We start from the raw sequence: 66649 nt of genomic DNA on the forward strand, positions 1-66649 counted from the left end.
AAAAAAAAAAAAAAAAAAACAAGAAAGGAGAGATTACATCTTGGTTTACAGCTTGCTGAAGTAAAGATTCTCTTCAATCCATGTTAAAAAATCAACTATGCCAAAAGGGACACATAGGGAATGGGTTTAATTGTATATCGAGAAGGACACGTAGTCAGGTGAATGGTTTGTAAGGTTTGTTGGAACTATTTTAATTCGTACATTTATTATGCCAAAACTACCCCAAAATATGATATGCAGGGATTAGGTCCACTTCTTTTGTGCTTTAGACCTATTAGAATGTGGATGTGTGGCAAAAGTTTGAATCACAATAGGTCCAATGCACAGGAAAACTTGACTCAAGTCAGTTCCTAATATAACATACTTTATATACTATATAAAAAATGAGTCCAAATTTGATAAAGACAAAGTGTAAAAACTTTGTTTTACACCCTGCAACCATAACATGCCACATAATATTTACACAACTTTTCACAATTTGAAGAATAGGACTGACCACATACAATCATTCATCTTATTAAGAACCCTCTAATAAAAAATAAAAAATAAAATCCCATCCTCCTTCCCTTGGAATCGAAGAATCACCGATAACTAAACCTTCACCTGCCAATTTGACGACCACCGGAGATGTTGCTGGAGTTTAAAAAGGAAATATTTTTTGGATCCCCTAAAATGTTTTTGAATTTTGGTAAAGAATTTCTTTTTTTTTGGGTTACCAACACTTAACTTTGTGTTTGATGGTGCCCAAGCTCTTGTTTTTGGCCTTTTGTTTGTTGTTGTTGTTGTTGTTGTTGTTTTTTTTTTTTTTTTTTTTTTTTTTAAATTTTTTGTGTGTGTTGGGTCCTCTTCAATCTTCCACTGTGCAAGCTCTCAATGATATTAGCCTCTTCGATGGTGTCTCTCAATCCGGCGAGGTTTGTGGTGGGATACTAAGGAGGGAGGTGAGATTTTAGGGACTCTTTTTTACATTGGTTTGAAGACATGAAATAAGGTTTGTTATTAGATGTATTAGGATGTATTAATTTTACAGTGAGTCTTAATTAAACGGCTAATATGACATGTCTTTATTAGCTGGTATAAACCAAGGGGTTTACACCCCTTTCTTATTGAATTTATTCTCATAAAAAATTGGTCATAGAAATTGTTGACGCACCAAGTAAATATACTCTCCTTAATTATTACACATGCAGGGTAATTTAAACTCACCCTATAGATACTCATCCCATATTTTGCCCCTAATGAAGCGGGTTTTGCCCACCCCACTAGCAAATAAGGCAGAGACAAGGAGTTAACAAGGGCTAACTCCTTCCCCATAAGTACCCTTCCCTTTATATAATATTTTAATATATTTTTTAAAAGGCATATATGTGTGCGTGCCTGCATTTGTGTGCAGTGTGTTCTTTAACTTTCAAAATAAAAATTAATGAATCTTGTGCTGTTTTATTATTTAATTTATATTTTATATTTAAGATTTCTATTTTTTTTAATAAAATTTTTGTATTATTGTGTTTGAATTGTTTTTATATGTTTTAATACTTGAATTATTGTATTGTTATGGCAATGGGTGAGTATGGAGTAGGTTTCTATTCCCAGACCTAAACCTAACCCGACTCACTGTTAAAAAAAAAAAAAAAAAAAAAAAAAAATCATGACCCAACCTAACCCATCATCTCCTACAAATTGACCTAACCTGGTGGGTTGGGTCAAGTCAGGTCAGTTTTGGTGGGTTGGAGGGTTTGCTACACACTCCTACTTTTAGTACCTAAAAAATGACCAAAATGACCCCGAAAACCTTAGATATGACCGAAATTCCCTCAAAACCTAAAAAATGACCAAAACTTCTTCAATTCCCTCTAACATTAAAAAATAAAAAATAAAAAAATACCATTACAACCTACAAAATGATCAAAATACCATTAGAACATAGAAAATGACTATAATGCCCTTGAAATCTAAGAATGACTCTCTCCCTCATTTCTTGTAAGTTCACCTTCTTTGACCAACAATTCTTTCCTTTCCCTCTTTTCAGTTTTCACCTCTCTATCTCTCTCTATGATTTTATTATTATTATTTTTTTTTCATATTTTATGATGTTTGTTTTGTAGAAAAATATTTAGTTAAAAGTAAAATATTTATAGTCAATCAAATGGATCTAGGCACCACCAGCAAGCTTCAAACACTTGATGGCTTGCATTTTTCATGTGATTTATCCTTCCAAATAGTTAAAAATACTTTATAGTAAAAATTTTCTCATGTAAAACATTTGAAAATATTTTATATCCAAAGAAAGAATAAAATTTTATATTGAAATTCCCGCGAAAAAAAAATGTAGGTTATATTTCAAAATTTTCGCAAGCCATCAATCCCACAAACCCACGCAGCTCTAAGAATCCCACAAGCCCATAGAGCTCTAAAGTATTGTCTGTTCCACAGTTTTCTCAGTTCAGTGGCAGCATATCTTCTTCCCTTCAATGTCGATGATAAAAAATACAGTTCCCTCTATCTCTCTCTGCATCTCTCTTTGTTCGCGAAATCTGCCGTTTATCGCCTCTAAATTTCGGCACATCCCTTTTTTTCATTCCTTTTTCCATCTAGTTTTTATTTTTTATTATATATATTTAAAATTTCCGTTTGCTCCCTTTATTGCATAATTGTTTTTAATTTTTGGTTCCCTTTTGGTTTCGCAGGTTTGCTAGGAACACAACCCAGCAGGTTTTAATTCTTCTATTACTCCTTTTGGTCACTAGCAGGTGAGAAAACCATGATGATTGCATATACTTAAACCATGAAACTTCTATGATTATCTATGTTGCAGTGTTGGTTGATTATGTAAGGCAAATTTAGACAGTAGTCAATTTTTTTCCTAAATTATAAATAAGTAAGTTTGTTCATTTGTAAAAAAAATAGTGTTGATCTATTTTTTATTTATTTATTTTGGGTCGGATGGGAGTGAAGATAAAGAATTTTAATTTATACATGGGCTTGTTATGAGTATCACCTTGTAGTACATTCTTGGATGCTAGTAGCTGGTCATAATTTTTATTCTATTTTGAGTCCACCCTTGCACTATATTATTTTTCATGAAAATGATGGATGTGAATTCAATTAAATTTCAAAATGAGAGTTAAGTTGGAACTTAATGGACCTCATCAATCATGTACAACATGTGATGATAAATCCTTACCTTTTTCCTGCTTTTTTTTTTCTAAGAAAAAAAATTGTTAGTAATGGTGAAAAAAGAGTCAGGAGATTCTTGAGCACATCAAAACAGTATACTTCTTTATTCTCAATTACTCAAGAAATTTGACTTTCAAGAAGTTGGAAATTTATTTGGCCTAGTGGTCCATTTGCTTTTCATGTATTCAAGATTTTATGTGTAACAACCCAAAGAAAAGTGCTAGCCATATTTACGCTATACCTCAAAAGGACTAGTCACTAAAGGAGATGGACCTGTTGTCGTCAGACACAACAGGTCCATCTCCTTTAACTTAGACTTCAAGAATTACCCTTATCAGCTTGTGATCACTGCTTCATGGATTATAGTATATATACAACAAAGCTTTAATCTCAACTACTATGGGTTGGCTAACTCAACCCATATATGCTATTCTGAATGCTGACTCCATATTTTCCTCAAAACCTTGGTAGTGATGGCTTCTTGCAAGGCCTCTACCTATGTCCTTTTGGCTCTCCTCTTGTCTTCCTTCATTTTCTTTTTCCATTTTCATGACCTCTCTTTTTTACATTAAAAGCTTTCTTTTTGCTATTTGCATTTAAAACTTGATTGACCTTTTCTGCAATTCGTTGTTTTATGTATTTATTTTCAGTATAATAGCCTAAGTTGGTGGCAGTTTCGAATCAAGCAAGTCTAATTTTTATTTTCTTTTAATAATTGAAGCTCATACATGACATAACAAGAGTAGGTCTGCTTATTTTGTGCGTAGACTATCAACACAGCACAAGTATTTATCTTGCCTGTTTTGCTTCGTACTGTAAAACCTATTCATTTACCTTGAAGCTTTTGTTCTACTAGTTTTTTAGCACCTTCTTCTAATCTTTTTTTTTCCCCTTGAACTAATAGGACGTGATACTTATTCTAATGTTACCTTAGGTTACTGCTTTTACATGAAGAAGCATACAATTTCAAGGAGATAACATGGTTTGAATTGATGCTCAGATGACTGTGACATGGACAAGTGGATATGGGATCAATAAAGCAGGAGCTTTTGTTGAGTGAGGTCTAAAAGGAGGCGACCAAGTGCGTTCTCTAGCTGGGACACTGACTTTTGATCGTAACAGCATGTGTGGTGTGTAAAATTCTTATGTTTGAATTTTTTTTTCTTAAAAACTATCCGGGAATGTTGCCACTCTAAACATCAGGACTCACCAGCATGCATAAAGGGAAAAAAAAAATTATCCCTAGAATTGGGACAGATTATGTTCAGAAGGTTGACACATTTGCAAAAGAATTGCATGATGGTTCATTTTTCTTTTCAGTATTGTTGAAATATCACCCAAAACCTGTTCTTGAGTACTCTCCCATTGGTCCATAACTCATCTTATTGTTGTATATGAGCAGATGCACTAGCAAGGACATTGGTACCAGTACAATCTCCTCATATGTGGCCTACAATAGACTTAATTTCTAGATGTGCAAGAAAATTGGTGTAAACAATATTATTTTCATTTTCCAGGTACTCCACCGATTATGGCATGTTCCACTTCTGCATAGCTGACACTAAACATGACTGGAGGGAAGGAACTAAGCAATACAAGTTCATTGAGCATTGCTTGGCATCAATCGATAGGCAAAAGCAACCATGGCTAATTTTTCTTGCACATTGAGTACTTGGTTATTCATCTAGTATCAATTATGCAGTTGAAGGATCATTCGAGGAACCAATGGGGAGGGAGAGCCTACAAAACTATCAAAATTGGTGATTTTCTTGGAACTGAAGAAGAAGTACTTGTGGTGAGGAATTTTGCTTTAGAATACAGCAGTCTTAAAAGGGATGGTTATATCTTGGTCTAAAGAATCTCAGGGCAAGGTCAAAAGAAAAAGGCAATTAATGATCATCTACTAACACTTCCGAAAGGGTCACTGAATGATCACTGGGTATCAGTGACTTCTGGAAGTGAGGAGTATTGCCTTAAACATATGCATAGAAATTAGTATGAAGAAAGTCTATTCAGATGTGAAGATGATAGGTAAAAGACTTGATAGAAGCCTTCATCAGTTGTGAATTTTCTTAATAGGACTTCCGAAATGGTCACTAAATGATCACTGGGTATCAGTGACTTCTGGAAGTGAGGAGTATTGTCTTAAACATATGCGTAGAAATCAATATGAAGAAAGTCTATTCAGATGTGAAGATGATAGGTAAAAGACTTGATAGAAGCCTTCATCAGTTGGGAATTTTCTTAATAGGAATTTCGAAAGGGTCACTGAATGATCACTGGGTATCAATGACTTCTAGAAGTGAGGAGTATTGTCTTAAACATATGCGTAGAAATTAGTATGAAGAAATTCTATTTAGATGTGAAGATGATAAGTAAAAGAATTGATAGAAGCCTTCATTAGTTGGAATTTGACACCAGAAGAGCTGCAAAAAAGTAAGTTTTCAGTCTAAAATTTTTTAGCATGCTTTTTCCATCATGATTTCTTAATCCAAAACTTCACAAAGTTCATATAATCTGTTATCATTGTAACCTTTTTATTTTGTAGTATAGGGAGTGGGTAAGGGTTTTTTTTGGTAATAACCGATTTATCTTGTAATCATCTTCTGTTGCTGGATAAGGAAACCAATTTTAATTGGAATCAACTTTGGTATCTGAATCTCTAGCATTTATTAACAACCACAAAAGAAAATGAATTGGGTAGATGTTTGTATGTGCTTTGTTTGTGTACAACATTAAATTAATGGATTAGTTAAATGTCAAATCCATAGAAACATTCCTTATACCTTGTGTACAAGTTACTCACTTTCTGAGTTTGATGGGGTAACTTAGAACATTTCACATTTTTCTCAGTGATAAAGTGAATAACTGACCTGGCTCTGGCTACTCCTGTGGCATGTAGTCTTGTGAGCCAGGAGTTATTGTCAGTGTTACTTATCTTTGTGATATTATGAAATTCCAACTGTTGCAAAGGCGGTAGGTGGTGTCAGCAAACTAGAGAAGGTTTTAGGCATTTGGCATGCTGGGACTTTGTTTTATACCTTGTCCACCTGGGGACTTGCCTAGCAGGGTGAGTTTAATTTTTTTTTAAGTATGCAGTAAGGATGCTTTGGTGAATGTTATTTTTGATCCTATTCCAACATACAGATATGGTATTACACTTCATATATGCTGTAGTTACATAATTTAAAATATTTTACAACAGATGCATCTTGTGCATCACATTTCATGGAAGATCAAAACACAAGACTAGTATTGGCAAGCAAAAAAAAAAAAAAAACTAAAATCATCTGTCCTTCCCTCTTCCCCAATACCCGCACCAACCCAACTTCCTAAGTACCTATAGGTATGCAATCAGTTACTTGCAAGATCTTTTCATACAGTTGTACAATCCATCAACCAATTGAGCAAGAGATCACTTTCATCTTTTGTTACATGTTTGAATGCATTACAATGTGTAGATAGTTATTATGATTTTTATAGCATCTTTACATTTAATCATTTAAATTTTAATGAATAGACCCTTTTAAAGCCAATGAGCTATAGCTCAACTGGCACTTCATCCTCCCATACTGGGTGCGTGTGTAACTTGGGAACTTGCATGATCTGAATTCCAAGTTGTGGTTAGGAGGCAAAGTTTATTATTAGTATCGCAAGTTAAATATCTGTATTTATAGGAATGATGTTTGATAAGTTGCAAGGTTCTGTGTATGTGTCCTAATAACAATAACTTTCAGCTGTGTTCTAATAGAATTCTTAACCTTTGACTTAGCAAAAAGGACTTGAGTATGTGTTGTTTTTGTGACATCTCTTCATTGACAAGGGATTTGTGTTTTAGGTTATATAGGACTTGTGCTGTGTTCAAACTTGCTGCACTGGGTGTTCACACAACCAGCAAAGTGGTAATGAGGGCTTTCTAAATATGGCCATTCCATAGCTGTGAACCATATGATTGCAATTGGACATATTAATGCTGGCCTCTTTGCGTGTGTACAGAAAAATCAACTTTATGATTCAACACTTCCTGTCAACTGTGGTTATCTTGTTTGTACATAATTGTGAATAGCATTTGCCTTTAAAACCGGTGTACTCCTTCAAAGACTTGCTGTTTCAATTGATCTCTAGCCTAACAACCACCCCCCCCCCCCAAAAAATTGCCATTAAGGTATTGGCATCTATAAAGATTCATTATGTCTGTTATTTATTTCTTTCTAGCAACACATTGCAACGTGCTAAGAGTTATTCTAATGTGATTTCTTGTATTTGCGAAGGCAAGTTTGCTCAACTCCACTTCCGATGTTTTTCCTAAATGATTGTAAAGCCTAGATAAAAGCCATGCAACCATCTCTCAATTTCTCATGCTCTTTATTATTTTTTTGCTTTTCCTTTTGATTGACATGAATACGCACAAGTCATTCTTAAGGAAAGGAAAAATAAAAATAAAAAATACAAGTCAGTCGCTCCTACAAACTTGATACTAACATTTCCTTAACTATAAATTGCATCCTACACTAATGACATTAACTAAGTATAAATATTGCGTTATTGATAAGGTTCGGAAAAACCCATTGAAAAAAATATGTAGAATTCATACAAATGTTCATATGCGGCAATATGCTTGCCAAGATTAAAATAAAAGACAAGTGCAACATTGTCAAAAACCTAAGATTAAAATAAAAGACAAGGTGCAACATAGTCAATTACCATTTGGTACAACCGCTAGCTTTTAGCACAATTTGTTGAATGCAAAATTAACCATTGCTACATCTCAAAACAAAAGTCTGATATGCTTTACTAGCTATAGGGGCCAAAATTGTGATGTATACGGTATACCTAAATTGTCTCAGCAAATATTTTCTAGTTCCTAAACAGCTCAATTGAAAAAAACCAATTGCTAGGAAATTCAAACCAAACATACCAGTTCAACAACACAAATAATTGAACTGTAATATATGAAAGAGCATCAAAAACAGATCATTTTACTTCTGATGAATCACCTAAAATGAATAATTAAAAATACATCTGCTTGTAGAAGAGTAAGATTATGTTTCTGGAGTCTTTCTCTTAAGATTGGAAGCTGAGGCAACATCTGACTGGGCCTGACCAAATACTGACTTGCATGATGTCCAAAGCCACAACTATAATCAAGAGAGGCAAATCAATGATAGAACTAACCTCTCAGAAATGCAGAGCAATTATTATTTGTTTTTCCCAAAATAACTATTTGGCAAATTAATGATGTCCAAGGCAGAAATAATTTGATTCATCTAGAGAACTATTTTTTTAACACCATAGATCAAGAGTAGCAATCTACAGTGATTGTTTTCTCTTTTCTTTCTTTTTATTTTTGGCTAAGTTTGCACCAAAAACCCAACCACTGATTCATTTTAACTTACCTTCAGGTTGTAAAGCATTTCTTTCTGCAATGAAGTCATGGTACTTTTTCCATTCATGTTGTTAACCTTACTCACTTTATCATGCAATTCCACATTGGCCTAACTAAATAATATACTAACAAATTCTCCTGTCCCCATCTCAAACTCCTGAAAAAGGCTCAATGTAGAAATTCATCACAAACTGTAATAGGCTTCACCATCCGGCTACTGGCAACCCCCATATCCTATTTGGTGAGCAAAAAAGATTTCTCACTCCCTTGAACCCTCAAGTTTGATGATTCAAGACCATATCTCAGGCTTAATCAGAAAGATAGCCTTTTGCGATAGTATTAAGGATATCCTCATAGCAAAAAATTCTTTTAGTTACTTTGTGATTTTATACTTAGTCTGGTAAACTATCACTTGTCCGAAAAGTTTAGATTGTTAGGAAATAGTGAATTTAATTACTTAACTATTATTCTAACAACTACCAATAGGTTTAGTTTGATTATAAGCGGTGACACTATTGTAAGCAGCATGTCATAAACATCATAATACAACTTAAAAGATGATACATCTACTCACCCATAGGTTGAACATTTCTTGTGATGCTTACAGAATATGGACAATCATACAGAACATATGTAGCCCATGTCTATCGTCTTTTTATGGCAAAAGCACCTACAAGTTTCATAGTCTCAATAAAGTGCAAGAAATTCAAAAGGTGGGTGTGTGAGTGTGCGTGTTTGCTAAATTATTGCTAATACATATTACATATGAAACAAATTAAGATTTTTACTGCTTCAAAGTGATTGCAAATGAGATTGAAGGCTTGCTTTGATTAAGAAAACAGACTATCATGACTGATATTAGTAACCCAAGGGTTGTTTCATCACTTCCTATGGTCTTATGGAAGATGTTATATTGTGACATTCTATTACGTTAGCTGTATCCACTATTATTAGACACCCAAACAAACCGTATATAGCTAACAGGTATCAGATTTCCCACCAGGATCCAAATACTAATCTGCAGAAATACAACCAAATCACTTACACTTATTACTCAAGACACAATCTTTAATAAAATATACCTGAAGATGAAGTGCAACTCTAGCACTTATTATTCAAGACACAATCTTCAATATAATATATATTTTGCTTCTAAGCAAAAAGAGACTGCCAAAATAGTCAAGAGTACTTGCTTTACCACATTAAAATTGAAAACTATAATTTATCACATTGTACTCAATATCCTACAAGAAAGACACATATTTGCTAGTATGGTAAAAAGGCCACAAACCTTCTCAAGTAACTCTAAAAAACACTAAAATAGCCAAAACTCAAGATGGGTCTAAAAAGAAACTCAAAACCATCAATTACTATGATATGACCTTTAATGCTTTAGATGAAGAGAGTGGGGAGATGTCAGAAGCTCTTTAAACCAAGCAGCTGAAATCAAAATAGTTTGTGCACACAACACAAACGTCTGTGATAACAAAAAAAATAAAAATTCAGCCTTGCATTCGTTAGAAAAATAAAAAACAATTTACTAAATTGCTGTATGAAAGATAAAAATTCAAACTCCCATTCATTAAAAATAAAAAATAAAAAAATCAATTCACTAAATCACTAACTCATAAACAATATCCTATTCATTCTTTTATACTAATCTTTGAGTGACCGAAAATATTCCTGTAGTGGAATGTTTCTAGCAATTTCAACAATTCTTGAATCGTTGATCATTATTCTTTGAAAGCACTAGACTTGCTGCCAACTTGAATCGTAAACGTTCCAATTAGCTCTCCTACAAATAATTAGGCATGTAATTAAGAAGTAGTTTAAACAAATTATGTGAAAATTTGTATTTAATTCAAAGAAATTTATTACTTTAATAATCTATATAAAATCAACTTCGTCTGAGAGAAAACCTATTTCAAATATCGTCGCCGGGCAGAGAATGGCTGATACTGTTTCTTCTTTGGGTTGGGTTCTTGTGGTTGATTAGTAAGAGAAGAAGCTAATACAGAAGAAGCCCAATTCTGGGTTCTTTAGATATAAACCAAATCGGAAGCGTGATATGTAGTCTGAAGCGTGATAGAGAGAATTTTGTTTTTGAGAAAGAGAAGCGCACAGTAATTACTGGGTTCTTTTTGTTTTTTTACTTATATATGTAACTTGTTTAACCGGTAGCCAGTATTTACTCTAAATTACTTCAAATTAAATGAATGGTCTGGATCAAATTTTTATTCATTTAATAGTTTAGATATAGGTGGGTATCATACCTTTCCAAAAAAAGAAAGGGTATGGTAGAATGAACCGATAAATATATGGATACAACTTTTGTGTAACAATTTTTATGATCAAATATGAGTGGTGAAAAACAAATATGTTTTACTTTTTGTTAGAAACAAATGGTAACCAATGAATAGTTGGTTGTTATGAAAATGATTGAGGGCCCAAAATGGTGGTAAAAGTTGTGGTCCTGTCGTATGGCTGAAACTCCCTTAAAATATGTACATCTTTTCTTTACAGCACATGTACAACCGGTCAATCTCTGCATTGTTTCTCAAAAAAAGAAAAAAGTCAATCTCTCTCATCACATCTCATTCTCCGGGGCGCTCCACGCAAATAAGAACACATTCAGGAACTTATTCGAAATTTACTCAAATAGCAAACCAAACACATCTGAGAGAATTCTGAATCCTCGCTCTCTCTCTCGCGCTAGCCATGAGTCTCTTTGGCCTGGGCAGGTAAATAATTAAAAAAAAAAAATGTACTTCTCTTTTTATTGGGTTACTTTATGTGAAGAAGATTAGATCAGATTAGTGATTTTAGATAGTGACTTCGAACGGTTATATATTTACTTTTTATTTAGTTGGCATAATTGCAAATGGGTTCAAAAAGCTATGATCAAGATTGCGCATATGGTTTTTTATTATTTTTTATTTATTTATAAATTTTATTTATAATTATTACAAAAATACTAACACACAATAGAAGCTTCATAGTTGCCCGTTTGAATAATTTTTAGACATCTGGTTGAATAGGAGCTTCATGGTCAAATAAGAGATCTGGATTCGATACCCGCCTACATCAAAAACAAATTTGATGTCTTGGAATAACGATAAAGAGCAATTGCCGGGAGTGGACACCATATGTTGAAATTATTTCTCAAAAAAGCAATAATTACTTGAATTGAATGGGTCCAATATCCAAATTGAAGTTCAATTTTAGCATTCTATAGTTGTTTTTAAGTTATAATATTCTAACTAGTTGAGAATGTAGCATTATTACATGCATATGAGATAAAGAAGTTAGGTGAGTAGATGTGGGAAGTTATTTAGTTACAGGAGAGTCGGGAAATGGTGAAATAAGGAAAGAGAAACTATGAAGGAGAAAGTGGTGGGGAATATGGTTTAGAATTTGAGCGATGGCAGTTTATTTTAAATGGTGTTCTTGAATTTTTCTTTTGACTATTTTAGTCTTAGTTGTAGATATTTGATCTTCTATTAAACATGTAATTTTATCTAAAAGTTATTTTGGGTATTCAAAAGATGACACTAAAGCGGGAAATCCTTGTTCTAATTGTATACAAGATGCCGTGAGTGCATTGTGCTGATGGATTTCATATGAAGTGAACGTTGAAGTTTTAGAATGAATGAAGTGTTGTGTAAAAACTTTGGTCTTCATGAAAACTTCCTGTTCATTCCTTTTTCATTATAAGAACTAAGCAATAGTTCTGTCAACATTTTTTGTGTATGAACTATGATGGAGAATCATTCCTTTATTAGAAAGGAATAGACATGATGGTTTCACTCTAAAATAGAAGAAGAGGAAAGTTTTTGCAGCATCTCTTGTTTTCTTCACAATGACCAAAAGTTTCAAATTCTGAAAAAAGAAACTGCTGATTATGGTGATAGTATTCACTTTATGGATTCAAATTCTGAACAAGTTTTTGCAGCATCTTCTAATTGGTTGATATGCTTATTCAAAAATTAATTAACTTGTTCACTTATATGGATTCAGATGCATTTGCCTGTTTATGATGATATCTTGGTTCTGCTGGTAGACAACTGCTGTCTGCATCTTAAAATTGATTGTTCACAATGTCTGTGGTGTGCATTTTTTAAGTGGTGTATTTTTAATAGATAATGTTGGTTATTTATATGCTATAGGGGCGTTTTCAATTAGACATAATAAATGATAGTTTGACTTGGTATACTAAATGTGGTCTCATTTTTTCATATCTTAATTACTTCTTTCAGAATGTAATTTTCTTCTACAAATACAATCTTGCGTAGAAGAAAAAGAAATAATATATGCTATAGGTGCATTTCCACCAGATATAAATAAATGACAGCTCAATTGGTGAGGTAGTTGCCTAGCATAATTGAATTATATGCTATTGCTTTTTTTAGAATGTAACTTCCTGAAAATATGGCACCAAGAAGGACAGGGCTTGCTTTGAGAAAGAAGCCCTCTTGTCTGTTTTTTCTAGTAAAGGAACGATTCTCCGTGATATGTTTAAGAGCCTTATATTAGTATTGTAGGATGTGTTTTTTTTTTTTTTTTTTTTTTTTTTTTTTTTTTTTTTTACTTCATCTGCCTTTGCAAAGCTTTAGTGATTGCTTCTTACAAAGTCCAAAAATGCAACGCACCCGAGGAGAGAATGTGTTTTGCAGTTAGGTTTAAATGTAAATCCAAAAAAAAAAAAGATTGTCCAATGAGCTCTAGCTCAAATCCCACCTCTTCCCCCACATAAGGAAGGGTGGAGGGTAAGTTGTGGGTTCAAAACTCACCAGGGGTGTGTAAAAAAAAATAAAATTCAATGATTGGGTATGAATGTAAAGGGAGGACATCGCTACTACTTAAGAAGTCATAATGAGATCCTTGAAGAGAGTTTGATTTTGTAGGGACGGCATTGTTATATGGATGACTTTATGTATTGCAAGATTATAGGGGAGATATACATGCTCAATGATTGGTTCTAAACTAAAAGGAAGAAGGCTTTTGCTTTATAAAAAAATTAGATAGTAAACTTTGGACAGGTAAGCTAATGTTGTCTATTTTATTAAACTCGAAGTGGATCCTTGAATAATCTAGATTAGGGGCCTCTCATTATGAGAAACATGGTGGTGAAGTTCAAAGCATATAAATGTATCATACCAAAGCTAGTTAATTTAGGGTAAAATGAGTCAAGAGTGCATTGGGAAGTTTTTTTTCCAGGCTATTTGTACGTTTTTATGTATGTATTTATTTTAATTTGAAATTATTATTGTTGCTGGGAATGACTATTTATACAAGTTTCTACCTGACTTGATGCCAAAGTTTCAGTATGTAGTTCTATTGCTCCTTTGGTGTGTGTGTGTCCTTGTAGGTGTGAAGATAATGGTTTTGTTCTGTTCATAAATATTCCTTATTACGTTAGATTTTATTTGAATATTGATGCCCTTTAAAACCATGTGATGCACCACTTTTGCTGATATATATTCGCCTTTTTAATTCTTCTGCAAACAGAAACCAAAGGACATTCCGCCCAAAAAAGAGTGCACCCTCAGGGAGTAAGGTTAAGTCCCTTTTCTATCTAGTCACACCTCTTTCTTGGTGCTTTGGGTTTTACAAGATTTTTAAAATGTTTTTATTTATTTATCTGTTTTACATGGGTGCTCATTTGTTTTTTGTACCATCAGAAAATCTTGTATTGCTTACTCTTGTATGGAAAAGAACTTGCTTCAATCATCATTGTCTCTTCAGTCTTTGCCATCTTTATTGTCTTGGTCATGATCACCACCACCACCATCATCAACCCTTGCTCTCTCTCTCTGTCTCTCTCTCTAATGTAGGATCTTTAGGAATTCAGTACTAAATTATATCAGTAGATATTGACTGATGTCCTGTATCCAATATTTGTCATGGCTCACTAGACCTTAGTTTTTGGTGCTTTATGTGCTCTGTCTTTACTTTTTTTCTTTTTTAGGGGTCAGTTTCATGATACATATATATATATATATATATATGGGAGACTTATGTGGGTTATCTGAGTTGTTGATGATCCAGATTTTGGCCTTTTGATTGAAGGCTCAAAATATGTAAGACCAAATTCACTTTTGGAAATAGGTTTTAATTGTTTATAGCAAAAGTGTAATAATTAGTTACAACTAATAAGGAGTAAATCTCCAATTCTTAAGAAGAAACAGCTACACAGACAGTGATGATAAAGCATGAAAGTAACACCTGTTATTTCATAGATGAAAATTATGCTTAATACTTATGTCATATAGTTGCCGGTCTGTGGATCACTTGTTGTTACACTTTTCATTTGCCTGTAGGATGTGGTTCTTTCTATTTTCTGTAATAGGAATTGATTGGGTGATGCTAGAGAATATGATAGATGACTATGCTTGTTGGAGAGGGCTGTACGGTTGACATACTAATAGTCTTATTTGGAATGCTAATCCTCAGTGTGTTATGTGTACAATTTGGAGAGAGAGGAATACTTGAATGTTTAAAGGGGTAGAGAGATCTATCGTTGAGATGAGATCTATATTTTTACTTTCTTTGTTTGAGTGTTGTATTATAATTGATGGGATTACTTCTATTTCTTTAGTAGATCTTAGATTGTAGTTCTTTTGGAAACAATTTTAGAGTTCATTTATTAAAATTCATTATTACTTATATAAAAAAACTATCCCCAACAAATCAAATATGCCTTATATCCTTTAGTTTGATCCCTAGTGAACGTATATCTACATATAGAGAGCATATTTTTCTTTTTGATAGGCTGAAAAATCATTCTTGGTGAAGGAGAACAAGTTTATGCATATGCATCTGCATCATATTGCTTCTATCAGCAGTCACTTTATCCAATGAAAACAAGATTTTAAGACCCAAAGCTTTAGCAAAGAGTCCTCTTTGCTGCAAAATCAATTTCCAGGGTTGTGGGAGCAGGGCCCAATTTCGATGCTGGAAACATCCCAGGAATTGGCTGAAATCAGGTCCTTTTGTTGTGTGAATGTCAACCACTTGGTGCCCACAGCTTGGTCATGTTATGGGGCTGTTCCAGCCTTTTCTTTAAAGGACTATCCTGCTGCCTACAAAGCCCCTTTAGTCCATGTCATTTCATTGGGGCCTTATTTGGATCCAGTGGCTGAAATATGGTTTATTTTGGGGATAAAATGTGCTGAGAAACAATTGAGTGGTAAAAATGGAGAGAGAAACAAGGTTGAGTCAATGCAATGGTACTTTTTTTAAATGCATATTTAATGAATTGTATAACTATGTAGAAAATGTATTTGATATTCTTTTTGATATGATGATCAAGTTGCCATTTCCAGAGCCTCTGGTCCAGTTCTTTAGATCTGTCTTATTGTGGTTAATTGAAATACATTGCCTCTTTATTAATGATTCTCTGATTGTTATTTTATTGGTATAACTGAAAGCTCCAATACTTATCCTGTTCTATTGCAGGGGGCACAACTTAGAAAGCACATTGATGCCACCCTAGGTAGTGGAAACTTAAGGGAGGCTGTAAAACTTCCTACTGGGGAGGACTTGAATGAGTGGCTTGCTGTCAACAGTAACTCTCTCTCTCTCTCTCTCTCTCTTGCATGCATGTGTGCGCTTAAAATTTCAGAATATGTAGCCTGTTAATGTATGTGAGTTTTTCCCTTCATTTTAAGCCTGTCAATCTGCTAGGTTTAGTACAATCATGTGCTATTCAGCTGTATTATCTAATTTATGTAATGTTCTTTATTTAGCTGATGCTTAAATGTAATAATACATTTTTCCAACCAATTTTTGCTTTGCTGCAGCTCTTGCATGAGATTCAAATCTGAAGTGGGTTTTTTTTTTTTTTTTTCCCAGCTGTGGATTTCTTCAACCAAGTAAATTTGCTCTATGGGACCCTCACAGAATTCTGTACTAATGAGAATTGTCCAACAATGACAGCAGGCCCCAAGTATGGAATAATATTGAAACCTGTTTTTTTTTTTTTTCATCTTCTTTTATGACTTTTAGGGTCTATTTAGATCCACTTATTTTGTTGAAACTGAAAACTTTTTGTTGAAAGTATTGTAGATAAAGATAAAAGTTGGCTAAAATAATACAATGAGAATCATGAATAGTACCAAAAAGTGCAGTAGGGCCCATTTTTTTTTTGGTTAAGTACAGTAGGGCCCATAAATAGTAACAAAAATAAGCTAAAGCCAAATGCACACTTAGTTTATAGAAATTCAATAGTGTTACTTTCTGCTGATTTTTTCAGCTTTCCTCCAATTTGGTAGTAATTGGGATATTTCCATTGGTGGGTTCTTTTCCATCTACAGTAACATATAAAGTGAGATGTTGGTCTCTCCCTCGCCTAATTAAATTGTTTGTATAAAATTTTTAAAAATCCAACTAAATTAATAGCTTTTGGTCTACCCATATTACTTACATGGGATTAAATATGTAAATGAAGTCCTTTCAACCTCACTTTGCCTCACTTGTCTTGCACATGGTTCCATTTTGTGTGGCAATGTTACTTGTTACTCCCAGGTAACTACCACATAACTGATTTTCTTGTCTAAACAAGTATCATGCCTACATGACCTTTACTACTTTAAAACTTGAAAGAAGTTGTTTCTTTTTGGCAGTTTTTGCCATAATTAATCAGCATATGGATTATTTTTCTGATCATTTTGGTGAAGGCATGGTTCTAGATGTGATATCTAGATGCATTGTGTATATATTTTTGGGTTAATTGCACCTCCCACCCCCAACCTCCTTCAACTATGGTGCCATTGAAGTGTACCCCTTAAACTTCAAAAGTGAGTAATGCCCCTCCCCAAACAAGAAAAATATCATAGACTACAACTCCCTTGCCATGACACACTGTAGAAATAGGTGATTCACTCTCTCAGTTTTACACATGGAGTACCACTCCAAAATAATTACACCCCGCTTCCTTAAGTTATCATTGCTTAGTTTTGTAGTTTAGGGTGACATTTCAAATGCACCATAGTTAAGAGGGGAAAGTGCAATTTGCCATATATTTATTTACCAGAATAATTAACATTGAAGCCTTTTTTTTTTCCCATATATTTTAAGCCTATAGATTTACAAACTAATCTATATTTTTAGTACCTGCCTCCTAGAATGACATAAACTGATTAAATGGTGATATAAAATGAAATGCCAATATAAATCTCTTGAAATAATTTTTGTTAAAATCAATTATATTTAAACAACCCCTCCCCCCTTCTCTCTCAACAAAAAAGTGTTAAAACTCTAGATAGATACACTTATCAAAAAAAAAAAAAAAACTCTAGAGAGATATATGGATAATTGCAAGTATAGATTTACAGTTTCTGATATGCTTATAAATTTTACAGATATGAGTATCGGTGGGCAGATGGTGAAAAAATCAAGAAACCTATTGAGGTTTCTGCTCCAAGATATGTTGAACTTTTAATGGACTGGATTGAAGGCCAGCTTGATAATGAATCCCTTTTTCCTCAAAGGCTCGGTAATATCCATTGTCATATTTGTACATTATCTCAATTATATCTCTATGCTTTTTATATTTATTTGTTCTAGTAAAAATTTCGTAGGGTCACCCTTTCCTCCCAACTTCAAAGATGTTGTAAAGACAATATTCAAAAGACTGTTCCGTGTATATGCCCACATCTACCACTCTCACTTTCAGAAAATTGTAAGCCTCAAGGAGGAGGCCCATCTAAATACATGCTTCAAGCATTTTATACTATTTACTTGTGTAAGTCTTCTATATCTCAATGACTAATTTATTTTTCTTTATTCTTTTGTTTGAGTTCTTCTTTCCATGGTGGTTTCATAAACAGAACTAGTATCTATTGACCATCAACATGATCTTGAAATAAATACCATAATTTATTCTCTATAAAATATTTGTACTCAGTCTGCATAATATTAAAGAATTGAAACTTGATAAGAAAGGAAAATAAGTAACCATAAGAGTCTACTACTACTATAGCAAATCTTGATCCATGATCATTTGATGATCCAAAAGCCTGCCTTTTTCTTCTCTTAATCATGCTTTTGAAAGACTATATTTCTAAGTAACACCAGAATCTTATATATATATATATATATGATAAAACCATTCTAAATTCTCAAGATTCTACAGCATTATTCAAGCATTTGATTTAATATACTATATGATGCTTGCGGATCACTAGTCAATGTGTTTGTCATAGCATGTGAGGTCGTCAGTTCATGACCCACTTGGTGCGTAACTTGAGGTTGTAGGTTCATGATGCGCTTGGTGTGGAACTTACCAAAAAACAAAAAGGGAATAAAATATGTGTATTTCAAGTCATGCACAAAGTTTTACATTTCTTAATCCTGAGCTTTGTGACTTCAATTTTTTGCAAAATTCTTTAATCTTTTGTAACAACTCAATTATACAAGATGGGTTTGGTTTTAAAAATCACTTCTCTCATTTCTTTATGCTTGTTTTGGATCTTTGGTGCTGGCAAGGGTTCCTACAGCAAACATTACTATGTTTTGAGATAACATCTGGTAATTCTGAACCTAGGCGATGCCTTGCTACCATCATAAGGCTAAATTTGTTATAGTGGGATGTAAATAATATTAAAGAAGCCAACAATTTGTTGCATTATCATTGATTGATGCAACTTCCTATTTAGTAATAGTCTGCACAAGTGTTCAGAAAGATCAAAATCAAAGCTGACATTGGGGAACATCCCATTGTAACAAATCAAAGCTAGCATTAGTTTGCAGAATGTTGGCATTAACCTCAAAATGAGATCTCGTCCATTTTTGTGCTTGTTCATTTTACACTAGGATTTGCAATTGGGGAACATAACTTTTTATTTTTTATTTTAAAGATAAAGAACTTGAAGCATTTCCTAGTATGAAAGCTTTGTTTCCTTGATAATTTGAGACTTATGTGTTTTGATTTTGTTGATTGGTGTATTATGTGTCGTTGTTGTGAGGAGATTGTGGATCATTTACTGCTTCATTGTGAGAAGGCTCATCGGTTGTGGAGTTTTGTTCTTAAATCTTTTGGGATTTTGTGGGTCTTACCAAGAATGGTTTCAAAGCGCTTATTGTGATGTCTTTGGAAGGAGTGCAATCGGCAGACTTTTGAGGACTCTTGGATAGAGATCAGTTGCTTGCCTCTTTTAGTGGATCTCTATTCATCTCTATTTGACTAGTCTCAGGCTTGGGGACTCACATCTAGTGATTCTCTCCCTTAGTTCCTTTGTTCTCTCCTCTTTTGTACTTAGTTTTCTTCTTTGTTTATTCTCTTCTTTGTTTCTTTTTCTTCTTTGTAAATGCTGGTCAGCTTTGTGCTTTTCATGCATAAAGTAGATTTTTAAATATACATCTTTCTTACTTATCAAAAAAAAGAAAAAAAGCTTTGTTTCCTTGGATCATGGTTCTGCAGAATAATTTTTTTAGAACCTTAGGTCATGGAAAACCTTAACATACTTACTCCATTAATCTTGGACATAGCAAGTGGAGAGGCATCTCATTGCTTTCTCCATTAAGCGGCCCAATGGGTTTTGACTTTTGACATCCCAAATGTGCAATTTTGACGTGTTTAACATTCTTTAACATACAATGAGCTATTTAGACTATGTCTGATATAAAATGCACCTTGATTGTGAAGTTTTTAGCTAAACTTGTTACTGTGGTTTTGTGCAGGAATTTGTGCTAATTGACAGAAAGGAGCTGGCTCCACTTCAAGAGCTTATAGAATCCATTGTTGTTTTCTAAAGGGATCTGCGTATCCTGAGAAAGACTATATATAAGGGAAAGATAATTAAATAAAGTAAAACAAACACTGGTTGTGAGTATGACTTCAGAGTTTGTCCTAAATTGCTTTATATTACAAATTCCTGTGAATGTGTGCTATATGTATGCCTTTGATTTTTTGAAGTGTTTCTATGCCTGCATTTCTCTCAATTATTTATTTTTATTTTTTTTTTCTCCTTGTGGACCAAGAAAATGCTAAAAGCACATGAGCAGTCATCACATTGGTGTCAAGAGCGAGCTTGTCCACGGCTCGGTCTGGGTCAATCCAATAACTTCAGTTCTCTCATTTTTGAACTCGCCGCCGACCGGTGAACGGAATCGGTTCAGGTGTCGGACCTCCTCTGATACCGGTCGGTCCTCGGTCGAAGTTGAAAACTTCGAAACTATGCTAGATTTTGCCGGAAACCACCAAATTTGGTTGAGATTGGGCCGATCTGCTGAGATCTCACCGAATCTCGACTAATTAGAGAAAACGACTGACAAAACACATCCATCAGTGGAGAATAACTAATTTCCCAGTGTACATCCGATCGGATTGGTTGAGAGCTTGGTTTTTATGCTCAAACCTGTCATCTGAATCGCCGGAATTTGATTTTGGGGATGAAGACTCGCCAATGGCCGTCACCGGCGTCGGGTCGGTCGGTTTTTGGGCTGATCTGCCGGGTTGGGCAGTTTGATCAGGTACCGGTTTGGTTGGACACCCCAGAGTGTGGTTGTGAAAATGGCTGAGGGTTATCAAGCATCAGTTGATATGTAGGTGGTTTAAGAACATTTAAGTTGCAATGCTGTGCATTTGCTACATCCATTGGTTTCTCAAATTGTCTCTGCCAACTTTTCACCTTGTCGTCGTTGACCAAGAAAGTGAATCAACCCGTGGACTGTGGTGGCGTGTTTCATCCAATGAATGCACACCCACCAGCACCAAGGAGGGACCAACACCGCAAGAGTCAAGACTTAAGCCTGTTCTGTTGTCATCGCCCAGCAAGCTCAACCAAATTAGTTCTCTTTCTCTCCCTCCGAAAGTGTTCCAGCATGCAAGGTTTTCCATGTGAGTGTGTGTAAATAAACTTAAATTAAATCACTATCATGTCCCTCTTCTTCTAGGTTTTGCTATTCAACCAATATTTCAATTCCTTTTTCTTTTTTAGTCAGTGTATGATTATCTCCCACTGCATTAGCTTGCTGCTCTTGCTTTGGATGTCCCAAACTAACCAGTGACCATTTCCCACTGGTTTTAGTTTTATTCACCTTAAATGGCCATCACAAGGGCTAAAATTATCTATGGGCTTTGCCACCCTCTCTATGTTAAAATCCTTTTCTTCTTCTTCAGCAACAGTTCCTAATGATGACGACACTTTGACAATGGTTGAATCAGAATGTGATTTTGATGCAGATGATAGGAAAACTGTTGAATTGCCGCAAAGTGTAGTAGATGAGGGTTGTATAATAGTGTTGGTGGTACAACCATGGTTGAGTAGGAAAAACATGTGAATGAGGGTATTGTTCACCATTCCATGGTTGCTATTGAGGGTGGTTATTTGCCCATTTTATCACGGGATCCTGTTGATGTGTATTGCAACTTAAGAGCGGAGGAGGGTGCAAAGCAAACGCGGTGTGATTGGAAGATTAGATGATGCAACAAGTATTCCGTTATTCTGTTACTTTGGGACGGAGTCACAACAACCTTGCATTTAGAAGAATAATCTAGACTACAGTGAGTGTTTGAAGCAACTCTCTGAAGAAGTAAGGAAAGTTTGTCTCTTTCCTTTCTCTGAACAAGTTGAACCATTTGTTGTGCTATTCAACTCCCTAATGTAGAATTCTTCTATCTACTTGAAAAATTTGATGAAAATTGCGGTCTAGATGGAACAAAGTTTTGTGTTGACATGATCATATAAAGAAGGTCGCAAATATGTTGGAGAAGGTACACAGATTATTTCCTGAAGATCGTTTTAACTTTTGTTTTGCCGAAGGTACACAGATTATTTCTTGAAGATCGTTTTAACTTTTGTTTTGCCCCAGTTAATATAAGAGACCCAAAAGCAGTTACCATATCCTGAGGCTTGCTTGAACCCGCACTCAGAAAGTTATTGTCAAAAATGCAACGGGCATGCTAAAGGTTTCTGCCCAAAATGATGTAAACTAGCTCTTGGATCTCGAGAGACTATGCATCAAGTGTTGTCTATGACTATGTCATGGTTTTAAAAACCGGTACAGTCAAAGAACCGAAAAAGAGATTGGTTATCGGTTTTATGGTTTGACCGGGGTCAGATCGATAGTCGAACCGAGGATGTCATAAATAATTTAATTAATTATTTTTAAATTATAAAAATCTATATCTTGAAACTTGATAAGAAAGGAAAATAAGTAACCATAAGAGTCTACTACTACTATAGCAAATCTTGATCCATGATCATTTGATGATCCAAAAGCCTGCCTTTTTCTTCTCTTAATCATGCTTTTGAAAGACTATATTTCTAAGTAACACCAGAATCTTATATATATATATATATATGATAAAACCATTCTAAATTCTCAAGATTCTACAGCATTATTCAAGCATTTGATTTAATATACTATATGATGCTTGCGGATCACTAGTCAATGTGTTTGTCATAGCATGTGAGGTCGTCAGTTCATGACCCACTTGGTGCGTAACTTGAGGTTGTAGGTTCATGATGCGCTTGGTGTGGAACTTACCAAAAAACAAAAAGGGAATAAAATATGTGTATTTCAAGTCATGCACAAAGTTTTACATTTCTTAATCCTGAGCTTTGTGACTTCAATTTTTTGCAAAATTCTTTAATCTTTTGTAACAACTCAATTATACAAGATGGGTTTGGTTTTAAAAATCACTTCTCTCATTTCTTTATGCTTGTTTTGGATCTTTGGTGCTGGCAAGGGTTCCTACAGCAAACATTACTATGTTTTGAGATAACATCTGGTAATTCTGAACCTAGGCGATGCCTTGCTACCATCATAAGGCTAAATTTGTTATAGTGGGATGTAAATAATTTTAAAGAAGCCAACAATTTGTTGCATTATCATTGATTGATGCAACTTCCTATTTAGTAATAGTCTGCACAAGTGTTCAGAAAGATCAAAATCAAAGCTGACATTGGGGAACATCCCATTGTAACAAATCAAAGCTAGCATTAGTTTGCAGAATGTTGGCATTAACCTCAAAATGAGATCTCGTCCATTTTTGTGCTTGTTCATTTTACACTAGGATTTGCAATTGGGGAACATAACTTTTTATTTTTTATTTTAAAGATAAAGAACTTGAAGCATTTCCTAGTATGAAAGCTTTGTTTCCTTGATAATTTGAGACTTATGTGTTTTGATTTTGTTGATTGGTGTATTATTTGTCGTCGTTGTGGGGAGATTGTGGATCATTTACTGCTTTATTGTGAGAAGGCTCATCGGTTGTGGAGTTTTGTTCTTAAATCTTTTGGGATTTTGTGGGTCTTACCAAGAATGGTTTCAAAGCGCTTATTGTGATGTCTTTGGAAGGAGTGCAATCGGCAGACTTTTGAGGACTCTTGGATAGAGATCAGTTGCTTGCCTCTTTTAGTGGATTTCTATTCATCTCTATTTGACTAGTCTCAGGCTTGGGGACTCACATCTAGTGATTCTCTCCCTTAGTTCCTTTGTTTTCTCCTCTTTTGTACTTAGTTTTCTTCTTTGTTTATTCTCTTCTTTGTTTCTTTTTCTTCTTTGTAAATGCTGGTCAGCTTTGTGCTTTTCATGCATAAAGTAGATTTTTAAATATACATCTTTCTTACTTATCAAAAAAAAGAAAAAAAGCTTTGTTTCCTTGGATCATGGTTCTGCAGAATAATTTTTTTAGAATCTTAGGTCATGGAAAACCTTAACATACTTACTCCATTAATCTTGGACATAGCAAGTGGAGAGGCATCTCATTGCTTTCTCCATTAAGCGGCCCAATGTGTTTTGACTTTTGACATCCCAAATGTGCAATTTTGACGTGTTTAACATTCTTTAACATACAATGAGCTATTTAGACTATGTCTGATATAAAATGCACCTTGGTTGTGAAGTTTTTAGCTAAACTTGTTACTGTGGTTTTGTGCAGGAATTTGTGCTAATTGACAGAAAGGAGCTGGCTCCACTTCAAGAGCTTATAGAATCCATTGTTGTTTTCTAAAGGGATCTGCGTATCCTGAGAAAGACTATATATAAGGGAAAGATAATTAAATAAAGTAAAACAAACACTGGTTGTGAGTATGACTTTAGAGTTTGTCCTAAATTGCTTTATATTACAAATTCCTGTGAATGTGTGCTATATGTATGCCTTTGATTTTTTGAAGTGTTTCTATGCCTGCATTTCTCTCAATTATTATTATTTTTATTTTCTCCTTGTGGACCAAGAAAATGCTAAAAGCACATGAGCAGTCATCGCATTGGTGTCAAGAGCGAGCTTGTCCACGGGTCGGTCTGGGTCGATCCAATAACTTCAGTTCTCTCATTTCTGAACTCGCCGTCGACCGGTGAACGGAATCGGTTCGGGTGGTCGGACCTTCTCGGATACCGGTCGGTCCTCGGTCGAAGTTGAAAACTTCGAAACTATGCTAGATTTTGCCGGAAACCACCAAATTTGGTTGAGATTGGGCTGATCTGCTGAGATTTCACCGTATCTCGACTAATTAGAGAAAACGACCGACAAAACACATCCATCAGTGGAGAATAACTAATTTCCTAGTGTACATCCGGTTGGATTGGTTGAGAGCTTGGTTTTTATGCTCAAACCTGTCATCTGAACCGCTGGAATCTGACTTTGGGGATGAAGACTCGCCACTAGCCGTCACCGGCGTTGGGTCGGCTGGTTTTTGGGCTGATCTGCCGGGTTGGGCAGTTTGATCAGGTACCAGTTTGGTTGGACACCCCAGAGTGTGGTTGTGAAAATGGCTGAGGCTTATCAAGCATCAGTTGATATGTAGGTGGTTTAAGAACATTTAAGTTGCAATGCTGTGCATTTGCTACATCCATTGGTTTCTCAAATTGTCTCTGCCAACTTTTCACCTTGTCGTCGTTGACCAAGGAAGTGAATCAACCCGTGGACTGTGGTGGCGTGTTTCATCCAATGAATGCACACCCACCAGCACCAAGGAGGGACCAACACCGCAAGAGTCAAGACTTAAGTCTGTTCTATTGTCATCGCCCAGCAAGCTCAACCAAATTAGTTCTCTTTCTCTCCCTCCGAAAGTGATCCAGCATGCAAGGTTTTCCATGTGTGTGTAAATAAACTTAAATTAAATCACTATCATGTCCCTCTTCTTCTAGGTGTTGCTATTCAACCAATATTTCAATTCCTTTTTCATTTTTAGTCAGTGTATGATTATCTCCCACTGCATTAGCTTGCTGCTCTTGCTTTGGATGTCCCAAACTAACCAGTGACCATTTCCCACTGGTTTTAGTTTTATTCACCCTAAATGGCCATCACGAGGGCTAAAATTATCTATGGGCTCTGCCACCCTCTCTATGTTAAAATCCTTTTCTTCTTCTTCAGCAACAGTTCCTAATGATGACGACACTTTGACAATGGTTGAATCAAAATGTGATTTTGATGCAGATGATAGGAAAACTGTTGAATTGCCGCAAAGTGTAGTAGATGAGGGTTGTATAATAGTGTTGGTGGTACAACCATGGTTGAGTAGGAAAAACATGTGAATGAGGAGGGTATTGTTTACCATTCCATGGTTGCTATTGAGGGTGGTTATTTGCCCATTTTATCACGGGATCCTGTTGATGTGTATTGCAACTTAAGAGCGGAGAAGAGTGCGAAGCAAACGCGGTGTGATTGGAAGATTAGATGATGCAACAAGTATTCCGTTATTCTGTTACTTTGGGACGGAGTCACAACAACCTTGCATTTAGAAGAATAATTTAGACTACATTGAGTGTTTGAAGCAACCCTCTGAAGAAGTAAGGAAAGTTTGTCTCTTTCCTTTCTCTGAATAGGTTGAACCATTTGTTGTGCTATTCAACTCCCTAATGTAGAATTCTTCTATCTACTTGAAAAATTTGATGAAAATTGCGGTCTAGATGGAACATAGTTCTGTGTTGACATGATCATATAAAGAAGGTTGCAAATATGTTGGAGAAGGTACACAGATTATTTCTTGAAGATCGTTTTAAATTTTGTTTTGCCCCAGTTAATATAAGAGACCCAAAAGCAATTACCATATCCTGAGGCTTGCTTCAACCCGCACTCAGAATGTTATTGTCAAAAATGCAACGGGCATGCTAATGGCTTGTTTGGAAGTTTAGAGAGGGAGGAGAGTAGAGGGGAGTAGAGGAAAGGGGAGTAGTGGAGAGGAGAGTGGAGGAGAATGATTCACCTCCACCTTATTTGGATGTTTTTAAAATTAGTAAGGGGGAAGGGAGTAATTAGCCCTTCCCCTTGTGTAATTTTGTTAATATAATAAGGGTAAATTAGGTAATTTACTTGGTTAATAGTTTATGTACTCTACTCCCCCTCCAAATCTCTCCAATTTGGAGGAATTAAAATTGGGGGGTTAGAGGGAGTCCAAACCCCTCCAAACTCCTCCAAACCCCTCCCCCTTATTCTTTAAAAAACTTCCAAACAAGGTAATTGCATTACTCTCCCTCCCTCTACTCTACTCCCCCTCCTTTTTTAAACATCCAAACATGCCATAAAGGTTTCTGCCCAAAATGATGTAAACTAGCTCTTGGATCTCGAGAGACTATGCATCAAGTGTTGTCTATGACTATGTCATGGTTTTAAAAACCGGTACGGTCAAAGAACTGAAAAAGAGATTGGTTATCGGTTTTATGGTTTGACCGGGGTCAAATCGATAGTCGAACCGAGGATGTCATAAATAATTTAATTAATTATTTTTAAATTATAAAAATCTAAAGTGTAGCTAATTAGTTATCTGTATATTTAAGTTTGATAATGTTAATGAGTTTTTATAATTTTAATAATGTTTATAATTTTATGCCCAATTTTTATAATAAATATTATTTAAATGTTAAAAATAATCTACTATATAGGTTCACACATTGTTAAAAGCCACCACGATAGTAGTACATAAATTGTGAAGCATAATAATACTGAGATCTATTAGTGCTGCACGTGCCTGTAAACAAGGTGGCATATTGATAGGCAGATCACATTAAAGATTGGGCGGTGGGGATTAAATGATCTCATACGACTAGGGTTTGATTCATGAGTATAAAAAGCAACACTTCACTACTTCAGTGCCACCACTCTTCACAAAAGTAACACTTCACAAAAGTCAAAAATCAGTCCTCTGTTATCTGGTTCTTTAAGAAAAAAAAAAAGAGTAAAATATCTAGCCACACGATTTCAAATGGATTGAGGCTAATGTATGTAGTAATTGTGGTTTCTCCTCTCCAAATCCAAACAAGCCCAGGTCTTTCTCTCACTCTGTGTCTATGGGTCTATTTTCCCTCTTTCTCTAAAGATTTGTGACGCATGGGTAGGATCATAGCTTCAAAAAGCTAGCTTTGAGAGAGAGAGAGAGAGAGAGAGAGAGAGAGAGAGAGAGAGAGAGAGAGAGAGAGGTGTGAGCATTTTTAGGTTAGTTTTGGTTTTCAACCCAACTGGCCAATAACTGGTTCAACTATACCGGTTCCCGATTTTACGATTGAATTGACTGGTTTCTGATTATTTTTGGGTTTTGATTGATTTTCGGTTTTTAGTCATAACCGGATTGGATTAGTGACCGGTATCCGATTGAACCAGTTGGACTGGCCGGTCCAGTCCGGTTTTAAAAACTATGGACTATGTATTTGTGGTTATCACACCATTTCAAGGACACTTCTCCGTATGTGACGGAGGCTGAGGCGATGACAATGGACATTGTTGAATTGTTAAAGCCAATTGGAAACCAAAATCAAGGCAGGTTGGGAAACCAAAGCCCCAATAGAAGGAATATGGTTATGAAAGGCCAAGATCCCATCAACAAGTGTTTTTTTTTTTTTAATAAATAGATTTCATCATTATCTAGTGTCCTTGCTTGCTCTTCAATGTGCCTTAAAACCACTTAATCCATGCATTAAAAAAGCAACTTATTTGGATTAGATTTCTAAGCCCTTATTATTTACATGAACAGGAGGCACACAGTACACACAACACAAGGTAACATAGAAAATGATGTAAACATCAACTGAAATCTCGAGTCCTCCTAATTTAAGGTGCTTTTTGGCGAATAAAATCCCCAAAAGCATCCAAAGCAGCCTCAGAAGTAGCAGGAAACCCATTCTCAAACTTTGCACGAAGCCTAGCAGCCCTTCCATGCATCTCTTGATCCCCCATTAGCCTCTCGATTCCTCTCACAATGTCCTCCTCTTTAACCATTTCTGAAAGATCATCAGCCACTTTATACCCAACTTTGAGATGGCTCACCACCAACTTGGCATTGTAGTGTTGATCACCCCTAATGGGCCATGCCAAAAATGGGACCCCACGCCCTATAGCCTCAGCTGTCGAGTTCCAACCACAGTGTGACAAAAACCCACCAGTCGATGGGTGACTCAGTATCAACAGTTGTGGTGCCCATCCCCTTATTATCAAACCCCTCTCACCCACTTTGCTATCCAGCCCATGTGGATAGTACCCTTCTTGGATTTCCGAACCGGGTTGACCCCCACCACCACCGGGTTTGGGTATACCCGACCCGGGTTGTATGACCCAGATAAAAGGTTGGTTTGTTGTGTGCTCTAACGCGGCCGCTATTTGTGGGTACTCTTCCATGCTGGGACCCACTTCACTGCCGAACGCCACGTACAGTACCGAGCCACGTGGCTTCGAATCTAACCATTGGATCACCTCCTCCTCGGTGTAATTTGATTGGCGTTGCTGCTGTCTGATCTGACGGTCGCGGATGATCGAATTGGACGATGATGATTTCCAGTACTGTTCGGGCAAGAGTGGGCCCACGCCCCACGCTGGCATCTCCATCTGAGCTCTCATGTAGTCGATGAACGGACGCTCCAGATCGTCACACGTGTTGAACATCAACGCGATCGCGCCTTCAACTTCTGGAACCCACGGTGGCCGTTCACCCGGTTTAGGCGGACCGCCACCACCTCTACCACCTCCGCCTCCAGGTGGGCCGCCACGTGGAGGACCTGGAGCTGGACCTACAGGTTTTCTTTTAAGATCGGAGGGCGTAATGGCCATTTCTTCGGGTAACCCGGGAATGAATCGGGCCTCCTCGCCCGGGTTGAAATGACCGGCCTGGGCCTTCCACGCGCCCAACTCCATGGCGGCGGCGCACGCGCCGAAGCTGACGAAGCTGACGACGGGGATGTTGAATTTTTGGAAGACCTCTTTGGTCCACCCGATCTGGAAGTCGACGATGGCGCAGATGATGGGAGGTTGGGACTGAGAGCGGTTGGTGGTGATATGGGCTTGGAGTTCGAGGGCGGATTGCTGGCGGGTCGGATCGGATCCGGGGCGCATAGGAGGACCCGAGGTGATGTAGACGAAGGAAGTGAGTGGGTTTTGAGAGAAGGAAGAGGGAATCTGAGTGGGGGTGGTGCCGGAGATGGAGGGAATGACGAGGGTAGTGTGGAAATTGCGGGAGGAAAGGTGGGTGCAAAGCTCCATGCAAGGGTGAAGGTGACCTTGGCCAGCACCTGTAACAACAAATATCTCACCACCGACACCTCCCATCCTGTTCCTGTACTGTATTTTGATCCTTTTGGTTTGGAGTAACTTGTTTATATAATATATAGAAGAAGAAGAAGAAAGAAGATGATGATCAAGAAGGAAGGATTAGCGAGAGTGGGAGGAAGGAGTGTGGATAACGATTACAGTGAAAAGTAAGTAAAGATGTTTTGGTTTTGGAGTTTGGACCGGCAGGTGGAGACGAGGAAAAGTGGTTACGAATCGGATCGTGTGATATGATCTTATATGGTGAAAATAGCCGATTACCACTGTTTAGTAAAAAAAATTAATAGTTTATCACTATTTTGAATATATATATATATGAGGATGTACTTTTTGAAATTCATGTATGTGAAATTTGAGTTTACCATGAAGTTCGAGTTTGCTATAAAACTCAAGTTTCAACAACTTTGGTAGAATAGTTTTAGTAGTGTGGTTTGTAGTTTTTTAAAATACGTATAGGTGAAAAAGTGTATGAAAAAGTGTTTAATGTTGTTTAAAAACTGAAAATAGGTATTTGAAATGCCCTACCAAACAGGCCCTCGAGTTCTTTGAAAAAAAAAAATAGTCTTAAAAATTTTCAAAATTTTTTCCATGGTACTTGAGTCTCGAGTACCCAAAAAGTGGTAAATTTTAACATATTTTCAAAACAGTGATAGATTGTAACATAGTTTACAAAAATGTGATATTTGACTATTTTTACCCTACATGTGACTTTAGTTTTAAACTAGGTGCGTTCTATTGTCTTGTTCTAGACGTCCAGTCATCCACTTTATTCTGTCTCTTGAGTGAGATAGACTACTTCTTTTTTTTTTTTTTTTTTTTGGTTAAGAGAAAATGGTCAGGAGGCATTTTGAGTGGGTATTTTTCACTTATGCGTGGATGATTATAGTGGTACTTTACTTGTTGAGCCTTAGCCTGCAGGAGCAGGAGATTCGAATGAGTTATAATTGTGCAAGAGTAGGAGATCAAGGACACTGGTGAACATGAGCGGAGAGTATAAATTTTTTTTTCCCAAATGCTACCCTTTTGACAGTGATTTATACTTGTCTTTTCTCTTCTTTTAAGATTTTATCCTTTTTTATGCTTTACAAACATTTAAATGAATTAATTATATATAATAATGTAATTGATTTCGTAATTGATTTTTCTTTTACTTTTGGTGTTTTTATTTTATTTTAAATTTCCAATCAAAACCATGGTAATTGATGGAAACTGTAGAGTGGAGAGTAATACCATGTCTACAACAATTTCACAGCAAACAAAAAGGAAGGAGGATATGAGGCATAGAGAAAACCAAAATACATAACCCGTAGTTGACCTCCTTAGTTGACCTCCTTTTGTTGAGATTACTGGCAAAATTTGCTTTTAAAAAAAAGCATGCATGAGTTTTGAACTTAGTCATTGCACCAGTATCAGAAATCAGATATTTTTGAGTTGAAATTTATTTGAACTCCTAATTTCTAAAGACATTAAAAATAAAATTCAGCCATGGCAACATCATTAGGGGGCAAATTGTTATTGGTGTATAAAGAAATGATATTAATAGTAAGTTCAGATTATAACTGATGATGCTCAGATCGTCAGGAGAAATGTTCGTCCAGAGTGGAGTCGTCTACGGATAATCCCGATCCTGAGACAAGATGAATGGTGAAAAGAAAGAGCGTGGTCATTGGTGTGGTGCTTGCCACAGAACCTCCGATGCTTAAGTCAAAATGGTTAGAAGTAAAAAGAAGTATTCAGATGGTAATGTGCATGAGCTAGAAGTTTTTTTGTACCTGTCTCTCCAATCTCATGAGTGGGTATATATATATATAGGTGCTTCCTTCTTCCTTCTAGTCGTTGGTGCTGTCTTAATGGTGATATTATTCCCGAATATGTAATGTCCCTGAGGGGCGTTAATGGGGAGATATCTTTTCAATGGTGTGGAGGCTCATTAGTGTTCTCGTAACATTTCATCATTCATTGTGGGATGATGGCCTTGTCCTTGCCAAGTGGTTACCAGGGGTGAGGCGAAGCTCGGTGTAATCTTCATCCCTTGCTTTCTCTGTGGACGAAGGTAATATAATCGGGACTATCAGCTACCCCCCTATTCCAAGGCCGCCCACATTTTGGATGACCTTAGGAATATGATGAGTTTTTTTTTTTTTTTAAACGGTTGAGGTGCTTGGGGTTTTGCTATCCGCATTAATTGCTCCGTGGCGGTGTGGCACGAAGCGTGGCCACATGGCCTATTTTGATTGGTTGGCAAGTCTCGTTTCCGGTGAACGCCTTTTCAGTTTTCCCGCACTTTCCAAGGCAAACCTTTTTAACTCTTTCTCTTCAACTCCCATTTTTTTTTTACTTTCTTTTGGCGTTTGATTTTGGCGTTCGATCTTTCTGGCTTCTCCGCACATATTGCTCTCTGCTTTCTTAGTTTCCTTCTTTATTACCAGGTATGCCCTTTATCTATGCTTTTTCCTTCTTGGTTTTTCTGTATTTTTTTTTTCTTTTGCACTTCTGTTTTCCTTGTTTGAGTTGTGTAATTTTCCTTAATGGCGGATTACTCTGAAATTAGGCACACTTCTCCCTTCATCGCCTTCCTATCTGCTCGTTTAGGTGTGCTGTTAGACTCTTCTAATAGTCCTTTAGGTGTGCTCCCACATCGCTCTAGCGATCCATACCCATAAATTGGGGATTTTGTTGTAAGTGATAGTGGTTTGGGTTTAGCATTGGGTGACCTGTATCCTCTGTTGCATTGGTCTTTAGCTTGATTCAAATCTATGTGAGGGGTTTTAAGGAGGGAAAATATGGGGTCTGAGGAGAGGTTAGGTGATGAGGAGATGGACTTGTCTCCTAATGTAGGTACAGCTGGGGTGGGGGTAGACATAGCTACCTTTGTGCCTTCTACTTCTGCTTCGTCCCCTTCTTTCCATGCCCTTAAGGAAAAGTGTACTCTGAAAATAGATGTCTTTAATAGGTTTAGGGATAGGTTCCAGTTCCTTGAGGAGACTAGGGCTTGTCTTCCTAGGAAGGGCGAGAAGGCTTGTGCCTTTGCTCATGGTGAGGTCTGTTTTTATGAGGCAGCGTTCTTATGTGGCCTTAGATTTCCCATCCAACCATTCATCATGGAGCTCCTTCACCATCTGAACATTGCTCCAGGACAGCTTATGTCGAATTCTTGGAGAATCGTCATAAGCTGTATGGTGATTTGGAAGACCATAACTGACAGGGACATGATCACGCTTAATGAGTTCGTCCATCTCTACCGCCTAAAAGCGTCTAAGGAAACTCGATATTATGACCTTGTACCCTGGGATAGGAGGTCTCGCCTCGTTGTCAACCTTTTGTCGTCCTTCCGTTATTGGAAGTCGAGGTATTTCTTTGTGTTAGGTGATGGTTGGGAGACTCTATTTGATGACTTTTGGGGGGACGTCCCTAGGTTACTGCGCTGGTGGGAGACCCCTCAACCTGGTGCGTTGCCTTCTGTGAGATGTTCTTCATTTTCATCTTTTCTATTTGAGTTAATCGTCTTTCTAACCTTGCGTATTTTTTGTTCTGTAGTGAAAAAGCGTCCTGAACTTGAGAGTCAGTTTAAAAAGAGAGTTCAGGAAGCGATTAAATACGCCAGCACGATCGATGATTTTGACGAGCTGGTTGACCCACGCACATTATTGCTTAGGGCCAGAGCCTTCACTTATGTCCTTCAAGAAATTGACCAGGAAGAGAGAAAACGTAAGTTGCCTTGATATGCCTGATCGTCCTTTTTTTTTTTCCTCATTTTAACTATTTAATTTTCTTCCTTTTTTGGTGTAGAGATGACAACCAAGTTCAACAAGGATACGTATGCAAAAATTAAGGAAAAGAAAAATGAGCCCCTTTCTAACATTGGCCAGAGAAAATTAAAGATAGTTGATAAAGAGAAGGAGACGGTTGAGAGGGGTTCGTCCACCCCTACCCTGGATGAAGGACGGACTGCTTCTCTAGCCATTTATATTGAGGAAGTCCCTGCCCCCAAGAGGCAGAAGATGGGGACAAGGGAAAAGAGAATGTGGGCTCTTCTGTCTAGGTTGACGCTGGAGCAGCCATAGCTCGGGTGAGCGAGCTCCTGACTCCAGAGGAAATGAAGGAGATTTCCATCGTGCCCTCCCATGAAATGGTGAGCCAGCATGTTCATAGGCTTGTGCAGGTAACCTTTTCTTGCCTTGTTCCTTTTTGTCCTCGTCATTGAGTGTTTGGTTGCTTTTGTTGACTCAAGTTTTGACGACACATTTTACTGTCAGGTGTTGGGAGAGGCGATGCATATAACTTCTCAATATCTGGCGAATAAGGAGAAGGCCGTTGTGGCCACTTCAAAAGCGGAGGCATTGGAGGCTGAGGTTTCGAGACTGCGAAAAGACTTGATTGCTGCCATGGATGCCCACAATACCTCCAAAGAGCAAGTCAAGGCTTTGACTGAGTAGCTTAAGGCCGATAAGTTACTGGTAAAATAGAAGGACGAACTTCTCGTATCAGTTGACCAGAGGATGAAAATCGTGGTGGCTAAGGCCGTCCTTGCCTTCTAGTCAACCAATGAGTACAACACCATTCTGTTCCAGTGGTATTTCAAAGGCTTTGAATTGTTAAGGAGGTACTTGGTGAAGCACGGTCCGAGCATCGATCTAGAAGACCTAGACTTTAAAGCCGTGGATAAAGAGATCGAAGTGGACGAGGCGGCCCAGGCTTTTGTGACCAATGGCGAGGATCCTTCTCAGGCGGATAAGGATGGTGATGATGCTCCTCTAGCCTAACCCCATTCCCCCTTCTTTGCTATGATATGTATTTTCTTTTTTCTTTTTTTGAATGCCTTGTCTGTTTTGGGGCTTTTGGACAAACAATCTTTTTGTGCCCTATATGTTTTGGGGCCTTTGAACAATTTGCATATTTTTTATATATATGATATATCTAAGCATTTTATATTCATCCTTTTGTTGATATTCTTCTCGTTCGTCTAGGGACTTAGAGAATTTTTGTGGAAGCATTCCCTTCGTCCATCTAAGGACTTATGAATTTTTATTGAAGTACTCTCTTCGTCCTCCTAAGGATTTAGAAGATTTTTGTTTAAGTGTTCTCTTCGTCCGTCTAGGGGCTTAGAGAATTTTTATTGACGTATTCTTGTATGATGTTTATCCGTTTCAGGATTTTTGTCGTCTTTTTAGATCTGGACGATGTACATCCACTTAAGGAATCTTATCGTCTTTCTAATCTAAACGATGTACATCTACTTAAGGAATCTTATCGTCTTTCTTATTTTTTAACTCGGATTTGGACGGCAATTTTGGTTTTTGAGAGAGAGATAATTAGAATACATGAATTGCTGAATAATACGTATGAAATGCTGAATAATACGTTCATTTGAATACATGACTTGCATTAAAAAGAATGAAATTATGCTGACTGCTTACAATTAGGCTATGGTTCCTTTTCGTAATACCTTTTTAGATACTCGACATTCCATGGACGAGGTAGCTTGTTTCCCTCCAGGCCCTCTAGGTGGTAGCTTCCCTGTCGTGAATAGTGGACGACTTTGTAGGGTCCTTCCCAGGTTGGTCCTAGTTTGCTTTGTGCTGGATCCTTTGTTGCAGGAGTCACTTTTCGGAGGACGAGATCCCCGATGTTGAATCTTTTCAGCTTTACCCTCTGATTGTAGTATTCAGCCATCTTCTGCTGGTACTTGGCCATTCTCTGGGAGGCTTGGTCTTTGACTTCGTCCAGACAATCTAGGTTCAACTTTAACTGACTGTCGTTGCTTTGTTCGTCAAAGAACTCCCTCTTGAGGCTTGTGAGTCCTACTTCGACTAGGATGACTACTTCTATACTGTAAGTTAGGTTAAATGGTGTCTCTCTAGTTGGTGTTCGTGCAATAGTCCTATAAGCCCATAGGACGCTTGGTAACTCCTTGGCCACGCTCCCTTTGCCTCCATTAACTGGGACTTGATGATCTTAAGTAAGGTCCAGTTCATTACTTTCGTCTGTCCATTGGCCTGAGGATGTCCTGGGGACGAGTACTTGTTTTTGATGCCTAGGCTTGAGCAAAATGATCTGAATCTGTGACTGTCAAACTGACAACTGTTGTTTGAGATGATCGTCTTTGGTATCCTAAACTTGCAAACAATATTTTTCCATACAAAATTTTGTACCTTTGCCTCTATGATCATTTCTAGCGCTTTCGCTTCGACCCATTTCGTGAAGTAGTCAATTGCGATGAATAGGAATCTCATTTGTCTCTTTCCTTGTGGTAAGGGGCCCATAATGTCGATCCCCCACTTTGCAAATGGCCAAGGTGAGGCAATAGTTGTCATCTTTTCCCCTGCGACTCGTTGAACATTCTCATACCTTTGGCAACTGTCACATCTCTTGACGAAATCCACTGCGTCTTGTTGCATTGTGGGCTAAAAGTAACCTGCCCTTGTAATGTTCCTAACAAGGGACTTTGCCCCTATGTGATCGCCACAAACTCCCCCGTGGACCTCTACCAGAATATATTTGGATTCTTCCTCTTCTACGCACCTCAAGTAGGGCTGGGAGAAGCCTCTTTTGTAAAGCTCGTCATTCAGTACCATGAACTGGGCAACTCACTTCTGGACCTTCTTGGCTTCTTCAGGGTTTGGTGGTAACCGTCCATCTTTAAGTTAAGACAGAATTGGATTCGTCCATTCGGAGCGGGTGTGCACAGTGAAGGTTTGAAATTCTTCGATGCTAGGAGAGTTTTGTTCTTCCAGCCTCCAATCATTTATCTTTGCTTGATCATCTGCTGATGCACTCCGTGCCACTTTGTTGGCTTCAGCATTTTGATCCCATGGGATCTGAACAAACTCTGCATGATCAAAGTTTCTTACCAACTAGTTCGTCAATTTGAGGTATTTCTGCATTCTTGTTTCCTTTGCTTCAAAGTCTCCCCTGACTTGCCCTATGACGAGCTGTGAGTCACTTCTTAGCACGATATTTTTAGATCCAAGTGCCCAAGCTATCCTTAGCCCCGTCAACATAGACTCGTACTCTGCTTCGTTATTGGTTACGGGGAATTTGAGTTGGACCTCATACTTCAGAACGTCCTCCTTAGGGGTGGTGGTAATGACACCCGCTCCACCTCCCTTCTGGGTGGATGATCCGTCTGTGTAGATCGTCCAAAGTTCTTCCTGGTCTTCTGCATGCTCGGGGGCGGTGAATTCCGCTATGAAGTCTGCCAATGCCTGAGCTTTTATGGCCGTCCGTGGGCAGTATTCTATATCAAACTGACTGGGCTTGATGGCCCATTGTACCATCCGTCCAGTGGTCTCAGGTTTATTCATCACTTTTTTGCTGGGTTGATCCGTCATTACAATGATCGGGTTAGCCTGAAAGTAAGGACAGAGTTTCCTTGAGGCCACTATTAGGGTGAAGGTAATCTTCTCTATGCGTGGATATCGAGCTTCAACTCCTTGAAAGGCCTGGTTGATGTAGTACATAGGAAGTTGTATCTTGTTCTCTTCCTTGATCAAGGTCGAGCTGACCGTAGTCACAGATACCGCCAAGTAGAGGAATAAGTCTTCGCCTTCTTTAGACGGACTCAGGAGTGGGGGGTTGCTTAAGTATCGCTTCAATTCTTGAAATGCCATCTCACATTCTTCCGTCTAGACAAAAGCTCGCTTCAGGGTCTTAAAGAAAGGAAGGCATTTGTCCGTCGCCTTTGAGATGAACTTGTTGAAGGCTGCTACTCTTCCTGTGAGTGATTGTACTTTTTTGACCGTCCTTGGTGAGGACATCTCGATGATAGCTCTCACTTTTTCGAGGTTTGCTTTGATTCTTCTTTATGACACCATGAATTCAAGGAATTTTCCTGAGGAGACCCCAAAGGCACATTTAGATGGGTTTAACTTCATGCTATACTATCTGAGTGTGTTGAATGTCTCTTTGAGATTGTCCAGGTGGTCCTCTTCTTCTTTGATTTTGACGAGCATATCATCAACGAACACCTCCACATTTCTCCCAATCTGTTTATTGAACATCTGGTTTACCAATCTTTGGTACATGGCCCTTGCGTTCTTCAAACCAAAGGGCATGACCCTGTAGCAATAAAGCCCTTGGCTAGTGGTGAAAGTCTTCTTTTGTTGATCTTCCTCAGCCATTTGTATCTAGTTATACCTAGAAAATGTGTCCATGAAGTTAAGAAGCTTGTGCCCGATGGTCGAATCCACCAACTGGTCGATTCTGGGTAGGGGAAAGCTGTCCTTCAGGCAGGCGTTGTTTAGATTAGTGAAGTCAACACACATTCTCCACTTCCCGTTCGTCTTTTTGATCATGATGACGTTGGCCAACCATTCGGGATAATAGACTTCCCTGATGAAGTTAGCAGTGAGCAACTTGTTTACTTCGCCCATGACTGCTTTGTTTCATTTAGGGGCAAAAACTCTTCTCTTCTACTGGACGGGTTTCTTATCGGGGTCCACATTTAGACAGTGTTGAATGATGCTTGCAGGTATGCCCGGCATATCTTTGTGGCTTCATGCAAAAACGTCCATATTATCTTTCAGGGACCTGACAATCTCTTTCTTCATTTGGGGATCTAGGCTTGTCCCTACTTGGGTCGTCTTTGTTGGATCTCCTTCGACCGACTCTATTGTTTCCAACTTCTCAACAGTTTCTTGTGTCTTGTCTTCGATTATCCACGTGTGGTTCTCTTTTGAGGCCAGGACTACCTGATAACACTCCCTCGCTAGCACCTGGTCTCCTCTTATCTCACCAACCCCTATTCTATTGGGAATTTCACTTTCAAGTAATAAGTGGAAGTAGCTGCTTTCTAGCGATTGAGGGTAGGTCGTCCTATTATCACATTATAGGACAAAGGTGAGTCTACTACCAAAAAGTTATGCTTATTTGTTACCTGGAGGGGATACGAGCCGGCCGTGACCGTTAATGTCATTATTCCCCGGGTATATACTTTGTCTCCACTGAAATTGATGAAGAGGGACTCGAAATGACGAAATCTCTTTGGGTCTACTTTTAACTGTTGGAAGGCAAAAAGGTAAATGATGTTTACTGAGCTCCCATTGTCCATCAGAACCTTTCTGGTATTGAACCCTTCAATCCTGATCATAATGACCAACGGTTCATCATGAGGTTGCCTTACTCCTTTAGAATCCTCCTCTGAGAAGCACATATCCTGGTTTATCCGTCTTTGCTTTAGGGGAGGCAGGCTATGAACACTGTTCACCTGTCTTTGGTATGATTTCTTAAGGGACCTGAACGACCCTCCTATGGATGGCCCTCCCGTGATGGTTTTTATTTCCCCTATAGCACTTTGTGGACGAGGGGGCATGTGGTCCTCGTCCCTCCGAGAGCCTTTGTAGTGGTCTTTGCTACCATCCATGAACCTGTTGGAATCCCCCTTCTTCACATACTTTTGCAGTTTTCCTCTTCGTATGAGTTCTTCTATCTGTTCCTTCAGGTTTCGGTAGTCCTCTGTGTAATGCCCGTGATATTTGTGAAAACGACAATATTTCGTCTTATCTCCCACATTAGACGAGTGTAACGGTCTGGGTCACTTGAGATAAGGTTCGTCTTTGATTTGCGTTAAAACCTGGTCGACAAGCATTACCAAGGGCATGAACTTCACTAGATGAGGATTTTTGTTATCTCTTCGTCTATTCCCTTTGGCATTCTGCTGGTCCGCTTGATCTCTTTTTCGTCTCATTCGATCGTCTTCTTTGTCTTTTTTCTCTTTAGGTTTCTCTACTCCTTCTATGGCTGCTAAAGCGTCCTCAGCGTTCATGTACTTTTGTGCTTTTAAGAGCATTTCGGCCATCGTCTTTGGGGGATTCTTTGCTAAGGAGACCACAAATTCTCTGGACTTCAAACCGGCCTTGAAGGTGGTTAGCTGTACTTTATCATCTGCTTCGTCCACCTCTAAAGTTCCTTCAGTGAATCGTGTTACATAGGATCTCAAGGTCTCCTTCTCTCCTTGCTTGATGGTGAGCAAATGGTCAGCTGGCCTCTTTAAACGTTGCCCGCCGACGAAGTGACGAAGGAAAGCATTGCCCAGTTGCTCAAAGTTGTCAATGGACGAGGTCGACAGTTTAGTGAACAACTCCCTAGTTGCCCCTTTGAGGGTAGTTGGGAAGGAGCGGCATAATATTTCGTCAAGGGGCTGTTAGAGGCCCAAGGTTGTCTTGAAGGTGTTAAGGTGATCCAAAGGATCTTTCAATCCATCAAATGGCTCGAGCTGGGGCAGACGAAATTTCAAAGGTATTGGGCATTCTTGGACCGCTAAGGTGAATGGTGAGTTTGTCTTTTAGACCATTCTGTCCAGACCCCAATTTGCTTTTTCTTTGATGGCATTCCTCAACTCGTCCATCTTTTTCCTCATTTCCCTGAAGAGATCCGAGTTTACCCCTTTTGGAGTGTTTGGTTGTTTCCCCTGACCTTTTCCTTTGTTGTCTTGATTAGTCTTTGGGCAATTGTCTTCTTGCTGTAGTTGCTGCTTTAGCTCTTAATTCTTCCTGGTAAGCTCTTCCACAGCGACTGTGAGCACCTGAATTTGCAGAGTTAGTGTTGCTGGATCTGGGTTAGCATTAGATTCCATCTGGGCTTGCAAGATGAAGGGAACAATACTTTTGCACTAAGCATGAAAAGCGTTCCCATAGACGGCACCAAACTGATGATGCTCAGATCATCAGGAGAAATGTTCATCCAAAGTAGAGTCATCCACGGATAATCCTGATCCTAAGACAAGTTGAATGGTGGAAAGTATGAGCGTGGTCACCGGTGTGGTGCCTGCCATAGAACCTCCAATTCTTAAGTTAGAATGGTTAGAAGTAAAAAGAAGTATTCAGATAGTAATGTGCATGAGCTAGAAGTTTTTTTGTACTTGTCCCTCTGGTCTCATGAGTTGGTATATATATAGGTGCTTTCTTCTTCCTTCTAGCCGTTGGTGCGGTCTTAATGGTGATATTATTCCCAAATATGCAACGTCCATGAGGGGCGTTAATGGAGAGATATATTTTCAATAGTGTGGAGGCTCATTAGTGTTCTAGTAACGCTTCGTCATTGATTGTGGGATGATGGCCTTGTCCTTGCCAGGTGGTTACCAGGGGTGAGGCGAAGCTCGGTGTAATCTTCATCCTTTGCTTTCTCTGTGGACGAAGGTAATATGATCGGGACTATCAATAACCAATAACAACTTACCAACTAAAATTGGTAAATAACTAAATGAGTTAATGTTATTATTAGAGAAATTACATTTTACCATTTTAAACTATACTACCCTATATTATACTATTCACCCTAAACTTTTTGAATTCACGTTTTGCACCCCAAACTATGACCATTGTTATACTTTGCACCCTAATGTTAAGTTTGTTGTTAACTTAGATGAGAATTCAAATTTTAGGGTGCAAAATTCAATCAAGAGTATAGTTTAAGGTAATAAATAATATAAACTTGTATGCAGATGTCATCAGGGCCAACTCAATGAATTGTGGAGCCTAAGACGACAATTTTAAATGGTCCTTTTAATTAATCAAATATGAATTAAATAATTTTTATTTAAATTTTTATAGCAATTTTTTTTATTTAAAGCCTAATTTTATTACTTTTTGCGATGTAAAAGTATTAATCAAGTTTTTATAATCAAATTCTTCTAACATTTCCATTTGAAATTATAATTGGCTTATCCACATTTTTTTTAAAGAATAATGGCATAATTGATCTTAAATAATATGTTATTAATAAATATAAGCCATCAATATCATAAATATCATGTTTGAAATAACATTCAAGATATTATAGACAATACTTTTTGAAACTATTGTCATTGTTTACTGTTTAAACCTACTATGAATTAAAAATATAGCTTGATCTTATTATATATAAAGATATAATTCATTATTATTTTTTAACAAATTAATAATTTATATACTAACAAAACCAAAAGAACCCTCTCAAAAAAAACAAAAAACAAAAAACAAAAAACAAAAAACAAAAAACAAAAAGGGAAGTGTATATAAAACTATAAAAGTGTGGAGGTAAACCTATGCAACCCAGTACCCAATACCCACGCACCCCCTTTTTATTTATTTATTAAAATGTATGGACCATTGACAAGTGTGAGGGTTATCTACCACTAACAACCAAGAATAAAAGAAGGCAAACTAAAGCAAGAAAGAACAGGGTTAAAGAAACAGAGATTTTAGGGCCAAAATGGCCCATTACCATCAATTTTCGAAATTTTTGGCCAACAAACACTGTTTCGAAAATAATTGGGGATATACCACCTTTTTAAGTACTCAAGTTCACCAAACTCGAGTACTATGTTGTTTTACTTCCACCGTGGCACTCTGACATGGCCAAAAAATTCAAAAATTCCACTTAGTACTCGAGTTTCACGAGCTCGAGTACTGTTCTACCCAATTAGCACCTAATATAGCCCCAAAGGCTTACCCACGCACACTTAAACCAAATTACTTTACCAGCTCAGCTTACTCCCTCTCAAATCTCCCTCTCAATCTTGCTATCTCCCTCTCAAATCTTCCTCTCAAATCTCGCTATCTCCCTCTCAATCTCGCAATCTCCCTTTTAGTCTCGCTCTTTCCCTTTCAGTCTCTCTCTCTGCCTCCCTTTCAGTCTCGCTCTCCGTCTCCCTTTCAGTCTCGGTCTCGGTCTGACTCTCCCTGTTGGTCACGCTCTCTGCTCTCACTATCGGTCTGCATCTTCAGTTTGGAATCACAAGGTATGTCTCCTTATCTCAATATTTGTTTGAGCATTTGGTATTTGTGGGTATTTGTGGGTATTTGTGGTTCTTTGTGTGTATTTTGTGTGGTGTGTGCGAGTGTTCATGCATGCTGGAATCATGAAATTGGAGCTTGTTGGGATAGTGAAGCTTATGTATTAAGGATTTGTTATTCTTTTGTTGGGATAGTGAAGATTATTTGTTATTCTCAAAAAATAATCTCAGGTGCGAAAAAGTGGTTGCTTGATTCATTCGTTCATTCTGAGAAAATTGCTTTTGCTTCTTCTCTCTTGCGTGCTCTTTGTACATCAATCTCCTTTCCGCAGTCCATTAATTTACTCACTAGTGAAGGTAAGGATAAAAGGAAAGAAAAAAAACCTAATTTCACTCACCTCTGTTTTGTTTCCCCTTTTTCTTCGTTAGTTTTTCAGCGAATCCGTTTGAAAAAATATGTACTTTTTATTTCAATTGGTTGTTGATTGCGTATCACTGCCCTTTCTATTTGTCGAATATGGGTATTGGGTGCGGGGTGGAACTTGCTTAGGGTTCAACATTGAGTAGTTTTTTTTTTTTTTTTTTTAACTCAACATTGAGTAGTTCTAAGTGGACTGGACCTTGTGAAAAAATCAATTGCTTTGTTTTGGTGGGTTCATTTTGAAACCATTCTAACTGGACTGAACAGAAAAATCTATAGTCATACCATTCAATTACTTTGTTTTGGTTGATTAAATTTTGAAACAATCCTAACTGGACTGAACTAGATACCTGGATAAAATTCTACCCCATTTATCAGTTATTACTAAGAACCTACCCTCCTAATCCATGGGTGTAACCAGAGACAAATCCTTTATGAATGAATTTATTAAATATGTTAAATTCATTGCTTATTCTGTGTATTGCTATTGCTTCTGTAAATCAAACACTTATAACATGTGTGTTTTCAATCCTATTACATATTTGTTTATGGACCAAGTGTATATAGACCCTGTATTTCCTAAGCACCATTCAACAACAAGTGTGCAGATTCTTTTGTAATGATTTCTTTTAATAGCCTGCCAACAATGAATATTTATATTATTGCCATTTTCAATAAAATATGTTTATAATTAAAAATAAATAAATAAGAAGAAGAAGAAAGTTTATGTATTTGAAGTGAATTTTTCCCTGATTGTTGTTGTCACCAAATGCCAGATATGGACCCACATGAAGCGGGACCTTCTATACAGACTATCTTGAGCAGGCAGCCTATGCATCGTTCAAGTTTGCTATGGGATGCTCCTTTGGAAGGCGAGGTATGCACTTGTCCAAAATCATAGTCAATATATGTAGTAGAAAGAGTTTTGGCATTTAAGAAGCGTAATTAATGCTAAGTTGCTTTGTTTGCAGGCAGTGCCAGGTGTACTGACTTGTCGTCACCGAGATAAAGGTCTGCTTGAAGATGGTGCAGTTTTAGATCCACGGATTACAGCTTATATCATAGATGCAGGGTTAGATGGGCTGCTTCGGGTCCCACATATGGACCTCGACCATGCATTGATCACGGCGTTGGTGGAGAGATGGCGGCCGGAGACGTACTCATTCCACTTGCCCCACGGTGAAATGACCATCACGCTACAAGACATGGAGGTTATAATGGGGGTACTTGTAGATGGCTTGCCGGTGGTGGGAGATACTGAAAACGATGATTGGGCCCACTTCTGCTGGCAAATGCTAGGGCATAGGCCGCCGGGAAGAGCAGTTGGTGATCGTCGCAAGAACACTGCAGTGATAGAAGGGCCGAGGTTAAAAGCCAAATGGCTTGAGGATAAGTTTAGCAACCCTCTCCCAGCTGACGCCACCGACCAGCTTGTGCAGCAATATGCTCGATTTTACATACTGGGGATGTTGGGTGGTACGTTGTTTATGGATAAATCTGGCGAACGGGTCTCACTTATATATCTGCAATTTTTTAATCCAATCAGCAACGGAAAGAAGTATAGTTGGGGTAGTGCAGCACTAAGTTGGCTATATAGACACCTATGTAATGCATCAAAGAAGACAGCCAAGCAGATTGGCGGTGCACTGCTATTGGTGTAGTTATGGGCGTGGGCGAGGTTTCCACACATATGTCCTGTGATGAGGCATCCACACCAAGCATTACCCCCAGGTCCACTTGCTATCAGGTATATAGAATCTTAGATAGTTACTGCTTTACATTTCCGCATTATGTTTTTTCGCATGGGAATTATGTAAGTACCTAATATGGCTTTTATGTCTATGTTGTTTGCTAGATGGAAAGGGGCTAAGATAACAACTGAACATGGAATGCACGTCCTACGCGCCTATCGTGTGTCGCTTGCTTCGCTACGGCCAAATCAGGTATCGTGCCTTACAAGTGGGAACCGCTTTGGCATGTAGTTGTTTTACTTACAATTTGCATATACATGAATAAACATTTTTTTTTTCAGAGCAAAGTTACATGTATTGTTCACATTCTTGATAATTTTTTATAATTATATTGATAATTACACATTTTTGATAATTATATTGTTAATATGGTTGTTTGCATCGGTTGGATCATTGCAGATTGTGTGGGAGCCATACAGAAATTATTTGCGCTCCCTTCCCGCATATTGTAAGGCAGGTCAACACATATGGAGGTCTATCGTGCCACTCATACATATATGGGTGGTTGAAGACCATCACCCTGAACGTGTTCTCCGACAGTTTGGGATGAAGCAAGGCATACCACCCAATGTCGATACTTCAGTTGACCTTCACAAGATAACTCTCCAGGGCAAGCAACAAAAAAATTGGGCCGAAGAACATCACACGCATATTGCTAAATGGGCTGCGCACGCCACAATTGCCAATGCACCGGCCTTTCATGGAGAGATGAGTTACAATGACGAGTATATGGTGTGGTTTCGTCCTCGTACTGTTCGCCATATTACAAAAGAGACCTCGTACTGGGACACTTTGGTAAGTTTACAAAGACTAGGGCAGTTATAAATGTACCTTGTTTCGCATAGTTTAGCTCAAGCTACTAACACTACTCTTGTATGTTTGTGACAGGTTGAATCACAGTTGAAGATTATGGCGAAGTGCGAACCAGGGTCTGAGATCTACACCGACTGTATTAAGGCCTTGGAATCTGTTGAAGAGATTGGTCGATTGACCTTGGACGATGCACGCGTTGCGGGCAACACAAGTGAACCGGCTGTAGGGCGTGGTCGACAAGCAAGTGGACGTCAAGGGCGTGGAGGCCGTCAATCTAGTCAGCGTCCCACATCTACTCAGTGTCAGCGTCCCACACCCGTGCCCACATCTAGTCGGCGTCCCACATCTGGTCAGCGTCACACAGCCGTGCCCACATCTAGTCAGCGTCCCACATCTAGTCGACTTCCCACATCTAGTCAGCGTCCCACATCTAGTCGGCGTCACACACCCGTGCCCACATCTAGTCGGCGCCACACACCCGTGCATGACCACACCATGGAGGAAGCAAGTCAGACAGCAGATGAGATGTGTTTGGACACTGGTTATGACATGGGCTCCATGGCACGCGATGATGCGGGTCCATCCCATATGTTTGCCCATGGGGACACATCTCGGTCCCCATCCATGAGGTGCGATGATACCTGCCCACCCACATCCCCTAGTACATCTCCGTTGCCTACCACCAGTATGTTTCCCCCATTGACTACCAGCACCGCCCCCGCAGATGTACATGGTATAGATGAGATGAGATTCATGCCCACCCCTGGTGCTGTCCCCCCTGAGTTTGTGCATTCCGAGTTCAGCCAGACACAGATACCCGCCCCCCCACCAGAGGCGTTACACATTCCAGATCGGCCGCGAAGGCCGCAACGGACACAGACACATCCTCCTGATTGTGGGACTGGACATGGTACTATACTTCGATTCAATACCGATTACATATACATCTTTTTATAGTTAAATGATTTTCATATTAGTATTTGCTTGTGTTCTTTTCAGGCAAGGTGAGACCAGTCAAGGAACCAGTAAGGAGAAGAAAACGGGGATGATTAAATTGTACGAATCAAAGGTCTGGTTTGTGGCTTTGGTTTTTCTCTCAACTCATATTTTACAGTGTGTTTGGGCCTGTGGGTTATGACAAATGACACAAATACATGGCTTGGGCCTGTATGGTTTTGGATTGTTTCATTGCCTAATGATTGATTAAATTGAAAAGAATATATATATATATATATACTCTTGATTATGTGTTGAAATGATATGGAAACTTGTTTGAAGTGAGGGTTTTGATGGATTTTTTGGGTTTTGTGATGTGCAGATTCAATTAATAAGGATTGAGTTGAGAGTGCCCGAATATGGTTGGACGACGCATAAAGTTTTCCATCTTATGAACTTCATTGTTAATGGAGGTGATATTTAAGTCATGGTGATATTTGGGGCATTGAGTATACTTTGTCATTTGGTTATAATTTGACCCTGTTTTTTTTTTGGGGTTTTGCCTTTCTTATGTTGCAGTACGTGCTGTTGTGTTTAGATTTCACACGCAAGTATTTCTGTTGCATCCAAGGGTTAGTTCATTGAAGTTTCTTACAATGTCATTGCAAAATTTTAAATCTTTAACTTAGCTATGTTATGTAATGTTGCATCTGCATTGGTTTTCAAGTTTTGTGTGGTAAGAGTTCTGGCATATGAATGCAATCTGCAAATTTTTCCTTTTTTTTTTTTTTTTTCACTGTACATTTTGCTTAGGCATTATCAAGCACACTAGAGCTCCATATATTTTCTGAGAAGTATGAGGCAAAAGTAATGGAAATAACTAAAAATCACCTCGCCTCATAAGCAGTTTTTGAACAAATACAAGTATTCTCTTTTGCACTTTGATTTTGAGAAATACAAAGGTTTAGGAAATTGTTCCTAAAAGGCTCATGTTCTTCATTATCTAAAATTGCTAGCTTTTTAACTTAAATGTTCTTTTGTTTATATGATTAATATTCACAAAGATGGAGCATCACATCGATTTTTTCCCCCTCAAAATATACATGTACAGAGCATGATTGTACTCAAATAATTGCAACAAAATAAAAATGAAAAAGAGGAAGAAGGCTGAGCAAGCCTTCCACGCACTTTAGAATGTAGGCTGTACTATTCTGTTGATCCTTCTGGATGGGAGTTCATATTTTCTTTTTTTCTTTTTCTTTTTTTTAAAGTCAAACTAGCTAGAATGAATGATGTTCTTTCCTAGTCTCCGTTCTACTATACTGACATAGAGCTTCTGCATCTTGAACTAGGTTCTAGTTTTGGTGTTATTGGATCTTCCGGGCCTTCTATTTTTCTCTACATACACACTCCTTGTCCTTTTTTGGGCAGAGATATATCACCAGGCAAGTAAATGTTCTTCTATTTTCTTTTGTGCAATAGGATCTTTTGTTATCAGGATGTAAGGCCAGTTCTGCTCTCCAATGAGATGTAAAACTTGTGGATGTGGAAAAATATTAAGTTATTAACCTTCTCGTTACTATTAATGGACAGGCAAGAAGTTTACCGACCGATAAGCTTAGAATTGTTTATATTTCAGTTAATGCTGGAATATATTTAGTACAGGTATGACCCATCGCGTGATATGGCTATTTATTCTTCTTCTTCTCTCTCTTCTTTCTTTTCTTTCTTTTTTTTTTTCTTTTTTTCGCATAATAAAAGACATATCTTTCCTTTTGTTACTAAGCACATGTCATCCACTCATCCTAGCATAAACAGTACTAAGCAGCCTTTGAGAGCCACTATAGAAATGTAATATTACTTTCATGATCTTAAGAATTTAACCAAAGTGAGGTTCTTACTTCAGGTTTGCATCTGAGTATACCTTTGGATTGATGACAACAGCATTGTAGAATTCATTGGGAAAATATTTATTGCAGGTTAGACTTCAGGTTTCCAAAGATAAATGTTTACTTCAGATTTCCTGGAGATTGAAAATTCGTTTTTCATCTCAAAATATATATTGTACATTCTGAGCATTTCTTCTTTCATTAATCATCATACTTATTTTCCACGTTTTTTTTACTCCAGTTGTGTCAATCATAGCTGCATTAGGGTTCTTGCTGTATGGTGGAAGGTGAGTTTTTTGCATCATATTTGGTACTTGTTGGTGTTCCTTGTCTTTCTTTGGAGTTTGATTTGTGAACTTGGTCCTGGTGGATTGACATAGCCAATGCTTACAGATTATTTTTCATGCTGAGACGCTTTCCTATTGAATCAAAAGGAAGAAGGAAGAAGCTTCATGAGGTATGTGCCTTTCCATTAAAGTTTGTCTAGTGGATCATGATCGCTAGCTTTGTTACAGTGAAATTTTCCCTTTTTATGGATAGAAATTGGGTAAATTGAATGTCAATAAATTAGGGCTGTCAATGGATCTGCACATGCCTTAATTTCTGTATACATTGATTAAATTAGATAAACTTGATCTATATAGACTAGATATTGTCATTTTGGAATATGTTTTTGTGCTTGTGCATTTGCATGTCTAGGCAGCAGAAGCAACAATAACTTGTATTCTATAGCAATCAATTAATTTACTTGCAGTATGCAGAAGATATGCACTAAAATACAAATTATACACACACATATATATAGTTTTACCTAAGGTGAGTCGTAGACTCTCCTGTCATAAAGTATACCCTCATATTGTAGGTCATAGGAATAGATTCGTTTTGAATCTGCGAGTGCTGGATCTCAGACATAACCAATGCTCCGGGGAAGCACATACAGTTATGGAATGAGTAGGGCTTTTAAGGAGGAGAGATAGGTTTGAAACCAGCCATCTCTAGCTGGAAGTCTCATTGAGGAGAGTGTCTGGACATACTATAATTCTAGAAGTCTCTAGTTTGACTCCTAGTTGAGGCATTTCACGATTTACCTGATGCTTGCTCAGTGGGGGTGTGTAGGCATCCTAAATGTGTAGTTATTTAAGTGATCTAGAATAGTTTCAGCAGTGAATTCAAGGTTTATGAACTTCCTAAATACTTCTAGGCTTTTCTTTATTAGCCTTAAATGAATAAATATATCAAGATGGCAAGAGGAGCTGTGGATGTAGCTCACTTGACTAAAACTACTCTAGTAATTTTATGAAATCCACTATTAACTGTGTGCAACTGACTAAATCCCTTTCCATGGTTTTGAAGGCTGTGGATGCAGGACTCCCTTGAAAGGAGGTTTGGTGCTCTCAAACAATCTTAATGTAACTTTTGGAAGATTTTGATCGTTTATTACTTATCAATATATGTGTGTGTGTGTGTGTGTGTGTGTGTGCCTTGATGCTTCCATTTATGATCAATGACCCAGTAACACTTAGTCTTAAGTCATAACTACGAATTTGAAATTTCATAGAATATTAGTTTTCATCCTCATGCTAGATAACAATTTGTAGTGATTAATAAAGTTCATTGATTCCTGCTAGGCCAATATGCTTGAAGGAGGGGGCAAAACACCGATACTTAATCCTCTTGAACTTGAGGATCTCGGATATAAACTTGTGGCCTATCCACTGTCCTTGATTGGGGTATCCATTCGAGCAATGCAGGTTTATGTCTAACCTTTTCTCTTTTCCTGGTTAATGATATTAAATTGCTTAATGATGTAAATAACAAAATGGTTAAGCTTATTTGTAATTATATTTCTCTATCTTTGAACTGATATTGAACATGATATGTAATGGTTATCTGCACAAAGGAAAGAAGGCATATGTTGGTACGATCTTGTGATTTTGCTTGCCAAAAGAAAATATCTACGGACTACAGTTAGTAGTTTAGAATATTGAATGGTATGAAATTTTGATACTGCACTGTAGCAGTCCTTATTTAAAGTCTACCAGTGCAAAAGTATGATAGGAGATCAAGAACTTGAAGAAGCAAGTTATCAAATTACTGTTTTTCATGTTAATGATGGTCTTTCAGTCATATTATGCATCTTTAAGCCTTTTTTTTCTTATTTTTTAAATTATAATTATTTTTCACTTGAGATGTCTTTTGTGAACATCTTACATCTCTACAAGATCCTTAGAACTTATTACAGGTTATATAACTGTCGACATATTAAGGATTCTATCTAGTTTCTGAGATGTTTTCCTGATTACAAATCTAGAGAAACTACAGTTAGGGTTTGCACGTATTCTTGTTGCTGTCACCACTTGAATATGGGAGGATTTTACCTAGCATGCATCTCAATTCTATATCCAACCTTGTATTGTTTGCTACACCAAACTTCTATGACTTAATTGCAGGATTCACTGACTGCCATCAAAGGAGGTCGTATCCCTCCTCCTGGAAGCATGCCATCTTTCGAAGAAATAAAGGAAATCTTAGGTTTCAACACATATTATGAAGAAGAGAAGCGCTATGCTACCAGAACCAATCAGCCATCTTCAGAAAGAGGTGAGTGAGCCCTACTAGGGATGCAACCTAGATATTTTGATCTCATGAGGCTTCTGATATAGAGTATAACGCTTTAACGTTGAATGTATTATTATTAACTGGAAATTTAATGGTTTTTCCCTGCCTCCTGCTTCCTCTTCCTCTTCTCTCTTTCACATGAAGTGAAGTAGTTAGTAATTTGTTAAATACAAACAAGTTAATGCTGGATTTAGAACCCTCTTTTTATCCAAAAAGAAGTGTTATTGTCTCTTTGGAAAATAATAATATCCAGCATGTACTACCATTCTTCTTAATAATTATTATTATTAAAAAAGACATGATTTTAGAACTCTTTAAAATACGTGTTCTTTGGAGGTACTTTTCCTCCTTTTATTGGATTCTCACACAAATCATGATGCATTCTTTTTTGATTCGAAATATATCTTAAAATTGTTTGATTATAGGTGAAAGCATATGCTAGCCACTAATCAGCTTAAGTAATTGAACTTAGGTTTTTTTAGACATATATGTTCATGTCCATCTTCCTAATGTTATAACTAAAAGATATTTGGCAGTGAGCAGTAGCAGATACTCTATACAACAGAGGGTTCAAGATTATACAGAGCAGAGAGATCAAAGTCCTCAAGATCCCATTGTTGAGGTGATAACTCCTGACGTGTATGATAACTATGGTGCAGATGGTTCCAGGGATCCTTTTTCTCAGATTTGGTCTCGGACATTGAGAATCAAAATAACTGGAAGAGATGGATTTGAGAAACTTGATGTTAGGATCCCTGTAAGTCATCTATCCTCTTTGGACACATCATCTTAATGCGTATGAAACATTATTTTGGGATTCGATATTCAATGTGCTCCGATGTTACGTTTTCCATCCATCATTGGATCTGATCATGCAATCCTTACATCTTATGCTTGTCAGCATGTCTGGAGGTTTTTTTTTTATTATTATTATTTTTTTAATCTGGTGGTTTTAATCAATGGGCCTAGCTGTTTGGCTGAGCTTGAGAGAGTCCTGGAATGTGCTGAGTTGAAAGAAACTCTTGTTCTATGGATGAGAAACTTTTTCCAAAAAAAATTTCAGGCGACACTAAGCTAATGAACATTTGCAAACTCCAAATTCCATAACTTATATTACATATAGTTTACTCAACACCTGTGGCTTAATTTCCTCACCTTGAATTGTCACCTATATCGGAACCTTAATGTTAATGGTACTATTTGGAGCAAAATGCTCTTACTAAGGGAAGTCTCATTTCCATTGGATGTTCTTGACATGTTATCAAAGCCACCTCCACATGCTTGGTCCATTTGGTTATGCATCTATAGTTGGTTCTATTGGGCTAGCACATAGGGGGGGTTGTTGAAAAAAGAGTCCCCATCAGCAGGATGTGGTTTTGGTTATTGGTATATATTTTGTTGGATTCTCCACCTACTTGCTTAAGCTTTTGGGTTGAATGCTCTAACAAAAATGGATATAATGGGGGTGAGTGGAAGACACCTAACGTTGTCTTAGTTTCTGTTGGAATGCACAAAGCCCATTTTTCTCATCCTGGCATGCTATTCAGAATTCTTCACACGTGCATTAATTTTTTGCATTACAAATTATGCCATGACAGATTTTGATTTATGAGAAGTGACCCCCTTTTCTTTTTCTTTTTTTCCCAAAAACTTTGACAGGCTGGATTCTTGGAAGGAATCACAAATATAGTACCAGGTATTGCTTGTGTTTTACAAACTTGCTGTAATGAGTTGTCTATCCAGACAAGTACTTCAATGGATATATGAAACAATCTGCACATATTTGTGTTTGCAGCTTTGGGGGGCGTAAATATCAAAGAATTGTTGGATGATGCAGCAGAGGAAGTAGGAGGGAAGCTGTTATTAGATTTTAGTGACACAATAGGTGACAGGATTCAAGTCTTTCTTGAGTAGCCTTTCACATTTGTCTTTCACAATTCCAATGGTGAAGTTATCTCAAGGGTAAATAAAGTGCTATTGCAATTCTTGAAAGAAGCTTGGATATTATTTAATGTGGATTGTTATCTATAACCTAATTTTCTAGTCTGAAATAGAAACATAATCAATCTAGTTCTTAAAATGGGATTAACACAAGAAAACACAAAAAAATATATCATATTGTAAAAGATTGGGATCTGTAGTAAGGGGCCTGTGGTTGCAATGCATCTATGATTTAAGCTTTTATTACAGGAAAATTACTTGTGACTTGAATATTATTCTTTAGCGAAGATTAGAAAATATCGTGCACAAAAATACGGATGAACATATAACAACATGGCCTCATTAAGGAGTGACAATATATATATATATCTATATAACAATTATTTAAGTAAATTAACTTAAGGCATTGAGGTCTTAGCTGGAAAGGCTACTCTTCCTCTTACATGAGCAAGGTGTAAGGCGAGGATGCAGATTTTGACGCATCAGTTGTTTGAATGATTAAGAATAAAATACAGGTAATAGAATATTGATCTAAGACTAAGATTTGAAAGAAGTATTAGAAGCCACAGTAATTCAGTTATAGAACAAAAGGAAAGTAATGTGCTTGAGCTACATAGCATTAGGAATATAGTATTAGCCCCATGATCTTTGCTTGTAATAAAATTCAAGGTTCTTGATGTAAATCATCCATTGTAAAAAGGTTGGTTAAAAAGATGTGAAGCTGCCTGAAGAAGCTCGCTCAAGCAAGAAAAGAAACCCACTCAAGCAAAACAATGATGATTGGAGAGTTTCGCCTATTCCTTGCTCATGTTTTGCTCAAGCAAGGTTGCATGATATAAAACACCTGTTTTTTTCTTTTTTTTTCCCAAATTACCTGAGCTTTTTTAGAGTTTGATGGGGAATATTTTAACCAACTCCATGGCTACTCTTCCGGAATGTGCTACTTTTCCCAAATAAGTTGGTCATTCAAAAAGTACCTACACACTAAAAGCGGAAGACCAAAAACGACTGGCGCAGACATACGTCTAGACCAAAAGTTGACGAATAAGACCAAGCACACTAAACACATGTTGCAATGCCAATGTCACCTAAGACTCTTCTACATTCACACGGCTGCCGGCAACAAGATGACTCTTATCTCCTATAAATCAGTTAAGGGATAACTCCTCACTCCCTATAAATCAATTATGGGATAGTTCCCAACCCCTACACGTTAGCTAAGGGATAACCCCATATCTGTACAATTCAACTATGGTGATCATCCACAAACCTCTATATAAACACCAAGATGTCCCAATTTCGAGGTACGCAAAAAATACTATTCAAAAACTCCTCACTAATAAAAGAAGCACCTTAAACTGCGCATGCAGGTTTATAAAAAAGGGACATTTTATATAAAAATAAAAAAAATCGGACATTTCGTAAAAAATGAAAAAAAAAAAGAGGACATTTTATAAAAACACTCAAGAACGAAGTAAAATATTTCCGTGTGACCTTTTCTTATTTTCGTAAGGCAGATTGGTACCCGAGTATGTGAAACTCGAGTACCAATCTGCCTTACAATTTATTTTAAAAACACTGAGTCAACAAACACTGAGCGAGGTGCGAACTGTGGGCAATTTTAACAAGGTACTCGAGTCCTTCAAACTCGAGTACCTACTCCCACACTTATTACCCACCTACTCACATACGAACGAACTGGCTCCAACGGCACGAGTAAATGGTACTTAATGGTACTCGAGTTCTTTGAGCTCGAGTACCATTTAACCATATACCAACCCATCCGCATTAAGACATTTTCAGTAGAAAACTCTTCAGAAACTCCATGTGCAAGTCAGCCATCAGCATAAGCTTGACTGTTTGGTCACCATCTACAAGTCCTTGAGCTGTGTTGGTGTCTCCATCAATCAACGTGCTATCCATTCCACCGGTGAGTCAATTCTTTTGTGACCAGTACATAGATGTATTTGTTAAATGCTTAGTTTTTAAATTTTTTTTCATGAGTTAAAAGACCTCAATGAGTTTTTAGATTGTGTTTGTATGAGATTTTTATGCATGACTTTCATGTAATGAGTTCTGCACTATTAACTGTGTGCAACTGCTGATACATACATGGTTCTATATATATAGTGAAAATTTAACTGTGTAATGGAAAGGAACTATTATTTTACACTAAGTAATGCCACATACACAAGGGTTTTTACAACATTTTTACAAGTTATTGATATGGAAAATTGTTACTTGTTCTCAATTGGACTCATTACAGACATTTATCTCATTTATTTTTTAATAACCACTTGTCAGATTAATAATTTGTAAAATAGTTTGTTGCTTTAGCATTTTCCTTTGGGACTTGCAACATTGATAACAATTCTAAATTTCTAACTAATTTAAACTGATGGACTTGCTTCATATATATATATATATATATATATATTATAATATGTTAGTTTGGTTTAAAATAATCTGCCTTACCAAATTAAAAAAAAAAAAAAACCCTGGGGCAATAAAACCCTAGGCCAAATGCAATAAGGCAGAGTGGTACCTGATTTTCTGAAACTCGGGTACCAATCTGCCTTACCAATTTTTTTTAAAAAAAACCCTGGGCTAAAAAATCCCTGAGCCAAATGCAATAAAGGCAGATTGGTACCCGATTTTTCAGAAACTCGGGTACCAATCTGCCTTACCAAATTTTAAAAAAAAAACCCTTGGCCAAAAAAACCCTGAGCCCGATGCAATAAGGCAGATTGGTACCCGATTTTCAGAAACTCGGGTACCAATCTGCCTTACCATATTTTTGAAAATCAAATACCCCGAGCCAAAGTTTCGCGTCCCACCTCTACAGTACTCGAGTGCACCAAACTCAAGTACTATGCACGATGATTTTCACTTATTGCATACCTACTTTATTGGTGCCAACCGTTGTAGTTAATGTACAATGAATGGTACTCGAGTTCTTTAAACTCGAGTACCTTTTAACAAAAATCCCTTCGTCAGCTTTAAGTTAGTTTTCAGTATCAGCTCTTAAAGTCCATCTTTGAGTCAGACACTCTCTCATTCCAAGTCCATGTGCAAGTCAGAAACTAGAAGCAGGAACTTTGTTGGGTCACCATCTGCAACACTCTCAATGTCAATGTCTCCATCCACCAACGTGCTGTCCATTTAACTGTTGGGCAACCTTGTTGGGACCAGTACATAGAGGTAATAGTTAAATGCTTAGAAAAAAATTGTGTTTACAATATTAGATTTGGTCCACTGAGTTAGATGCATAGTTTCTAGATTGTGTTCGTCAGTCTTTTTTATGCATGAGTTTCATGTAATGAGATTTCCAATATTAACTATATACAACTACTGATATATATATATATATATATATAACTTTTTTGTCAAAACAAATGGAGCACAAATATAAAAGAATCAAGCTTTAGTAGATGATAGCAAATAAAGAGAGCATGCATATTTTGTAAGTTACACACATACACGTAATGGTGTAAACACAATAAATAAAATTATAAACAATGCCTATTAAAATTATAAACAAACAATAATTGTCATACAATGCCTATTAAAATTTAAAAAATTGTAAAATAAATAAACATTGGTAAAACATCTAATTCATTATTGTCAATGAATCATCAAAGTAAGAGATTAATCCATATACATAAAGTTTAGAGATATAATTTGATTCCTCAAAATAAATTGAGAAAAAAAATTTCAAGTTTTCTCTCTTCTTTTAATTATTTAAAATTTTGGATTTATGGTAGAAACTCAAATTTTGAAACTATGAAGATGCTAATGAAGGAGAAAAAAGTAATGGACATTTTAATGCTTTAGTACCATAGAAGACATTATTATTATTATTATTATTATTATTATGTGTAATTAGAGCTCCACGGGCAGAACTTCAAATGAAAAAAGAAGTAAATTTAGGAAGTGAAAAAAGAAAAAGAGTTAATATTGGTCAAAAGTGTAATCAGTTTTAACAATTTCAGTTTGGTGGCATTTATTGTGTAAGATTGTTTAAAGTGGGAGGAGTTGTTTTCGTAACACCACAAAATCTCACAATATTTGTACAATAAATTAAGGTGTTAGTACATCATTGGTCAGGATAAAATAAAATAAAATGAATTATTTTAAAATTCATCTCAACAAAAAACAAGAGTATTGTGAAAATATTGTGAGATTTTGTTATGCGTCTAAACTATCTCAATTTTTAGATTTGTTATTTTATTAAGGCTGTCATGTGATGTTTGTACAATTTGTTTAGGAAAACTGTTTCCTTCTTTTTCTATTCTATGCCAGAAGCTAACTCACTTTACATAAGCACACACACACACACACACATATATATATATATAATAGACTTTTTAGGAGAAATCAAGGGGGTAGGTGCCCCACTATATATAATAGACTTTCTATTCTATTTATAGATTATGACAACTTTTAATATTGTTAATAATAGGTTGGTGATGGATTTTCACTTTTTCTATGTGTACTACGATGGAGAGACGTATTATCATGAGTTGCATGGGTTGTCATACCAAGGCTCGAACCAAAAGCAAAAATGTGTTAAGGTGAAGCATGGGATAGGCCTTATGAACTTGCAACGAAGAATATTAAAGGCGATGGGGTTAGACCAGTCTAGGCATAACATTTCCATGATGTATCGAGCACCTCAACTGGTTGTAGCCACCAAGGTTTTCTATAATTCACTACAGTTATCAGGTGGCACCGAAGTGAAGATGATGTGGGAAGTTGTTCAACAAATGATAGTGAAAGGATTCGTTGCTTCGGAGCTTTATGTCACTGTTGAGCTGGCCATAGTAGAGGCTGGAGAGGGTTCACATCATACTATTTTTGATGGAACTGTAGATGAGCACATCGAGTCAATACCATTACAGTCTTATCAAGAGTGTGTAGAGAACACAGGAGATGGGTATGGCAGTGAACCATGTTAGACATTTCCCCATGTGAGCTCAATTGAGGAGGAGGAAAGGCCCCAAGAAGTGCATGAAGGATTTATCTCATAATGAGCTGCATGGGGGCATATCCGAAACTGAAGATGATCACAGGCTTGGTGATGATGCAAACCATATTGATGTTACTAGGGATGACTTCGAGGAGTTCCTAGATACCATGGGTGAACATGAGGATGTTGATCATATCGAAGATGTGGTTGTAGAAGAGAATAGAGACACATGCCCAGGTCTCAATCCTACACCAGAATGGTTCACCAAAAACACTTGAGATAATATGTTTGATCCATCATCGGTTATGCAAGCGGAAGTATCAAGTTGGACGCCTGGGGAGTAGCCACTAAAAGGGATGGTATTCGCCACTAAATTGGCAGTAAAATTTGCGTTGACTTGGTACGCATTGCGAGAGAATTTTAGCTTCCAGACTGAGCATTTAGACTCAAAGAGGCTTATAGTGAGTTGTGAGGATGATTCTTGTCCATAGTTATTCCATGTGATTTGTTGCAAGGGAGACAATGTCTGGAAGATCGCAAAATGCAAGGGCCCCCACACGTGCAACAAAATTCAGAATGCTCATGATGGTCGGATGATTGATTCGGCATTCCTAGCATACGTACTTGAGCACTATATATGAGAAGACCCTGTGTATAAGATAAAGAACTTACACCATGTTGTTTTGGCAGACTTAAAACACGAAGTATCTCACTACAAGGTATTATTTAATTTGCATTCTTTTTTCAATACAATGTAGAGACATCAGACCAGTCCAGTATAACCAAGATATTTTTTCCCAAAACCCATGAATACTTTATATTATGAAAATTGAAATTGAAAAAGAAGAAGAAAAAAAGGAATAAAGAGAAAGAAATATTATATTCATCTTATAGCCTTACAAGTCTTCATTTGTTTTCTTCAACTATAATGATTTAACTTGTATTCATTTCTAACGTAATCATTATGGTTCACATACAACATATAGGATGCCAAACAAAAGGCCGTTGTAGCTATATACGAGGATTTTAAGGAGTCTTATGTAGAGTTGCTGCGTTTTTTGGTAGGACTTATGGATGCAAGTCTGGGTACACAGTATAACTTACTAATGGACGATAATTATGAATGGGGAACCTGTACATTCAAGTCTGTATTTTGGGCTTTTCGTCTATGTATTGTTGGGTTCAAGAAGTGTAGGCCCATGATTAGCATTGATGCAACCCACCTCTATGGAAAATATAAAGGGAAATTGATGATTGCAATGGCGACAGATGCTAATAATAAGATTTATCCACTAGCCTTCGCTGTTGTCGAGAGCGAGAGCACAGAGACTTGGGGTAGGTTCTTGGCTTGTATAAGAACGTATGTTACCGACTGGAGCGACCTATGTGTCATATCTGATAGACACCTTGGGATACAAGCTATCTTTAGAGACACTAATCAAGACGTCTCCCTGTGACCTCCCATGACAGAACATCGTTACTGCCTTCGTCATCTATGTGGTAATGTTAACACTAGATGGAAAAATGAAACTTTAAAGAATCTAGTATGGAGGGCAGCAAGTGCTACCTAGGAGCGAAAGTTCAATGCCACTTTCAATTCAATTGAGAATGTCAACCGGGATGCGCACCGATATTTGAAGGATGTGCCCAAAGAGAAATGGGCTCTAACTTTTGACAACAATTACCGTTATGGGGCGATGACTACAAACGTGTCCGAGTGCTTCAATAGTGTTCTAAAGGGTGTTTGTAGCCTGCCTATTACGGCAATGGTGAAATACACATGGTTCAAACTAAATGCCTACTTTGATGATCGTCGCAATAAGAGCATAGTGCAGTTGAAATCGGGTCAAATATGGACTAAATATGCCTTGGATATCTTCATGAGAAATAAGGCGAAGGCGGAGAATCACAGGGTGACAAAATTGAGTGTTTAACAACAATCATATCAAGTAGATACACTGCATAATCTAGGGACTGCTGGATGTGGGGATCACACACATGGAGTTAATCTATTGCAAAGAACTTGCACATGTCAGAAATGGAAACTGTACAAGATACCATGTTCACATGTCATTGCAGTTTGTATTAGGTATCGACATGATGCAGAGCAGTACATTGACCCATGCTATAGTGTGGACGCACTGTTCTGGAGCTATGCTCCCATTTTCCTTGTGTTGAAAGATAGATTATCATGGCTGGATCCTACAGAAACTCGAAAGGTTCTCCCTAACCCTCGATTAATCTGAGAGAAAGGTCACCCTGTCTCAACATGAATTAGGAATGAGATGGATGAGGGTGGGAGATGGCCGAGAACCACACCATGGAAGGAGGGGGGGAGGAAGGTGCAATGCGGGTTGTGTGACCAAGAAGGCCATAACCGAAGAACATGCCTTAAGCGGAACGAGGTACCGACGAGTGGTGGTCTCGCGGACTAGGTACGCTAAGTTTGAACCGTGGCATCCTTTTAAATGTAAAATTTTTCCATTTTTTTAATGTTGATCGTAGAAGTTCTAACTTCTGACTTGTTCTTAAACATTGCTACGACTCAAAGGAATTGCCTAAAGAATCACAATTGAACGCTTTAGTTCCTCCTAAATGCTTTGATTGCACTAGTACAAAACTTCAAATTATTATGCTTATGATGAAGATGACTTTCTCTTTATGATGTTTTATATGAAATCTTATTAGAATTATTTGAACTTTTTTTGTATTGAATGCAAAAGACTAGGTTTAATGTTAACAGTATTTATAGAGGTTCATGATATATATGAAATTATGAAGAATAAAATGAAAAAGTTAAAAGGCACAAAAAAATAGTATAAATGAAATTTAATAACAAACAAGAAGAAAACCACCATTAAATTATAAATGTACTAGAACATATCAAAAACTTCTCTAGGTTTTCTATAAAGTAACATGGTGTCCAATTGCTCTTAAGTCTTCAACTTTGAGTCGCACTTTAGTCACAACCATATATGATTTTCTCTCCTATCAAGAAAGTATACAAACTCACAGTTCCTGCACAAAGGAATTTACTGTTAGTCCATGACCACATACATATTGAAAGCTAATTTAACAAGACACAAGTGCATCTATGACAACGAATTGGTTCATCTTTGTGTATTGATCTAGGACAAAAACCATAATTTAGCACATTGTGATGATACTAAATAGCTCTCTCTTTTTTTAAAATATCTTTTTGAAACGTACTAGGACTTCTTTAAGTATGGAAAAAGGACATATAAAAGGTTGTCTTAGTTGGGAACTTTGGAATTTGTACAATTTACAATATAATATGATAATCAGATACTACTACTAGTGAGTCCTAGATAATAACATCAACCAGCCAATCACAACAGTAGTCAGCATTTGACCCCCTATTATTGTCATGGCCTATTTAACCTTTTTTTTTTTCTCTTACGCTCTGTTTGTTTCTACATTAATTATTTTTTTTAAATGACTCATTTTCCAAAAAGTATTTTTTTGGAAAACTATTTCATTTTCCTATGTTTTGTAGAGACTTCAAAATGAGATAGAGTTTTTTTTTTTTTTTTTTTTTTTCATTAATAGTGAAGTGAAAAAAATGAGAATGTTCAACAATATAGATTTCCGCCTTCTAAGGAGATGGGCTTTTCAATAGGGAGAACTGAAATCAAGCAAAGAGTTAGCAACACTAATAAAACCAAGCAAAAGAAAAAGAAGACTGGACATCATCTCAATCTCCATTCTTCCAATCAAGAAAAAAAAAAAAAAAAAAAAAAAAAAAATTACAAAATAATCTCAGGCGCAAAATTTGAAAAAAAAAATTATACAAGAAATAAGACAGTAGTGACTACTTCTTTCTAATAAAAAAAATATTACATAAATGCACTAGTATTGAAATAGCATGAATGTAACTCAGCATCTTATCCTTCAAATTATAGAAATAGTTCCCCTACTAGGAGATGTATTTATACGACATGTATAACCTTACAAGAAAAGTGAAGAAAATAATAGAAGCATATTATCAAAATCTTCTTTTGATTCATATATAACTTAGAACAACTTTAGTCAGGCCAATTAAATTTTCTTTCTTTAGATAATTAAAGGCCAATTAACTCTTAGTTGTTATAACCAATGCTCTAATAATTAAAAAACCGCACACAAAACATTTTACAATAAAGAAAATAAGGAACTAAATATAATTCTAATCCTGATTCAAGAGAAGAATTTTCTCCATAATTATTATTTTTAGACAAAAGAAAAAGGCACTTCCTTTTCCTAATTTATAGAAATTATTTGCTCTAGCTATGTATTCTAAGCTCTTTAAGTTGTCGATTTTACTTTCCTCACTAAAATGGAGCAGATTTCTACTCTTTGAGATTATCCTTCTTTCTCTCTACACAAACAATCAGTGGAGATCTAACTAGGGAAAAACCCAAAGAGCAATAAGCTAATCTTCCCTTCTGTATATGTGCAAACCTTTAATGCGGGATCTAGCTAGCAAAAACCAAGTCAGGGACCTAATTTAGCTGGTTAGGAATCTAGCATAGTACTAAGAACAATAGGAGTTTACTTCTAAATGCTCCCTCCTCTTCACCAACAGATGAGGAGATATATATATATATGTGTGTGTGTTGTGTGTGTGTGTGTGTGTGGTGTGTGCATCTGTGGTATTTTAAGAACTCTACACTTCATTGTTTGGATGGAAAATTTTATGTGAAGATAGTTTTCTGTGTTTTCTTGTGTTTAGTAACATCCGAAAAATTAATTCAAAGAAAACTATCTTTGGTCAACGGAAAACCCTATTAAAAATTACTTTTAGAGACTGCTTTCTATTAAAATTTTCCGGAAAACAACTCTTCTCACACCATACTAAAAAAAGGAAGTTAAGAAGCAATATGGAGCCTNGTTTAATGAAAAATTTCAAGTTCTCCCCCATAAAAAAAAAAAAGAAAAAAAAAGAAAAAAAAAGAGAAAAATCTCCCTGCCAGTAATAGTATAATGCATGGCAGTCATTACCATGCTTTCCCCATGCATTTCTGAAATTGGGAGACCCCCACTTTCAACATGTAATCAGCTGCTACAACCTCCAGGTCCTCTAGCTGGTATTCATCTTCAACACCATCATCCTCTGTCTCACCAGTGGTTGGATCAACCTAATAGTATGCCAAATGCATTAGTTAATAAAACAACTATGATATGTTATAACATGAGCTGCAGACTGAAACAATTTGCATAAGGACTATGAAATTTTGAAAGTATAAAGTGTTTTTGGAATGCCAGTCACTTGAAATTGGCGATATGGTATGCTTCAAATTCCATTTAATTAACTTACACAGGCCTTTCACATGTAATAAGTAGAAGGGTAGATATATTTGTACTTTTTGCTTCAAGGAAATTCAAATTTCCGTAACACAAAATTAGCGGGGGGGGGGGGTGGTGGGGGGGAGGAGGATATACTCTACCAAACAACACCAACTTATTTTGGGTTTGCCGTAACATCTCAGTGATCTTAATTTGTGGTCTTTTTTTTAGGGTCCTGAGTCTTCCTCTTAATATTTTTCATGTGTATGTGCCATGTGCGTCTTGTACATAAACACAATATAAAATGCAATGTAATGTATTTTTTGCAACTGTGGAAATTGTAAGAACACGGCTTTTGAAGTATTTAAATAAGGAATTACATGGAGTTTCCTATGCCTGAGCAAAAAAGAGAGTTCCTATGTGACATGTTTTGTCGTATGATTTCGTTTTAACCAAATGTGAGATCTTGTGCATTATCCAGAAATTGGCCTACAAGGAATTTTTTGGCTCAGGTTTTTTTTGCTCAGGAAAATTTTCAAGCCAGCTGGGTACCTGAGTTGTGAAGGCAGATTGGTACCCGAGTTTCAGAAACTCGAGTACCAATCTGCCTGATTACCTTTGGCACAAAGTTTTTTGGTACAAGGAATTTTAAAAAAAATTTGGCCAGGCAGATTGGTACTCGAGTTACGAAAACGCGAGTACCAATCTGCCTTATTTGGATTGGGCGATTGGTTTTATTGGCGTGGGGATTGGTTTCAAAGCTTGTAAGGCAGATTGGTACCCGAGTTTCGGAAGCTCGGGTAATAATCTGCCTGATTACCTTTAGCATAAGGTTGTTTGGCCCAACGAATTTTAAAAAAAAATTGGCTAGGCAGATTGGTACCCGAGTTTTTGAAACTCGAGTACCAATCTGCCATATTTCGATTAGGTGATTGGGTTTATTGGGGTGGGGATTTTGGTTTAAAAGTTTGGAAGGCAGATTGGTACCCGAGTTTTGGAAGCTCGGGTACCGATCTGCCTGATTACCTTTGGCATGAGGTTGTTTGGCCCAACGAATTTTAAAAAAAATTTGGCCAGGCAGATTGGTACTCGAGTTTCCGAAACTCGAGTACCAATCTGCCTTATTTCGATTGGGCGATTGGTTTTATTGGCGTGGAGATTTTGGTTTAAAAGTTTGTAAGGCAGATTGGTACCCGAGTTTCGGAAGCTCGGGTACCAATTTGCCTAGCATAAAGTTTTGGCCCAAGGAATTTAAAAAAAAATTTGGTCAGTGAGTAGGTGGGTAATAACTAATAACTGTGGGAGAAGGTACTCGAGTTTCAAGGACTCGAGTACCTTGTTAAAACTGCCCAAAGTTTGCAGCTCGCTCAGTGTTTTTTGGCTTAATGTTTTTTAAAAAATATGTACGGCAGATTGGTACCCGAGTTTCACATACTCGGGTACCAATCTGCCTTAAGGAAATAAGAAAAACTCACACGCAAATATTTTACTTGGTTCTCAAGTGTTTTTATAAAATGTCCTTTTTTTTCATGTTTTATAAAATGTCCATTTTTTTTATTTTTTTATAAAATGTCCCTTTTTTATAAACCTGCATGCACAGTTGAAGGTGCTTCGATCAATCAGATCAAGGGCCTAACATTGGGAAATTGCTTTGACACCCCCATCATGCTCATTTGGATTGCAAACATTGCTTGCTTTGTGTACATGAGTTTGACATCAGTTTTAAGCTTCAGTTTGTAACTTTTCTATACAACTTTTTAAAACTTCATTTTTGCTTGGTTCTTTTTTCTCATTATTTTCATTTTTTTTTTATAAGTATACTGTACCCCACCATCATAAAAACCAATTTAGCAAAAGACCTACATAAATGGTTCCCAAATATAGGTCAAATAACGGTTTGCATGTGTGTATAAGCGAGTAATTTAGAACAAGTTCTTTTGTGAGCTATATTCAGTTACCAAGCTTGCAAAAAGTTGGTTAGCATTTCTACTTTGAAAGAGAAAAGGGGGAAAGGACTAAGGAGACACATCAATCTGCACTATCATACAGCATAATCTACATATATAAACACTATTGTTGTATTTTACATTGAGAATGGTTAATATATAATCACTGCCGAAGCTTAATTCTTGCCATCTCTAAGGCTGCCTTGGCTGCATTACGTTTTTGCTCCCTTTGATGACAAAGTTTTGTTTTCCTTTCCTTCTTCTTTCAGTGGGTTCAGTCTTCACCTGGGTTTTTTTTTTTTTTCTTCTTCTTTTAGTGGTTCGATCTTCACCTAGGTTTTTTTTTTTTTTTTTTTTCTTTCACTGGGTTCGGTCTTCTCCTGGTTTTTTTTTTTTTTTTTTTTTTTCACTGGGTTTGGGTTTTTGGGTACTGAAAAAAAAAAAAAAAAAAAAAAAAAAAAAAAAAGAAGGGCTGCACCAGTAACAGGTATGGGGCCACAAACAGTGTGAAAAATATTGAGTGATGAGACCAAACGGGTGTTATATTTTAGAGTGATGGGTGATGAATAATGAGTGATAAGTTATGAGTGATGGTATTTGAGTGATGAGACCAAACGGGTGTTATATTTTAGAGTAATGAGTGATAAGTTATGAGTGATGAGTGATGGAAATTGAGTGATGAAAAAAGTGGTGCCAAACAACCTCTAATACTCTAATGTAGTAAAACTAATTGTTTTGAAAACTAAAATGGATCACCCGACTTGACCAATTTCACTTAGACCAGTTTGAGAGCCAAATTTTTAATTATAAGAAATCATATTTTCAAATGGTTTATGTGAATCGTATGAATTGCGATTGAACTAGAGGGTTTGCTAGAACCAATCATGGTTCATTATCGATGTGCTCTAGTCCTTGTAATGTATTATTATTTGGAAAATCAAACTAGATTGACTAGTCCGACCAAGTTAACTAAGAATTGGTTTGAGAACAATAAAATGCAGAATTGCAGATATTTTTCTCAAATTAGGACAAAGGAAGCAATTTTTAACTTACATATTGACCACTAAGCTAAGGTTGTTTCATGATGCTCCTATTTGGTAAACTAATATATTTGAATCAATTTTAAAGACTGCCATACCAATAAAATATATAGACTTTCATTTATATATTTATAATTGTTTATTATGTCATTTCATTTTAATTAGCTATCTCAAAAGAAAATATAAATAAATATTCAAGTATATTCATTATTTTTACTAAAAGAATTTATTATAATTATATTGTTAATCTTTTATGCTTTATTGTTTTCTAACTTCTTATTA

At 37.0% G+C, this 66649-nt stretch overlaps 5 protein-coding genes across 5 annotated transcripts; 3 read left to right on the forward strand and 2 right to left on the reverse strand.

The window, feature by feature from the left end:
* Positions 1–11069: 11069 nt before the first annotated feature.
* LOC112039572 (MOB kinase activator-like 1A) lies at positions 11070–20479 on the forward strand. Its single transcript, XM_024072462.2, has 7 exons — positions 11070–11304; positions 14072–14120; positions 16022–16130; positions 16418–16511; positions 17926–18059; positions 18145–18308; positions 20246–20479. The coding sequence occupies exons 1-7, from the start codon at positions 11282–11284 to the stop codon at positions 20315–20317; spliced, it is 645 nt and encodes a 214-aa protein (XP_023928230.1). The 5' UTR covers positions 11070–11281; the 3' UTR covers positions 20318–20479.
* A 7943-nt stretch (positions 20480–28422) lies between these two features.
* Positions 28423–30261, reverse strand: LOC112039574 (UDP-glycosyltransferase 73E1). The gene has a single exon (XM_024072463.2). It carries the CDS (start codon positions 30042–30044, stop codon positions 28557–28559), a length of 1488 nt encoding a protein of 495 aa, XP_023928231.2. The 5' UTR covers positions 30045–30261; the 3' UTR covers positions 28423–28556.
* Positions 30262–39576: 9315 nt separating this feature from the next.
* Positions 39577–40389, reverse strand: LOC112039550 (uncharacterized). Its single transcript, XM_065779582.1, has 2 exons — positions 40333–40389; positions 39577–40182 (listed from the first exon to the last, which is right to left on the reverse strand). The coding sequence occupies exons 1-2, from the start codon at positions 40387–40389 to the stop codon at positions 39577–39579; spliced, it is 663 nt and encodes a 220-aa protein (XP_065635654.1).
* Positions 40390–42509: 2120 nt separating this feature from the next.
* On the forward strand, positions 42510–47148 carry LOC112039532 (uncharacterized). The gene is made up of 8 exons (XM_065779597.1): positions 42510–42762; positions 43954–44054; positions 44149–44924; positions 45033–45120; positions 45328–45723; positions 45817–46651; positions 46741–46810; positions 47060–47148. The coding sequence occupies exons 3-7, from the start codon at positions 44878–44880 to the stop codon at positions 46788–46790; spliced, it is 1416 nt and encodes a 471-aa protein (XP_065635669.1). The 5' UTR covers positions 42510–42762; positions 43954–44054; positions 44149–44877; the 3' UTR covers positions 46791–46810; positions 47060–47148.
* A 1436-nt stretch (positions 47149–48584) lies between these two features.
* LOC136060986 (uncharacterized) lies at positions 48585–53221 on the forward strand. Its single transcript, XM_024072404.2, has 8 exons — positions 48585–48656; positions 48808–48853; positions 48960–49023; positions 50195–50317; positions 51017–51167; positions 51722–51942; positions 52845–52881; positions 52981–53221. The coding sequence occupies exons 3-8, from the start codon at positions 48970–48972 to the stop codon at positions 53097–53099; spliced, it is 705 nt and encodes a 234-aa protein (XP_023928172.1). The 5' UTR covers positions 48585–48656; positions 48808–48853; positions 48960–48969; the 3' UTR covers positions 53100–53221.
* The last annotated feature ends 13428 nt before the right edge of the window (positions 53222–66649 follow it).

Source organism: Quercus suber, unplaced genomic scaffold, assembly GCF_002906115.3.
Source record: "Quercus suber isolate HL8 unplaced genomic scaffold, Cork oak 2.0 scaffold_214, whole genome shotgun sequence".
In the NCBI taxonomy this organism is placed as follows: Eukaryota; Viridiplantae; Streptophyta; class Magnoliopsida; order Fagales; family Fagaceae; genus Quercus; species Quercus suber.

Excerpts from the sequence above, each read along its gene's own strand:
- LOC112039532 (XM_065779597.1), top strand. The coding sequence starts at position 44,878 with ATGAGGCATCCACACCAAGCATTACCCCCAGGTCCACTTGCTATCAG. Across the intron at positions 45,121-45,327 it reads CTTCGCTACGGCCAAATCAG|ATTGTGTGGGAGCCATACAG; the intron begins GTATCGTGCCTT and ends GGATCATTGCAG. Across the intron at positions 46,652-46,740 it reads TGATTGTGGGACTGGACATG|GCAAGGTGAGACCAGTCAAG; the intron begins GTACTATACTTC and ends TGTTCTTTTCAG.
- LOC112039572 (XM_024072462.2), top strand. The coding sequence starts at position 11,282 with ATGAGTCTCTTTGGCCTGGGCAG. Across the intron at positions 11,305-14,071 it reads AGTCTCTTTGGCCTGGGCAG|AAACCAAAGGACATTCCGCC; the intron begins GTAAATAATTAA and ends TTCTGCAAACAG. Across the intron at positions 16,512-17,925 it reads ACAATGACAGCAGGCCCCAA|ATATGAGTATCGGTGGGCAG; the intron begins GTATGGAATAAT and ends TAAATTTTACAG.
- LOC136060986 (XM_024072404.2), top strand. The coding sequence starts at position 48,970 with ATGCTGAGACGCTTTCCTATTGAATCAAAAGGAAGAAGGAAGAAGCTT. Across the intron at positions 50,318-51,016 it reads TATCCATTCGAGCAATGCAG|GATTCACTGACTGCCATCAA; the intron begins GTTTATGTCTAA and ends ACTTAATTGCAG. Across the intron at positions 52,882-52,980 it reads AATCACAAATATAGTACCAG|CTTTGGGGGGCGTAAATATC; the intron begins GTATTGCTTGTG and ends TTGTGTTTGCAG.
- LOC112039574 (XM_024072463.2), bottom strand. The coding sequence starts at position 30,044 with ATGGGAGGTGTCGGTGGTGAGATATTTGTTGTTACAGGTGCTGGCCAA.
- LOC112039550 (XM_065779582.1), bottom strand. The coding sequence starts at position 40,389 with ATGGACGAGTTGAGGAATGCCATCAAAGAAAAAGCAAATTGGGGTCTG. Across the intron at positions 40,183-40,332 it reads ATTGGGGTCTGGACAGAATG|CCCCTTGACGAAATATTATG; the intron begins GTCTAAAAGACA and ends GGCCTCTAACAG.